Source organism: Amblyomma maculatum, chromosome 11, assembly GCF_055883805.1.
Source record: "Amblyomma maculatum isolate TAMU_Amacu chromosome 11, ASM5588380v1, whole genome shotgun sequence".
Taxonomy (NCBI): domain Eukaryota; kingdom Metazoa; phylum Arthropoda; class Arachnida; order Ixodida; family Ixodidae; genus Amblyomma; species Amblyomma maculatum.
The window spans coordinates 69,382,023-69,442,970 of NC_139354.1; the positions used below are offsets into that span (position 1 = coordinate 69,382,023).

At 44.7% G+C, this 60,948-nt stretch overlaps 1 protein-coding gene, 1 long non-coding RNA gene and 10 other non-coding genes across 12 annotated transcripts; 11 read left to right on the top strand and 1 right to left on the bottom strand.

Annotated features, from left to right (window-relative positions):
- The first annotated feature begins 16,592 nt into the window (after positions 1 to 16,592).
- On the top strand, positions 16,593 to 16,664 carry TRNAG-UCC (transfer RNA glycine (anticodon UCC)). The gene has a single exon. It is a non-coding gene; the product is annotated as a tRNA-Gly (tRNA).
- A 110-nt stretch (positions 16,665 to 16,774) lies between these two features.
- TRNAG-UCC (transfer RNA glycine (anticodon UCC)) lies at positions 16,775 to 16,846 on the top strand. Its single transcript has one exon. It is a non-coding gene; the product is annotated as a tRNA-Gly (tRNA).
- A 641-nt stretch (positions 16,847 to 17,487) lies between these two features.
- TRNAG-UCC (transfer RNA glycine (anticodon UCC)) lies at positions 17,488 to 17,559 on the top strand. Its single transcript has one exon. It is a non-coding gene; the product is annotated as a tRNA-Gly (tRNA).
- Positions 17,560 to 17,670: 111 nt separating this feature from the next.
- On the top strand, positions 17,671 to 17,742 carry TRNAG-UCC (transfer RNA glycine (anticodon UCC)). The gene has a single exon. It is a non-coding gene; the product is annotated as a tRNA-Gly (tRNA).
- Positions 17,743 to 18,930: 1,188 nt separating this feature from the next.
- Positions 18,931 to 20,026, top strand: LOC146174098 (uncharacterized). The gene has a single exon (XM_084584204.1). It carries the CDS (start codon positions 19,079 to 19,081, stop codon positions 20,024 to 20,026), a length of 948 nt encoding a protein of 315 aa, XP_084440330.1. The 5' UTR covers positions 18,931 to 19,078.
- A 287-nt stretch (positions 20,027 to 20,313) lies between these two features.
- On the top strand, positions 20,314 to 20,385 carry TRNAG-UCC (transfer RNA glycine (anticodon UCC)). The gene has a single exon. It is a non-coding gene; the product is annotated as a tRNA-Gly (tRNA).
- A 104-nt stretch (positions 20,386 to 20,489) lies between these two features.
- Positions 20,490 to 20,561, top strand: TRNAG-UCC (transfer RNA glycine (anticodon UCC)). The gene has a single exon. It is a non-coding gene; the product is annotated as a tRNA-Gly (tRNA).
- Positions 20,562 to 20,671: 110 nt separating this feature from the next.
- TRNAG-UCC (transfer RNA glycine (anticodon UCC)) lies at positions 20,672 to 20,743 on the top strand. Its single transcript has one exon. It is a non-coding gene; the product is annotated as a tRNA-Gly (tRNA).
- A 5,451-nt stretch (positions 20,744 to 26,194) lies between these two features.
- Positions 26,195 to 26,266, top strand: TRNAG-UCC (transfer RNA glycine (anticodon UCC)). The gene has a single exon. It is a non-coding gene; the product is annotated as a tRNA-Gly (tRNA).
- Positions 26,267 to 26,376: 110 nt separating this feature from the next.
- Positions 26,377 to 26,448, top strand: TRNAG-UCC (transfer RNA glycine (anticodon UCC)). The gene has a single exon. It is a non-coding gene; the product is annotated as a tRNA-Gly (tRNA).
- A 103-nt stretch (positions 26,449 to 26,551) lies between these two features.
- Positions 26,552 to 26,623, top strand: TRNAG-UCC (transfer RNA glycine (anticodon UCC)). The gene has a single exon. It is a non-coding gene; the product is annotated as a tRNA-Gly (tRNA).
- A 15,349-nt stretch (positions 26,624 to 41,972) lies between these two features.
- Positions 41,973 to 54,701, bottom strand: LOC146174105 (uncharacterized). Its single transcript, XR_014701919.1, has 2 exons — positions 54,589 to 54,701; positions 41,973 to 42,595 (listed from the first exon to the last, which is right to left on the bottom strand). It is a non-coding gene; the product is annotated as an uncharacterized LOC146174105 (long non-coding RNA).
- Between the last annotated feature and the right edge of the window lie 6,247 nt (positions 54,702 to 60,948).

Consider the following 60,948-nt stretch of genomic DNA (forward strand, 5'->3'; position numbering starts at 1 on the left):
GCATCGTGGCGTGGCTCAACGTCCATTGCGTCCACGTAGAAGGCCCTGTCACCTGGCAACTGTCGCGTGACAGTCAATGACGGTGATACGTTTTCTCACAGCGACGAGAACCACACAATTTCGTCAACAATGCCGATGCCGCGGATACCTTGCAAACACGTCCTTTAACGTTCTCGCGTTAAATAAGCGCGAATACTAAAAGTGGAGATTGGCCGCCGAAACTGAACCATATAGAACAAAGAACTTCACGCGGCGCCAAATCAAGAACACCCCGAGGCTTCGATACTTTCCAAACATCTCTTCCTTGTTTCCCTGGGTGCATACCCTCATTACCGTAACGAATATCCTGTGCTACATCGGCGGGATAGCTCTGCTGCTTTGTGTGACGATGGCGTGGCTAGGCTGTGCATTTCGCAATACAGACTCAGCTTGCATTGTGTCCGAGCACAGATTTATCTGGGGCTCACGTCACGTTCGGCCTTTTTTTGCTGGCCATCTGTGGTGCAGCGTGGTGTTGGTCACGTACGTACTACACAGCTCGTCCGTAATGACAAGCCAGCGAAATCACTGCATCGCTGCAAGCCTGCGAAATTGACAGAAACTGGAGCTATAAATTTCTATATTGAAGGACGATCGGCATTCTTACCTGTTTATATTTTAGAACAAACAAAATAAATTGAAGACAAAGAGCTCCGAGTTGGCTTCCCTTTAAATTAAGAAAGGCGTGAGAGATCATTATTTTTAGACCGATCAGTCTGTGGGTTGGGGCATATGGTGTACAGGTACGCGCCCTTCCCAAGTGCCACATACAAACAAATAATTGCAAAGAAATCTTTGGAGCCTAGGGCTCGGCTAATCTATACGCAGAGCAAGAAGGAGCTCGAAAGCTTAAGAAACACGCAAAATATCATGCATTATAAAGAAGGCATTGCTTCTCGTGCCCTGGTCGCGCACATGCTCCCAGGACGGTTACGTCCAGGGAGCATGTGCGCACGGCTCGGGTTACGTCCAGGGAGCATGTGCGCACGGCTCGGGTTACGTCCGCGCGTCGTCGTCGGCGCAGGCAGGGTACCCCTGCTGGTCTTTCCGAAGCGGCCTGCTCGCAGGTGCAAGGAGGCATTGGAAATGGAGCGGCCGTGCGTCCGTTTGCTTGGAGGCGGTGTGGCAGTGCGTCGGTTCGCGTACACAACAATATCCTTGCCCGTAACACCCTAAAGCATATTGTCCAAACATAGCAGCCCTTCGCTTCGCAAGAAGTGATTTGCAATGGCACAAACACCTTTAGACTCAGGGTGTAAGCGTGTTTTGAATGAAACAAATGTCCAAAATGTTGTTTTTGTTTTTACAGTGCATGCTAAACAGAAATGAAAACATAGTAAAGTATATACATTCGCTTAGTGATGTATACTTCTCTCATTTGAGAAAGTCAATGTATTTCCACATTAGCTCCTATACAAAAATACTGTGTTTTCCAAGCACAAAACTTCTTGCGTAATCTCAAATGAGAGTCTGTTGCGGATCTCATGTTAGAACGCATAAAAGTTGTTTCTTAGGCAACATTCTACATATGCTAAACAGAAATGCAAACATAGGGCTCTGAAAGTGTGCAGTTAACAAGGAAAGAATATACATTCGCTTAGTGATGTATACTTCTCTCATTTGAGAAAGTCAATGTATTTCCACATTAGCTCCTATACAAAAATACTGTGTTTTCCAAGCACAAAACTTCTTGCGTAATCTCAAATGAAAGTCTGTTGCGGATCTCATGTTAGAACGCATAAAAGTTGTTTCTTAGGCAACATCCTACATATGCTAAACAGAAATGCAAACATAGGGCTCTGAAAGTGTGCAGTTAACAAGGAATGAATATATATTCACTTAGTGATGTATACTTTTCGTCATTTGAGAAAGTCAATGTATTTCCACATTAGCTCCTACCCAAAAATACTGCTGCGTTTTCCAAGCACAAAACTTCTTGTGTGATCTCAAAGGAAAGTCTGTTGCGGATCTGATGTTAAAACACATCTAATCTTGAATCTCCTTTGAGTGGTTGATGACTCATCAAAAACACATTACGTGCGTAACAGAAATTCAATATCTGTTTTTGTAAGGGTTCCGCTTACAGTTGGCTTCATATTTATTTAGCCCAGAGTTATCGTGGCTTTTTAGTGACACACTCTGCAAATTAAGCTAATCACGGCTTTTAGCCAATGAAAGGATGAGACGGAATGAATCTACTGTTTGAAACATGGGCAGCGCCGGACGAATTGCCTTAATGGTATGTACGAGGGGGAGTGGTCATTAGTGTCTTTATTCGAACTCAAGCCGTGCAGTACAAAGGCCTCCGACAGTCATTACGGATTATAACCTTCCTTTCCGCTAGTTGCGCCGACACAGTCCTTGCACACTAAGTAATGAGGCGGTTTACCTGGCTTCCCGCTGGGTAGCTTTGCTTCGGAATTCCCTCCGCTGCTGTAAGCGACAATCACCCGTAGGAGTTCCACAGTTCAGGACGCTCCAGTCTTAATGTCTCCTTTTTAATTAGGACGCGATCTGATCACTCCGCAACTTACCTTGATTTATTCTGCCTTCTTCTACAGTTGTGGTGATCACGATTGCTTCAACGACTTGCGGCGTTAATCTCCATTTATTTTGAGGCCTGTTCATTAGCATGGAAACTTCAGTAAAAGAGGCAGCTGTGACAGACCACCGCTAAATGCTACTTGAAAGTTGGCGTCCGGCAACTAAATTTAAAGATAATTTCCACTGTCACCTTTCCGACGTTGTTATACAAGGTTATTTGCGCTCTTCCTTCCCGCTTATATATATCTGCCGTGTCTCGCTTCTTTGTTAATTCGGGTTGGTCAAATGGCTACTCCGTGTTGCAGCCGTGGAAAGAACAACGTTAAATTTATCTATGATTAGTTTACGTCGGAAAGAGGTTAGATATTTTATAAATGCTGTCTGTAAGCCAATAATCTAGACCTTTCAAAACTTATTCTCCAGATTGTTAGGAATATGCTGAGTTGAACACGCTGGCAGAATTTGTCGAAGAGTGAGAGCGAAAAGAAACCTAAAGCAAATTATCTCAAAGCCCACGTCACCATAACTACTACTAAGAATACTAAAGTTTTCGTAGGACCCAGCCAAAAGCATAACCAGTACCTGCTGATATAAGTTCCGGACCGTGTATAGATTACGGACACGCATCTGTTATTTGAAGCGGTGGCAGAGCAGCAACTAACAGTCCAAGACATTAGGAGGTATAGCAGACTGGGGGTACGCAATAGACCACCCGCAACAGATTGAAATGAAGTTTTACTCTACCCGTGTTCCTACTGAGTTTACAGATATGTACCCTTTTAAAGAAAGTAGTATTTCCGCTGAATCTCTGGAGGCTGTGAGATACCTCCGTCGATGGCTGTCCTCGCGAAAAAAATTATAATAAAGAGATGAGGTACTTTACGTTTGGGGATGTGGCAGATAAACGTCTAGGGTGTCGCTGATTCGACTGAATGTCCGATGAATCGGCGTGATGACTGTAATGCTAGGTGATAAGGCATGACAAAATTTATGAAATAAACTGCCTAAATATTTTAAGTTGCGCTTGTAAGTTTGGGCGACGAGAGACAAGCGAGGATAGGATCGCGAGATTAGCCAGAGAAGATAAATCTAGCTGCATGGTTTTGGGTTGATGCAATGGTAGATATTAGGTTTTGAAGGTAAGAAAATATTGAGACGTTATCATTAGATACACAAGAAATGCTGAGAATATATTGTTCAGAGGGAAAGAGACGCCCTTACATACCAAGCCCAAAGCATGAGTGCGTCCCCCGCAAGTCTCCTTTTCGATCCCCGGCCCTGCTATTTCTATAATTGATTGTCCCGCTATATTCACAACCTAATAAAATTTCAGGAGGTATTAAGCGATAGTTTTTATAGCTCGCTTCGTCGAAGTGCCATCGACCGAGTCGGCACCATCAGTTTGAAATAATCGTGGGCTGCGGTAAAAACACCGTATGTTTCTAACTTTCAATAATTGTTGATTGTCTGGTTGTGACAGGCGACGATGACGTAAAAATTCTTGTAATTATTTGAAGAAGTAAAGAAATGAAAAAAAGGAGGTTTGAAGGTGTCCAAAAGTGCCCAGAATGAAAAAGCAATCCATGAAGATGGTAATTAAGAAAATATACACTGTGTAATGATAAATAATTTGAATAATTAGAAAAGCGAAAAATGCGTTCAAATGCGCCAAACGTCTCGCAACGGAAAGCCAATGTTTGCTGATTCTAAGTAGTGGCATACAAGAAATTCAAAAATAAAATATATATAAAATTGGATATTATAAAGTGAAGAATATCGTCCTTGTTTGTGAAATGCTATCGCCTGATAACCAAAACAGCGAAGCTCAAGTATGTCCCTAAAGTTTTCCTTACAATTTTAGGGCTACCCCCCCAACCTTCCGATTACGTGCCGATACAGCTCCCAAGAGGACGCAGTGCAGAGCGTATGCCCTAGTAAGTGTTCCACGTCGGACGGTGGGGTGCATGTTCACCACCTTTTATGAGCGTGTTGCACCTATACAGAACCAGATTAGATGGGTTGAACGTATTATGGGGTCACGAAAGAAGAACCTTAAAGGCGACTAATGGGCAAAGCTATTGCCAGGGCCCTTCCGGTTTCTCAGAGATAATAGCCTCCATGACCTACTTTAATATTTATGGACAGCATCATTCTATGCTACATAGAAGAGCATGAATAAAAAAGAAACAAATGCTCCGTTTTTACAGGAGTCTTAAGAGGAATATTTTTGAACGTAATATACAAGAGTTACCTTATGCTGAATATTTGCGAAGTTACAACCTTAATATCCTCAGTTTTATGCAGCCTCGTAGAGTGCAGCAGTTCCAGCTATGGTTCCGCAAAATGCATTTTTCTCGAGATACTTCCATCAGGACAAACGTAAGAAACTCTGCTTGCATGTAAATGTTTCAAAGCTAAATGAAGAAAGTGTTAATATATATGAATTCCCTTTGACTGGATTCCGCCTTTCACTTCTTCATTGGAGACAGTGAAATAAACTTTTTTTTTTCTGCTTCCCGGAACCCACTGTCAGCGAAAGAATTTTAAATACCAGTATATGATGTCCCGACATGGCCCATACGGAACAAGGTAGGAGGTAGGTCTTCGGAATAAATTAGACCGCTAGGGTAATAAGCGCATGTAGATAGTCTTCTGTTCGCGTGTGCAAAATTACTTTCTAATAATTCTGGATCAAACAGGATCTGTCGTAATCAAACAATTGCAGCTTTGTTTGCTGGGCAACTATGATATTTTGTAATATACTTTCATCTGTAAGTTGACCACATTTGGGTAGCTTCACAATGCTATTGGTGTAAATGTTATTATCTTCAAAACTGCTCTTTCAAAAGGACCTGTGTTCACACAGGGCAGGTAAGTTGGGTCATGTTTGGCGAAGCCTGAAGCGCAAAAAAAGACAGGGACGTGAGAGACCCTCAGGACGCAGCGCTGTGCCCTGTCTGTCTTTCAAGTCTCTGTCTTTTTAGCACCTCAGGCTTCGCCAAAAATGAGCAAAAGCTACCAACTAGCTCAAGAAACAGCTTTATAGGTAAATTTTCCAAAGAAAACGAATGAATTCCGTTGTTGAAAACTGTAATGCCACTGTAGTGCCCAGCGATATTTTTCAGAAAATATTCATAGAATAATAGAATCTTCCCGTGGAAGCAAAACGTTTATGCTGAAGTTAGTCCTCCGCCCGCAACAAGCATTGATTAAAGACATAGAAAATATATGGGTTCTCTATTTGAAAATAAATAACATAAACAAGAGGCCTGCAGAAGCGATATCGGCGGTTATATTGCTTCGGCAGTAATAACACGTTCGAGAAATTTACATTCGAATCTAATTCCCTGGAACTGTCTCAAATTTCTGGGTATAAGCCGGATGGAAGCCAAACGATCGATAGTGATGGATTTGTAGAAAATAAAGGTGGCGGTTGTTAAGAAACACTACAAAAAAGGGAAGACAGGTATGTAAATTATATTACAAAAGACGGTCCTGAATGTGCAAGAAATGCTTTGTGTAGGACCCGAATATTTGCAGAGTGTGAATGACAAAAAAAAAAAAACGACCGTGCTACGTATTGAAAAGTCATGCTATGTAAATATAATTATAAGTGTTAATGTCTCGGTAAAAATGTAAGGCGATGTTCTCGCTAGCCAGCGTGAAAAATAATTGTAATTATATTATAGTAGGGTGCCGGTGCCCTCGTCAACTACTGCTCTTGATTCTCCGCCACATGTTTGCGGAATCCTTCCCGTTCCGATCGAGGTTAGAAATTATTTTGTGGGTCTTGGTCCGTTGCATGAAATAGTATAGAGTGAATGGAGGAATATTCTTCAATTCTCTCCTGGGTGACACTGGTGTTTACACTCTCCAAAAGTTTAAACTGAATATAAAGCTGAACCGTTTCCTGAACCACTTCTGGTGCGGTGGAGAAAAACCTGCCCGGAATCTGAAGGCTCCTTTCAACACATCTAGTGCGCACACACAATACCTTGTTTTATTATGCATTCAAACATAGAGCCATTCTATCCCCCGCCATCCATCAAGGTTTATCTCAGGTGGCGTTTTACAAATTCAAGGTCTCACGGGAAAGACAAACTAATATACAAAAGAAGCGAATTTTTTAGCGACGTCCGATGTTCATATATTTGTAGTGCTCTGAACCACGTTCGAATCATACTTATTTTCTTTGTTACATTTTCAAGCAAGCCGCAATAGCACGCCGCAAGCAGGATTGAAAAAAGTTGTTTTCGAACATATATTCTCAAAAAGTCGTTTCGTTTGCCAGTGCGCAATGCTCCAGCCTTCGAAAAAAAATGTTCTTCGGTGGCATTTGTTCTTGAAACGATGCGCGGGCGGCATCCGGTAAATAAACCGCAGGCTTTCGGTCTTCGACTTTCGCTGAACGTTTGGCGCGAAATAAAGATAAAGCATAATAGACGGAGATATCATTGTTGTGCGGTCAATTACGTATGCAATGACTTGTGCGTGTACGTATATTTGTAGTGTACGCTTCCTGAGCGAAATTCCAAAGGCCTCACGTTGTTTTCGTGCCTAGAATATTATACACAAATGCGATTTATGCCCGGCGACAAAATCGAATTTTAAGAAAATCTTATTGAGCTTCTTGGAGGTGGTCTAAAATTTGTGTATAGGTGCCCTCCTGCTTTTATCTAAAAGTCTGAGCTTTATTGGGTTGCTTCAGACTTTTCTTCGTTGCTGTTTTGCGGAAAATGTCTGTACTTCATAGAAAAAACGTTTTGAGATCGATAGATTGGTGCAGTGAATTACTGAATGGAAATGCAGAGAGTTAGATCAGAACGTGATGCATCTGGTCTGCTGCTCTGCACCAGGTGAAATGAAAAGGACAAGAAATAGGGCCATAATGGGGCACATTGCGATGAAACAGTTATGACGCTCTTAGTTGCTACTAACTATTACGTCTCGTAAAAAGCACTAAAAAGTGAAATTAAAGATACACACTGAGAAACCATGCCATTCACAAGCATGTTTGTTAAAATGCGAACATTGCCTCAAGGAAGGGACTCGTTTTGTGCATTATCTTACAGGCAGCTGACAAGGAGTTTCTTTCGCGTCAATGCAAAATTAATTTGGTTGAAGTTTGCCTTTTTTCAGCAGGTTTGCCCGTCCTGTGGAAAGGTTATTTACACACTCACCTCTTGTTCATTCATCGGGAACAGGCCTTGCTTTGTCTCAAGATTAAACACTAGAAACTTTGGCTTGTCGCTACTCTGTTCTTATACAAAGGATATTCGGTCCTTCAATTTTCACTTATATGTACGGGAACTGAGAGTGCCTCACAATAGCTGTGACTAATAAAGTGTAGACAGAGGCCGAATACAGAAATATTTACTCTTTAATGCATAAATAAGCGTAACTACAACACACGATACACCATAAATCTTAAAGCACAATCCAGAAGTCAGTATTTCTGGAAAAATGATCGTGATGGTTGCCACTGTTTAAAATTGAATGCGTAGAACTAAAACGTAGTTCCTTGTTCACATCAATGACTCGTAACTGGAGAGTTTGTACAAACACCTGTCTCTAAAATTAATCTAGCTTTGAACGTGTCTTAGCATATTGTACAAGTGCAAATTAGAAATGAATGAGTTCATAGAAACCTCCATAGAATGCTTGTAGGTTTTAGCTATTTATTGCCAAAATGGCATCACTGTGGGTTTTCTATGGCTATCTTAACAGCACAACTTTTTGTGCATAGGAAGATAATACAAACATCGACTATTTGCTCATAACAATCTCATCTTTACAGTTGCCTCTCAGTTAGATGAACACGTCCCAACTCGAATTTTCACCGCAATGAAAATTGCTCTTTGGGAGCACATGGTCAGCATAAAAACACGTTGCTATGCTTTGAATGGCATTATTCGCATCAATATATTAGTAAAAGTTTCTAGGAATGTTACACAGTTGCATATTAAAGTGGCCGTCAAAGAAAATCGGACCACCAGTACCTTACGCCGTACAGACTTAGCTGCCATTAATATGTTCCGGAAATTGCAAATGGGAAAACTTGTTCACACTTACACTGAACACCATAAACTAATATATTTGCAATAAAATTGTCATAATTATTTCTAAAGTTCCTTTCGTCGTGTAGCATAAGTTTTACTTTACATCTTGGTATCCTGTTGTGGGCCATATTCTGGAATGTATATGTCATACTGTACGTATTTAAGTATCTGCGTACTGATAAATGCTTCATCATTTATTTGCGGATTCTTTTTTCGCAACCATTTTCTTGCACAGCCGCAGCGAAGAGGCGTACCCAATATCTTTTGAGTCAGATGCCTGAACGCAAATATGCCTCAAACAATGAAACAACCAATCACGGGGATGTGTATATAGCACCGGACCACAGCTCTCTCATTGCTATTCCCTGTGTCTGATCTTGAAGCTACCTCCCATGGCAGTGCAATTAAGGTCATCATGTATCCCTAGCAACTTCCAGGGCACAAGTTTATTTCAGTTAGAAAAGCGAAAGAATTTTTTATTGCTGCTGGTGAGATCAATTAACGTAAAACTCGGTCATAATCGCTGTGGCGTGGTAACCTTCCAAATCATTCTGTCTCCACTTTGTCACGCGAGTCCAGTATTACGTCAATACTTTTTGTAAGTCATCCTGAATCACGTGACAGTTTTTTATAACGTGACTTTAATGTGACGTGCTCACGTTTTCGCAAGTCATCCAAAATCACGTGCCATTTCTTTGTCACATGACTCGGGTGTGGCTTTTCCCTGTTTCTCATATCCTAATAAAGGGATGTCTCTCTTTGACCTAACGGAAGTGTGACGGCATCAGGGTGTCGAAGTGGAGATTTTTCAAGTTCGGTTAGGGTTCGGGTTCACATACTTTGGGTTGGGGATTGGTTTCGGCTCCGGACATATATATTGTGTTCAGGTTCGAACCTATTTTACCCTGTCCGAACCGGTTCAAACGGGTTCAGAATCTTCGGGTTTTTTACCCCACTTTTTCAACACTCAGGTTTCTTTTGATTTTCGGCGTATAAGAGCTGAAAATACATAGAGTAGTCCGTCTATTGCTTTGTCGTCAGGTGTGACGGGATCCAATTCATTGCACAGACCTCAGCGAAATATTTGTGAGAGACCGACAATCAGAGCAGGATGGGGAACACAACCAACTAAAGCTGTCACACGCCGAAACAAAGAAAGGAAAATAATGTTTTCTGCAGCGCTTTTTGGTACTCAAAAGTTTATACCAATTTATTCTTCTAGCGAAGCATCTCCTACTACATGTAAAACAATCAAAGACTGTGCTATGCACGCAGCAATACATTTTCTATTGTCCTTGTCATCTTGTTGCAAGGGACGATTTCCCAATATGGTTGTGATGTTTGCGGTGTGCAGTGGCGCTTTGGAAATAAGCAAGAAGAGCATAGATAAAAGAAAAAATAGTGAATGTAAGTTTCCAGCAAAAGTGGGTCGGAACCGTACCGCGAACCGGTTCGAAACGTATCCTGCAATTTGTTCCGGTTCGGGATCAGTTTCAAGAGGGCAGAAAAAATTCGGGTGCAGTTCGGTTCCGATTACGGGCGAAAATTTGGTTTCGATTCCGGTTCCGGTTCGACAGCCCTGACGGCATCACATTTTGCGAGTCATTCTGAATGACGTGACACTTCTTATTGAGGTGACTGAGATTTGAAATATTTAGTTTGCAAAATGGTCCTGAACCCCACTTCTTTGCACTTCCCTACTGTGTAATTTCATCCTTTTAAGTCCTCTTTAATCACGCGACGATTTGTTTTTCATGTGACGCCAACGTAACATCATCGCACACTTTCTTGTAAATTATACTGATTTTGAGTCATGCGTTACTTATTCATGCGTTGAAAGTTACTTAATCAGGTTGAAGTTTATCACCTGAGTATGATGCCACACCTTCTATTTTTGGCGGTCATCTTGAACCACATGATACTTTTTTTGTGATCCATATTATGCATAAATTGGCATGACTTAGTCATAATGTTATACAATTACCATTAAATTCATAAATCGAATGACACTGTATAAATAATTTTTAACTTTTCTTTTTGTGAATATGAGATGGTGGCAACAAGACTAGTGACGACTACGTGGCTCATTCTAATGTCATAGGATTTATGTGTCTTTAGGAGTGTTTAAGGTTCCAAAGCGACTAACACTATGATGACGCCATTTTAGAGGGGTTTAGAAGTTTCAAACTTGGGTTCTTCAAGTGTAACACTGTATTACTTTTCATTAGCACTACTCAAGCTGATATATAATGCATGATGAGATACACCTTCGCGCGACGTCCCGTCCGATTTTGGTACCACGACTTCCGGCGATACATTCTGCGGATATTATCTGCGAGAACTCCCTGCGACAGCTTTTATTTCTTGTGAGACCTATAAGGATCTCGCTTTAAATGAAACAAGAAAAGCAAAAAGAGTGGGACTCCCTGGCGTGTACGCTGCTATACATCATCATTATCATCACCTTGAGCTTGGCTACACTAATTGCAGGGCACAAGGCTTCCGATATCGCTCCAAGTAACCCAGTCCTGGACCAGCTACATCCATCAACTGCCACTTGAATTTCTGCTGCCCCTGCTACACTTGCCTTCCCTTGCCTTTGTCACCCATAGAGAAGCAAGCCTTTGTATGAAAGGTTACTGCTTAATGCGAACAGAATCTGTAACTGCTATCGCTTTCTGCTCTTAACAAGCGTAGGATCATTTTAAAGGTAGCAAAGCGCACAGCAATTACAGCGGCACGGCGGCACTTTATTTAGAAAACGCATGAAGGCGAGCAGTGTCGCGCGTTTTCCCATCAGAGCTTTTTTATGCTTATTGTGGGGGCGTAATTCATGCTTATTGCGGAAAGGTAATTTCTCTGGCACCCCTCGGACGTCGTCGAGTGCTTTTCCGCATGCTAATTGAAACTTTAATTAGGACGGACGCTACTTTTTTAATTGGCCTCTATCTGCCCGGCCGAGTACAGTCAAGGGTTGAAACAGAGAGAGATTATTCTTTGTGAGGTTTTAGCATAACTGCTGATTTTCAATTCGAGTTTCTCTAATGATGCAGGCATATTGCAAACGAGGGGAAAAAGCCCGGTGTAGTCACGAACTGCCTAACGAGACAAAGTCCTATCGAGGCATGACACAACAAAGGACGAAATTGGAAATCAAGAGGTACGATTAATGCGGAAATGGGCGTAGAACGAATGACGTTTCGGGCCTGCTGCCCTACGCTCTAGAAGTGAAGAACAGAAGGATAGGAAGAAAGAAATAAAGGAGCAAAGAAGAAAAATGATCAAAAATTGCTCATAACATTATTTTATATTTTGTAGAGGGCTAGTCTCTGCTTCCTGTTGTCTCTTCTGGCTATCACAATGTAGCAAGTGGAAGTGCGATTGGAAGAACGAAGAACCTGTACAAAATACTGCTTGAAAGATTAGCCGCTTCCAAGACCTTACGCTCGCTGTTCGTCGTTCTGACGCTTATCCGCGGTACCGAAATAGACGCCTGTTCTTAGCGTGGGAATAAAAATGCGAATTATGCAGTGCTTGCGCGAATCCCCGTGGAATGAAAGTATACGTTCTGCAGTTCAATAAAGCTTTATTTCAATATTACAAATTTGAAAGAGGCGCAGGCAACTTGCCTCGTATAGCCACAAGAAACAATCCTAATGAGCCTGGTAGTACCCAGGCTCATTTCTCTTATCACATATGTGGCAGCGTTAGATCAATACCTGCGTTCAAGTCCTGGGTGTTCGTTTAACAACTTGCCTAAAAAGCATTAATTACGGTGCGCTGATGTGATGGTCGGCTGCTTGCTAGTGCCTTATAAGGATTAGCGCTATTTTTTTCTTATGTCAGAAAAACGTTGTGTCACGTTCACTAAAGGAATCAGGTTATATTATATCCTAAATCCTACGTGTCGCGAGTAATTTTATGGATGCGATAAAGGCATTTGCTCGTGTGAAAGCAGCAGGCCTCCTGAAGAGCCCTCCTGGAAGAAATACAATTTAACGTAGAAGATTAAGACTCAAACATAAACTTTTAATGTTAAAATACAAATAGTATCACGCAGAAGAGATTTACACACAGTACTGGTTAGTAATCGACATTGATCATGATGCTCCGTTCGTGAAAAAATGGCTGCTGCATTGTGGCATGTTTAAGAAGATGTTGAACTGTTTCTGATCATTGGTACCGCCCTTATTTTGTGCGTGGGAGAAAGACTGATGTGCGGGAAGAGTCCCGAGACAAGAACCGAGTAATTTTATGATACAGCTGTCTAGCTCAAATTTTGAAATTCGCCTAGGTTTAATCAGAGCTGCCAAGTAAGGCGCACTAGTCCAACGACTTCAGGCCGCCCCCTAGGTGGGTGTGCTGGCTTCTATCCTGTATCTGTTAGAACGAAAGTTTCTGCCCTTTTCGTGCCTGTACATTCTTTTTTCTAGACATTTTTACGTATGAACACGTGCCGTTCATATTATTACTTCGCTGCAGCGCCGGCAGGAACGTCTACTCGATAGGATGTGTTCAGAACGTTTCAGGTGGGTTTTGAGATATTCTAGGAAAGAGTCGGAAGCAAGAAGAAGCTTGCAGAAGAAATTTATTTTTTAAAGAGTACTTGTAATTTTACTTGCGATAATACTGTAATGCAAGAAATTTACATGTGTGGTATTGTGGGCATTCGGGTAAATTTAAAAGATTGGCAAAGGCAAATTTAACAAAAAATATCTAACTATTATTTACATTTAAATGAAAAAAAATATTTAGATTAGAAAACACTCGCAGCCGGTTAGGGGGACATTTTTTCGCGTGCTGGGTATACAATGACGTCAGCAGGCCCTGGTGGATGCGACAGCTCATTGGACGCTCCTAAGAGACGCAGGCGGTATAGGGCGCCGTCACGCCTTTTGTTGCTTCATTTTTTTCCTTACACGCCGGCGTAGTTGAGGGTGGAGAGGAGAAGCGTATGTTTCGGTCACCGATATGATCTGTGTTCATGAAGCAACCTTCAAGAACTCTGTGCTGCAGAGAGAAATTATGGGTTACCTACTGCGCGTTTTCTTGCTTGAGTGAATAGCATTTATTGAGCCCTTTAACTTTGACTTTAAACTGTTATTATTTTCGCTTTACAAAGTTATCACGTTCGCAAGTTCATATTCTACTGCATCAGTTGATATGCTCTTACATGCTGCTGCTCTATTTGGCTGCTCTTACAAGAAGGGTACTCACCTATGGGGCTGAAACGTGGAGGCTAACCAAAAGAGTTCTACTTAACTTGAGGACAACCCAGAGGGCTATGGAACGAAAAATGGTCGGGGTAACATTAAGAGATAGAAAGCGTGCAGAGTGGGCCAGAGAAATAACTCTCGTTACCGACATTCTAGTGGAAATTATGAAGAAGAAATGGACATGGGCAGGACATGTAGTGCGAAGAGAGGATAACCGATGGTCGCTGAGGGTAACAAACTGGATTCCAAGGGAAGGAAAGCTTAGCAGGGGGTGACAGAAAGTTAGGTAGGCGGATGAGATTAAGAAGTTCGCAGGGGTCAAGTGGATGCAGCTAGCACAGGTTAAGTGGAGAAATATGGGAGAGGCCTTCGCCCTGCAGTGGGTATAATCAGGCTGATGATGATGATGATGACAAGAAGGGTATATGCAACAAACCTTTTTGAAACGCCGTGCTTCAATTGTCACATCCCTGCTAGCCTGAAATGGGGGACAGCGCAGCGGGCTTTAAAATAAAATCTATACATGTATCTTGACCTCGCTAGGGCATAGCTGACACTGAACATCACGCCAGGTGTTCTGGACATATTGCATCATAATGTGTTACCGTAACGCTTACAATATGGTCTTAGCGACAGCATGGAACCTTATTGCGGCGCTGTTGAAGATTATTTGGCAATCGAAAGGCAAATCTAAGAAGCCTGAACTAAGCTGCTACGTTCACCGGAAGCACATGTGCCGGCGCCAACGTTATTTTTGCGAAAATTTTCATTTTCCCTAAAAAGTTTGCATGTGGGGTAACGAAATTGAAACGTAAATGATTTGAGCTGAACATAAAATTCAGTTTAGGCCGAGTTAGATTACGTGACTTTAGATTCTGGGTCCGACTCGCTACTCAATGTGCCAAGCAAGCGTATCACTTGGGCTAAAATAATCTGGGCTTTATAACTATGTCGTGTGATCATTTGTATAGTACGTATTCTAGCTCACGACGGCACGATGACGAGCATGTACGTAATTAAAGAGTAACTAATCAATAAAATATTGATTCACGAAGCAAGAAAGTGCAAGCACCTCAAGAGGTGCGGGTCACAGGAGCCATTAAAGACTTTCAGCGATGTGGAGACGTTACTGAATTATATGGCTACACTAGTAATGACTGCTGCGCAAAACTTTCGCTAATAGCACTCTCGTGTTATGCGTTTAAAGCCGGAGATTTTGACTTCACCAGTGTTAAGTGAATACTGCGGTCTTGGAATAATATTTTCTTTTTATTATAAAAAAAGGCGTTTCAGACGGTCTCAGCGACCGAGCGGTAAATAATTACGGCCATTTGTATTCGCTAGTTTAAGGAAGGAAAACGAAGAATCCTGCAGAGGAGATAAAAGACATTAGTTGCTAGAAAACTGTTACAATTTACAAACTGTTGTCCAAAATACAGAAAACCCGCCATATCTCTGTTAATCCTGTATAGACACTCTCAGATGAAGCATTATGTGAGCGGAGAATATTTCTTGGATTAAGGGTAAAGGTTATGATGTCCAGAGATTAAATATTCAAGAAAGTATTGAATATTGAACACTCAACGAATCTTTTTATCCCAAGCCAATCCAACCACCTCTTAGAAGAAAAGCATGAATGATTAGTAACCATGGACATAGTGCTTTCTTGAATATGTAAAAAGCAGTCAGTACCTTGATGATTTATATATTACAGGGACCATTTTTTAAAACCAATGTATGTCAGACAAGCCGTTGTTCTAGATACTATTTCAACTATACTGGGGATATCATTTGTTGCTGATCATTATCACTATCAATAGCCCGTCTACTTCAAATACAGGGCTAAGAAGATATCTTCCATATCCTAAAAATTTAACCAGCCTTGTGCCAGCGGTGGCCACGTAATCAGCGCTAACATTCTGATTTTTTCCGCCTATCTGATACTATGCTTCATCCTGATACGTTGGCGATCTTTAGAATCCAGCCTCTCTCGCCTAACAGTCGATTGTCTTTCATTTGGGTCATACACTATACACTAACTAATTTATTTCTTGATATCTGCTAGAACATAACTGGAAGAAATCCGGATGAAACCCATTCTTTCTTGGTTGTGCACGTTTGAGAGGTTAAGGAAGCTCCTGAGAGGAGTATTGGCAAAGGACATTATTCACGTTCCATTTCCTTTTTTACACCCAACATATTTATCACTGAGAGATAATAAAAAGAATTTACTTGTTTTAGATGTTCTCACGCGCCCAACGTTTTCATGGCACGCACAAAAGCGGCGGTCCACCTGTTCCGTTTACTGCAATGCTTCTCTTTCATTTTGGCTTTATACATTTTTTTTATTATATGCTAAACTATTTCAGCGTTTTATTGCCCATAGGCGCGGATGCGTTCTGTATTCGTGCCTCGGGGCAGCTGGAACTGTCAGGTCGAGGTGAGCGAACACCGCCTTTGACCTATGGCCAATGCATTTGTTTTCTCCTGTTCCCAACACACAGCCGGTCTGAGACGACTTAGGCCGGATAAAATACCGTGGTCGCCGTCGGGCGTCAGTGCTATAGTGGTTGGCATAGCTGCCTTCCAAGTAGTTGACCCGAGTTTCACTCTTGGCCGACGCAGCATTTTTGCTTTTTTGGTGACATAGTAGCACAACTAGTAGTACACATCGCACAGCTGGTCTCAATGGGCATAGCGGAAAAGCCGACATCACATGCGGCGTCTCCGTCCGGCGTCGGTGGTATAGTGGTTAGCATAGCTGCCTTCCAAGCAGTTGACCCGGGTTCGGTTCCCGGCCGACGCAGCATTATTATTTTTTTTGTCATATCACAGCAGAACTTGCAGCCCACATCACACAGCTGGTCTGAATGGGCATAGCAGAAAAGCCAACGTCAAATGCAGCGTCTCCGTCCGGCGTCGGTGGTATAGTGGTTAGCATAGCTGCCTTCCAAGCAGTTGACCCGGGTTTGGTTCCCGGCCGACGCAGCATTTTTATTTTTTGTCATATCACCGCAGAACTTGCAGCCCACATCACACAGGTGGACTGAATGGGCGTAGCAGAAAAGCCAACGTCAAATGCAGCGTCTTCCTCCGGCGTCGGTGGTATAGTGGTTAGCATAGCTGCCTTCCAAGCAGTTGACCCGGGTTTGGTTCCTGGCCGACGCGAATGTTTTTTTGTCATATCACAGCAGAACTTGCAGCCCACATCACACAGCTGGTCTGAATGGGCATAGCAGAAAAGCCAACGTCAAATGCAGCGTCTCCGTCCGGCGTCGGTGGTACAGTGGTTAGCATAGCTGCCTTCCAAGCAGTTGACCCAGGTTTGGTTCCCGGCCGCCGCGAATGTTTTTTTGTCATATCACAGCAGAACTTGCAGCCCACATCACACAGCTGGTCTGAATGGGCATAGCAGAAAAGCCAACGTCAAATGCAGCGTCTCCGTCCGGCGTCGGTGGTATAGTGGTTAGCATAGCTGCCTTCCAAGCAGTTGACCCGGGTTTTGTTCCCGGCCGACGCAGCATTTTTATTTTTTTTGTCACATCCCAACAGAACTTGCAGTGCTCATTACACAGCTGGTCTGAATGGGCAAAGGGAAAAGCCAACGTCAAATGCAGCGTCTCCGTCCGGCGTCGGTGGTATAGTGGTTAGTATAGCTGCCTTCCAAGCAGTTGACCCGGGTTAGGTTCCCGGCCGACGCAGCATTTTTATTTTTTTTTGTCACATCCCAACAGAACTTGCAGTGCTCATTACACAGCTGGTCTGAATGGGCATAGAGGAAAAGCCAACGTCAAATGCAGCGTCTCCGTCCGGCGTCGGTGGTATAGTGGTTAGCATAGCTGCCTTCCAAGCAGTTGACCCGGGTTTGGTTCCCGGCCGACGCGAATGTTTTTTGTTTTTTTGTTGGGCGAGAGCGGAATAATTGGTTGCAGGGGAGACGCCCACTAAGCGGGCTTTAGGAATGGAAAAAGCGCACACACGACGCAACGAAATTCAGGAGATCGAAGGAGCGCGTGGGGTAGTGACCGATAGCGATCGCATCCATCATGCTTTCTTTGATTACTACCAGGCGTTGTTCGCACAACATGAAGTTGACGTGCACAGATTTAAAGGCGAGTTTCTCGGCGCTATGCCTAGGCTCGATGAATCCCGAAAGGAAAGCTTGGAGAGGCGAATTAGTGAAAAAGAAGTTGAACGACTTTTTACAAAGCGTTTAAAACGGAATTAGCCCCACTTTTGACTTCGCTGTTTAATGATGCCTATGATCGTAAGGAGTTGCCCCCGTCTTACGGTGCGGCCCATACCGTCCTCATCCCTAAAACAGATGATCCTATAAAGCTCAGACAGGTTACTGCATATAGGCCGATCTCGCTAACGAACGTCGATTACAAAATATTCATGAAAGTGTTGGCGGCGAGGCTTCAGAGCGTTATTAAAGAAATTGTTGGCCCTCATCAAACTTGTGGCATAAAGAACAGGTCGATTGCTTACAATATTCATAAGGCAAGGTGTGTGCTGGAGTGTAGCGACGTCACTGGGGTACCTGTGGCAATTCTCCAGCTAGATCTTGAAAATGCGTTTGACTGTGTTGCTCATGAGATTTTGTTTTCTATCTTAGATCATATCAATGTAGGTTCTATTATCACTGAGGGTGTGGCCATGGCGTACCGACACGGCACTACAAAGTTAATTGTTAATAAATCGTTGGGGGCCCCCATTAACTTGGAACGTTCGGTGCGTCAAGGTTGCCCCCTCAGTCCACTCTTGTTTTGTATGTATGTTGAAACTTTGTGCTTGCACATAATACAGAATAATGCTGTTCATGGTTTTCGGCTGCAAGAAGCGGAAGTGAAAGTCCTAGCATATGCAGATGATGTAGCAATTTTCTGTGTCACAAAGGATAGCATTAGCAGTGCGGTAGAAGGTGTTAAAAGATTTAGTTTGGTCACGGGAAGCAAGGTGAACTGGGGAAAGTGCGTGGGGTTCTGGCACGGAGAATGGCCGGATACTCCTCATATTTTCGCTAATGTGATCTGGTGTACGACCCCTGTAAAGTACCTTGGAGTCCCGTTGGAATTTTACAGAGATACTGAACAGTATTGGAAGGGGCAGGCACAAGAGACACAAGAAAAAGCAGAAAAGTGGAAAAGTACTCATTTATCCGTGTTTGCAAGAGCCACTGTGTGTAACCTGTTTTTTATTAGTAAACTGTGGTATGTGATGCAAGTGCTCCACTGCTCGCGAATTAACATACAAAAGGTACATCGAATTTTTGCGGTTTTTGTATGGGCCTCTAGCTGGGAAAGGTGCATGCGGACAAACTTGTTCAGACGGGTCAAAGACGGAGGCCTAGGGCTGGGACACTTATTTGTGAGGCAACTGGTAAACAGATTTTTGTTTTTCCGTGATGTTGAAGATCCTTTCCTGCGCACAGTGTGCCAAGTAAGGCTAGGGCGAGCCTTGCCAGAGTATGTAGTTGCAACAAAATGCATGACAGGAGGCATTTTTGGTTATTTCCGAGAGATAGTAACCAGCGTCAGATTCTTAACTACTCGGTTTTCAAAGGAATATTTGAGCAGCGTAAAAAGGAAAACATTGTACAGAGATGTTTGCGATGATATCTTTCCGGTGCCGTTGTACAGGGCCTTGTACTGTGGAGGCCCCGGCGGTAATGTGTTGCAAAAGGTTAAAAAAATGAATGTATCGCCGGAAGTCAAGAGTTTTTTCTTTAAAGTGCACACTGGAACTCTACCCGTCAAATCTTTTTTGGAGGAAAAAGAGATGTTTCTACCATGGGGACCAAACTGCTTAATCTGCAAGCAACCGGAGACCATAGACCATGTTTTTTTGCACTGTTGGGAAGGGGTTTATTTTTGGGACGTGCTACAGGGGACCATGAAGAAACAGCTCCCGTTGCATTCACACGGAATTAGGTACTTGCCAACAAGAAATGAGGGTGGGATCCCGTTCGATTTAGTCATGCTGGTGGGCCTCCACAGTATATGGCGCTCTCGTATAGCCGGGTACTACTGTGACCCCGAAGCGCGTCCAGCACGTATATATTTTCAAGAGAGCATCTGCAAGTTTGTAGAAATACAGAAGATACGGAATCCTGTCCCTGAGTGGCTCTTAAGGCTAGAGCCTTTGACAACACTCAGAGAATTTTAATGTGACAAAGCCTGGTCCTCTCTTGGGGATTTCGCTTCTTGTATAACTGTGTACATATTATTGTATTTGTGTCTTTGTTTTGAGAAAGCCGAGGACCGGCAATAAAAAAAAAAGTCGGTGGTATAGTGGTTAGCATAGCTGCCTTCCAAGTAGTTGACCCGGGTTTGGTTCCTGGCCGACGCGAATGTTTTTTTGTCATATCATAGCAGAACTTGCAGCCCACATCACACAGCTGGTCTGAATGGGCATAGCAGAAAAGCCAACGTCAAATGCAGCGTCTCCGTCCGGCGTCGGTGGTATAGTGGTTAGGATAGCTGCCTTCCAAGCAGTTGACCCGGGTTAGGTTCCCGGCCGACGCGAATGTTTTTTTGTCATATCACAGCAGAACTTGCAGCCCACATCACACAGCTGGTCTGAATGGGCATAGCAGAAAAGCCAACGCCAAATGCAGCGTCTTCGTCCGGCGTCGGTGGTATAGTGGTTAGCATAGCTGCCTTCCAAGCAGTTGACCCGGGTTCGATTCCCGGCCGACGCAGCATTTTTATTTTTTTTGTCACATCCCAACAGAACTTGCAGTGCTCATTACACAGCTGGTCTGAATGGGCATAGCGGAAGAGCCAACGTCAAATGCAGCATCTCCGTCCGGCGTCGGTGGTATAGTGGTTAGCATAGCTGCCTTCCAAGCAGTTGACCCGGGTTTGGTTCCCGGCCGACGCGAATGTTTTTTTGTCATATCACAGCAGAGCTTGCAGCCCACATCACACAGCTGGTCTGAATGGGCATAGCAGAAAAGCCAACGTCAAATGCAGCGTCTCCGTCCGGCGTCGGTGGTATAGTGATTCTGCTTCCGGCCACGCCAGTGAACGGACGCAGGATGCAGGGCTCCTCAGGAGCGGCTTCAGCGGCCATGTCAGGCCGCGGTAACAGGACTGCTGAACAGGACAACACTTACCAGGTCGTTTTGCCTGCACTTCCAACAGGTCGGTTTGTTTTGAATACCGTTTTTTTGCACGCCGATATCAGGGCCCGCCCGTACCGGGTGGAAGATTTCCGGGATGCTTTAGCACAACACTCGCTAATCCCCGATGTTATCGCTATGGGGGCGTATCGGATGAGCCACGTCTGGGCCGTCACTCTCAAGGATACTGAAGCCGTCAACAAGATTGTCAGTGTAGGTGAGCTGTCTGTGAAAAACGGTCGCTGTTTGGTGATTGACCCGGCGAACCAGGACGTGCGACTCAAGCTTCACTGGCTACTACACAACGTGCCAGATGAAGATGTTCGTGCTGCATTTGCGCCTTACGGAAAGGTGTCGGAAGTTTCCCGGGAGCGTTGGCGTGTTAAAGGTATGCTAGAAAAGGGCTCTACAACTAGACTCGTAACGCTGAAGCTGAAAGCTGGCATGAAGCTCGACGACCTGCCGCATCAGTTGAATGTTAGCGGTGAGCTCGCGCTCGTCATTGTGCCAGGCAGACCCCCGTTGTGCCTACGCTGCCGGGGTACGGGTCACATCCGCAAAGAGTGCCGGGTTCCTCGCTGCGGAACCTGTCGACGGTTCGGGCATGAAGACAGCCAGTGTGCACGAACCTACGCTAGCATTGCCGGACCTGGGACCAGCGAAGACTCGTCCGAGTTAATTATGGATGAGGCGGATGCGGAGGAGGCTGCTGACATTAGAGGCCAGTCAACGAAACAGGACGCGCCTTCCATGACGGTTTTAACAAAGAATAAGGTGACGGTCTCAAATGAAAAGAATGAACCTCGGCATGTCTTGAACGAACCATTCCAGGACCATGAAAGCGCATCAAAGGAAGTGTCAGAAGACGTAGCCAAATTTTCCGACGCTGAGGACCATCTCAGTACTGAGCCTTCCTTTACTGATGCCATGGAGGTTGGGCCGGAGACAGCAGCCTTAATTGCCGCGAAACGTCCGCATGAGGAAAGCGTGGAGGAGACTCAGCTGCCAGGCGGTGTTTGTGGTGAGCCGCCGCCGAAAACTTCTGGCATCCGAAGAGCCACGTTAAGACCGAAGCCGAACTTCTCGGCCGACACGCGGCAGGCGGGGAAACCGCCTCCGTAGTTTTTGTTGTGCCCTGAACGATTTGTGGGTCGGCTGCCTACCGACCAGCGTCAGGAACCTTCTGCAACCAAGTGGTGCGTGGGTGAGCAAAAATGAAACAATATGCTTGGACTTCGTTTGAATGCATCCCGACATTCTGCTGGGAGGACATTACATGCATACATACGCCGCTGTTCGTCAGAAGCAGAAGCCATGCAACCATGAAGGTAGGCACCATGCGGGTACGGGCGTCTCTCTCTAATACATGACTTTCAAGCTTAATTCGCCGTTACATGTAGCTACTTTGAATGTCAGAGGACTGGGAGCGAGAAGGCGACAATGCCAACTCAGTCGCCTCCTTTTGGATAATGATATAGATATAGCAGCTGTGCAAGAGTCAAAGATTGAGAGCCAAGAAAGCACTGACCGTATGGTGGCTTCTTTTCAAACAAACTTTTATGTGTGTGTATGCCATTCCGTTGGTGTATCGGGTGGATGCCTTTTATTTATACGCAACACGCTGGGAGTAAGCGTAGAGTCCGTTTTTGCCTGTCCAAGCGGTCGGCTTTTGGTTACCGATTTTACCTACTCTAATTTATGCTGGCGTGTTGTGTGTGTGTATGCTCCCAATTCAGGATGTGAGCGTGAATTGTTTTTTGAGTCTATTGAGGTGTGGCTGAAGACTGACAAAATCTTGCTTGTACTTGGTGACTACAACTGTGTGTGCGCAGCTGTGGACCGAGCGGCGAAGTGTAAACCTCGAAGAGACAGAAGCTCCGAGCTGTTGAATGCACTTGTGCATGAGTATGGCCTTGAGGATGTTGGTAGTGTGTTCTCCACTGGAAACCAGCCAGAGTTCACGCACTTTCAGCGTGACAGCCATGCTAGATTGGACAGGGTGTATGCCTCGGTAGATCTTGTTTCCCTATGTACTGCATATGAGGTCAAACCTGTGTCTTTCAGCGATCATTGTCTCGTGAGTGCAGTGTTTGGTCGCAAAGGAAAGAAATCGCGCTTTAACTGGTACCTATGGAAAATGAATGCCAAACTTCTTGCGATGAAGAGTTCCTTACGGAAGTTAAGACCGAGTTTGAAAATCGTCTTGCTATGCGACCAGTAAGTTTTGCAGAGGAATGGGACAGCTTCAAAGAGTGGGTCAAATTGAAATCCATAGAAAAGAGCAGTAAGGTGCGGCATAAAGAGAAAGAAAAAGAAAAAGAACTGAATGAACAACTCCAGTTTTTTTTGAGCATGGAAAGTTCAGTGCCAGGGCATTTCGCCAGTAAAATACGAGAGATAAAAAGTGAGTTGGAAACAATCGACAGCGAAAGATACACAGCGGCTGTCATACGTGCAAGGGCTGAAAAACTTTGGGCTGGAGAAGTTCCGACAAAACGAGCGCTAGCAGACGAGAAAAGATACGCCTGCCAGAAAGAAATAAGGAGTATAAGGTATGCCGGCCATATCACAGAAGATGCTAAAGATATTCAGCGTGCGGTAGCAGAGCACTTCGAAGAACTGCTTAGCGCTAAGCCTCAGACTGTAGGCGGCTTTCAAACAGATTTTCTGAGACTGATGCCTGCACTGGATGACGAAAGTAAAGCGCGCCTAGAAACACCGATAACGTTGCAGGAGATAGTATCTGCAATAGATGACCTGACAACTGGGAAGGCCCCTGGGCCGGATGGCCTAAGCGCTGCCTTCTTTAAAACGTTTCAGCAGTATGCGGCTCAGTTTTTGCTCTGTGTAATCACTGAAGCTTATGAACGTAATACTGTCCCATTGTCTTTCTCTACATCGCACATTGTTCTAATACCCAAGACAGATGATCCGGAGAAACGTCTGTTGGTGGGGTCATATCGACCGATTAGCCTCACCAATGTTGACTACAAGGTGTACATGAAGGTTTTAGCAAAACGACTGCAAAGCGTAATAAAGAAATTGGTTGGGTCTCATCAAACGTGCGGCATCAAGGGTCGATCCATTGCCACGAATATACATGTCGCAAGAACCGTACTAGAATGTGTTGATGCACTCGGTGGTCAGATAGCCATGATGCAGTTAGATTTGGCGAAAGCCTTTGACCGTGTTTCTCACGAAATTCTGTTTTCCATTTTGGAACATTCTAACCTTGGTGACGTCATAGTGGAGGGTGTTAAAATGGCGTATGCGAACTGCACGACCCGTATTATAGTGAATGGTGAACTGACTGACAGCATCGCAGTACGTTCATCGGTAAGGCAGGGCTGCCCACTCTCACCCCTGCTGTTTGCACTGTATTTAGAGCCACTTTGCTTGGCTATCATTGATAGCGATCGCATTTTAGGGTTCAAGCTGCAATCAGCACACGTGAAAATGCTAGCATATGCCGATGACATAGCAGTGTTTTGTGCAACTAGAAAGAGCATTTGTGAAGCCACGAGTGTCGTCCAAACATTTTGTGATCAAACGGGATGTAAGATCAATTGGGAGAAAAGCTCTGGGTTTTGGCACGGTGATTGGGACGTGACACCTGATTTCTTCTGTAAGCTGCGATGGTCTGCTCTCCCAACACGATATCTAGGCGTGCCTTTAGAATGTTATCAAGATCCCAACGTGCACTGGATGGAAGAAACATCCAGAGCGAAAGAAAAAGCGGATGCCTGGCAAGGAAGGCAACTCTCAATATTTTCGCGCGCTTCTATTTGCAATGTTTTTCTTATTTCGAGGCTGTGGTACCTCATGAATGTGTTGTGTGTATCACGAACCTCAATTCAGAAAATGCACCGCGTTTTTGCTGTTTTTATTTGGGCATCCACATGGGAAAAAACCGCCCGGACGAATTTGTTTATTTCTGTTAAAAGGGGCGGGCTTGGCCTTGCACATCTGTTCTTGCGTCAGGTGGTTTCGCGATTTATATTCCTCCGTGATCAAAAAGATACCTTTTTAAGAACCGTGATGCAAGTGCGATTACAGAGGCTGCTCCCTGAATGGATTGTGTCATGTGAAAACATGCCTGGTACTGTGACTGGCTACCTGCGCGAGGTTGTTTTTTCGTGCAAGTTGCTTGAAGTGCGGTTTTCTTTTGATTACCTTTACAACATTCCTAGAAAAAAACTGTATAAAGATCTCATTGACGTGATGCTGCCGGTGCCTTTTTATCGGGCATTACACTGTGGAGGCCCAGGGCAGGACGTTTTGAAAAGAGTTAAGAAGATGCCCGTGAGGCCATCAGCTAAAACATTCCTTTGCAAACTTCACTCTAATACGCTCCCTGTTAAAACCTGGCTGAATGAAAAAGGTATCTTCGTCCCATGGACAACAAATTGCCTGTTGTGCAAAAAACCGGAAACAATTGAACACGTTTTCTTACAGTGTTGGGATGCTGTCTTTCTATGGGACGTCCTCCAAAGGACAATTAAAAAGGAGCTTCCATTAACTCCTTACGGTATAAGATTTCTACCAGTGCAGAACGATGATGCACCTTATGATTTAATTATGCTTCTTGGCCTCCATAGTTTGTGGAAAACACGAATGCAGGTGCGTCATGCAGATATAGATACACGATCTTCGCGTGAAAACTTTATTGAAAGTGCTGTTTATATACGTGAAAGTTTCATGAGGCAGCAGGATCCGCCACAATGGCATTGTCTCTTTGATGAGTTAGTGAACTTGAAAAGATTTTAGCCACTTACACGTTAGCTCAAGTGTAGTTGACGTTTTTTATCATGTGTATTTTTGTTTTGTGTTTCACGGCAATAAAGAAAAAAAAAAAAAGTCGGTGGTATAGTGGTTAGCACAGCTGCCTTCCAAGCAGTTGACCCGGGTTTGGTTCCCGCCCGACGCGAATGTTTTTTTGTCATATCACAGCAGAACTTGCAGCCCACATCACACAGCTGGTCTGAATGGGCATAGCAGAAAAGCCAACGTCAAATGCAGCGTCTCCGTCCGGCGTCGGTGGTATAGTGGTTAGCATAGCTGCCTTCCAAGCAGTTGACCCGGGTTATGTTCCCGGCCGACGCAGCATTTTTATTTTTGTCATATCACAGCAGAACTTGCAGCCCACATCACACAGCTGGTCTGAATGAGCATAGCAGAAAAGCCAACGTCAAATGCAGCGTCTTCGTCCGGCGTCGGTGGTATAGTGGTTAGCATAGCTGCCTTCCAAGCAGTTGACCCGGGTTCGATTCCCGGCCGACGCAGCATTTTTATTTTTTTTGTCACATCCCAACAGAACTTGCAGGGCTCATTACACAGCTGGTCTGAATGGGCATAGCGGAAAAGCCAACGTCAAATGCAGCGTCTCCGTCCGGCGTCGGTGGTATAGTGGTTAGCATAGCTGCCTTCCAAGCAGTTGACCCGGGTTTGGTTCCCGGCCGACGCGAATGTTTTTTGTCATATCACAGCAAAACTTGCAGCCCACATCACACAGCTGGTCTGAATGGGCATAGCAGAAAAGCCAACGTCAAATGCAGCGTCTCCGTCCGGCGTCGGTGGTATAGTGGTTAGCATAGCTGCCTTCCAAGCAGTTGACCCGGGTTCGATTCCCGGCCGACGCAGCATTTTTATTTTTTTTGTCATATCCCAACAGAACTTCCAGTGCTCATTACACAGCTGGTCTGAATGGGCATAGCGGAAAAGCCAACGTCAAATGCAGCGTCTCCGTCCGGCGTCGGTGGTACGACGTAATCAGGCAGTGACTCACGTAATCTCAATTGGAGAACTGTCCTTAGAAAGGTGTCACTTTGCTCACGCAGAAAAGAAAATCTAGTCACAATTTGCTTGAGAAATAGATGCATCAACCCAAGGCCCCCATTCTAAACTGCGTGAAACAGATTGCCCCGGTTCGTGCGTTCCCATGTGGATGCCCATATAAACGTTGCAAATACACGGTGAAGTTTCTGTACAGAAGAAGTTGTATAAGGATCTGTGAGATGTGCTTTTGGCAATGCCAGTGTACCGCGCTGTGTATAATGTAGGGTCTGAGCGTGACGTTTTGAAAAGGGTAAACGTATGCCTGTCAGAGCTGGTGCGAAATCATTCTTTTTTCAATTGCATTCCGGCACTCTTCCAGTCAAATCATGGCTGCAGAACAAAGGGCTATTTGTACCTTGGTCTATTAACTGCATTATTTGCAGAAAACCCGAGACCATTGAACACATCTTCTTGGGGTGCTATGACTAAGTTTTCCTCTGGGATATCTTGAAGCGAACTTTAAAAAAGGAATTGCTAATAACGCCATTCGGTATCCGATAACTGCCATGCGCCGACCCTGAAGGAGTGCCGATTGACATGCTGATGCTATTATGTATGCATAGCGTATGGAAAACGCGTATGGATGTCAGGCATGAGCGAACCGTTGTATACCCCGCTCGACACTACTTCATCGAGAGCGTGGTATACCTAAGAAAAATTCGGCGTGCACAAGAAAAATCTCCGGAGTGGCTACCTGTACTGGACCAGCTGGCTTCAGTAAAGCCCTTTTAAATCTTAGCGCTTTAGGCAGAACGTGCTTAGTGCTTTTAGCATTCCTTTTGTTTTGCTTTGTTGTTGTGTATTCAGAGCGTATGCAGTGTGCTTAAAACATTGGTAATATTCAGAGTTTATGCAGTGGGCTTAAAAAAGTGGTAATAAAGAAAAAATAAAGCGTCGGTGCTATAGTGGTTAGCATAGCTGCCTTCCAAGCAGTTGACCCGGGTTCGATGCCCGGTTGACGAAGACATTTTTTTAGAGACATGGCAACTGGGCCACTAGAATACAATCCTGAATTGACTCGAAGCAAATCGAAGTTAAAAATCAAGGCTTACGTCGGGAATCGCCGGCATAATTAATGTAGTGCACCCTGACCGTGCAGAGATAGTTTAATCCTGCTGTCTTATTGGCTAAATACTCGCACTACCACAAAATGAGATGTATACTAGCGCGAGGCTTTATCATGTTTGTTACTCTTTGATGAACGCTCTCAGCTTTTGATTTTTAACATTGTCGCGATCGAAGCACCAGACTCTGCTAATACGCGTGTAGATATGCTCAGTTATTTCTAAGGTGCTTTAGGTAGCTCTTTCAGCTCGTTATCATCACCATCATCATCATCATCAGCCTGACTATACCCACTGCAGGGCGAAGGCCTCTCCCACATTTCTCCACTTTAACCCGGTTCTGTGCTAGCTGCATCCACTTGACCCCTGCGAACTTCTTAATCTCATCCGCCCACCTAACTTTCTGCCGCCCCCTGCTACGCTTTCCTTCCCTTGGAATCCAGTTTGTTATCCTCAGCGACCATCGGTTATCCTCTCTTCGCACTACATGTCCTGCCCATATCCATTTCTTCTTAACTTCCACTAAAATGTCGGTAAATTATCGTTATCAAGAGAGAGAGAGAGAGAGAGAGAGAACAACTTTTATTTAAAATGCCTGCAGAATCGGGTAGGCTCCCTCCAAGCAGGGAGGACAAGCTTTTACCGTGACGCGGCCACTACGTCAGTCTCATGCGTTGTGTTCCTTGAGGTCTTGTTACGTCCCTCGCTACTTCCGCGGGTTCGAGAGGGCCGCCGCCCCCTTCTTGGGGGTGCTGCCACCCCTCTCCTCGGTTTCGCTCGGTCGCTGCCTCTCTAGAGCTGCCGAGACCTGCTGGACGGCCTTGAGTTGTGTCTCTTTATCACAGCTCCTCGTTGCAGCCTCTAGCTGCGGCGGGATCGTCGTCTTTTCGCTGGCTTCGCGCGGATTTACGCTACAGTCCCAAAGGATGTGAGCCGCGGTGGCTCTCTCCTTCGCGCACAGTCTACACATGTCGCTAGCGTGCACACTCGGACACATGTGCTTAGCTAGCACCGGGGTGAGCAGGGACCCCGTCTGTAACTGTCTGTATAACACTGCCTCCTTCCGGGTAAGCCCCGGGTGAGGTGGCGGCATAGTCTGTCTGTTCAGTCTGTACCATTTCACTATTTCGTTGAAGGTGGTCATCTTGTCCTTGGCACTGCGCCGCGACCAAGACTCCGAGTCGGCCGTGCTTGCAGCCGCGCGGTTGGTTAGTCCTCGCGCGGCCGAGTTGGCCGTCTCGTTGTGGTTCACGTTTCCGCGTTCCGACACGTCACTGCCCATGTGGGCCGGAAACCACTTGATCACCACAGGACTTTTGCGTCCGATGTCTTCGGCCTTGCGCAGTATGCGCGCGGCCTCACTACACACCCTAAACTTGGCGTAGTTCTTCACTGCCGTTCTAGAGTCACACAACACTGTAGTGCATCCGGGGTCGGAAACGGCCAAGGCGATGGCCACCTCCTCCGCTCGGTGCGCTTCTCGAGTCCGGACGCTCACCGCGGTCTTCGTTGCACCCGTCGGTGCCCCGACAACCACCGCCGCGTATGCGTTGGTGTTCCCTCGATACTCCGCCGCGTCCACGTAGGCGGCGCCTTCTTCTCTGGCGTGGAGGTCTACGAGAGCCCTGGCCCTCGCCAACCTCCGCTCCCTGTTGTGCTCGGGGTTCACGTTCTTCGGGATCGGGAAGACCCTGAGCTTTCTGTTGATGCTATCTGGTATAGGTACGTCTTTCTGCTGCTTGCCTTCCCTCGGTTCGAGGACAAGGTCCCGCAGTATCTGTCTTCCGGTTCTCGTTTCAGAGAGACGCTCGAGTTGCGCAGTTCTCTGTGCTTCGGCTATTTCGTCCAGCGTGTTGTGGACTCCCAGCGCCATGAATTTTTCGGTGCTCGTGCCCCCGAGGAGACCGAGTGCCGCCTTATACGCCTTGCATATGGTGGCGTCTATCTTGTTACGTTCACTCGGCCTCCAGTTGTGGAAGGCGGCCACGTACGTTATGTGGCTAACTGCGAAGGATTGAACGAGCCTAGTCAGGCTCTCCTCCTTCATCCCCGCTTTTCTGTTGGACACCCTCTTGATGAGTCTCATTGCCGCAGCCGCTCTGCCCGCGAGCTTGTTGATCGTTTCACCGTTGGCTCGGTTTCGCTGGATGAGCAGCCCGAGTACTCGAATCTTCTCGACCTCCGCTTTAACTTGTCCTCCGGCCGTCTTGACCGTGATCTTGGGACGCTCGTACTTGACTTCCATATTCTTTCTTTTCCTGCCCGATCCTTTCGGGGGAATCACCAGCAGTTCTGACTTGGCCGGAGAGCAAACGAGTCCAGACCCGTCCAGCTGCTCCTCGATGGCGTTGACCGCTTGTTGCAGCGTTGTCTCAATGTGTCCGTCGCTTCCTCCCGGTACCCATAGCGTAACGTCGTCGGCGTAAATGGTGTGCCGGACTCCCGCTACTCTTTCTAGCCGGGTGGTCACCTCGATCATCACGAGGTTGAAGAGTAGCGGGGAGATTACCGACCCCTGCGGAGTTCCGACGCTGCCCAGCTTCTTCTCTTCGAGCTGCAGGTCTCCCGCACAGATTTCGGTGGTCCGTTCCGTCAGGAAGTCTTTGATGTACTGGTATGTCCTCCTGCCCATGTTTAGCCTGGATACTTGGGCCAAGATAGCCGAGTGCCTCACTTTATCAAAGGTGCTCTGCAAGTCCAGCCCGAGTACGGCTCTGTTGTCCTTGGTGCCCGTCGTATCGTCGATGATCTCGTTCTTCAGTAAGATCATGGCGTCTTGCGTCCCGAGTTTGTTCCGAAACCGGATGATGGAATTTGGGTAAAACTCCGATTCTTCCAGGTAACGCTGCCACCTGTTCATGAGAACGTGCTCGAGGACCTTTCCCACGCACGAAGTGAGCGAGATCGGCCTGAGGTTCTATATGTTGGGCGGCCTGCCAGGCTTGGGGATGAGGATCGTCTTGGCTGCTTTCCATTGCTTGGGTAGCCTTCCTTCTTGCCAGCACTTGTTGTAGAAGTTCGTTAGCGTTTCGATGGCCACTTCGTTGAGGTTCTTGAGCGCTCTGTTGGTCACTCGATCGGGACCCGCGGCATACCTTCCATTGAGATCCTGCAGGGCAACTCTGACTTCCCAGGTCTGGATGTCGCGATCTAGCGTCTCGTTCTCTTTGCCTTGGTAATCCGGGTGTCTTTCCGTGGGGGTGGTCGGCAGGTACTTGGCGTCCAAGCGCCGCTTGACCTCGTCTTCCCCGTGTTCGCAGATTGCCTTGTGTAGGATCCTGGCCAGGTTGTTGTGTTGGTGGCCCTTGGTCTTGGTTTAGTCGAGGTGGTGCCGCAGCATGTTCCACGTCTTGCCCTTGTGCATCTGTCCGTCGGCTTCGTTGCAGGCCTCGTTCCACTGCTGGGTGCATAGCACCCTGCAGTGGACCTCGATCTGCCTGTTCAGCTCGGCGATCTTCTTCCTTAGACTTCGGTTGGTTCGTCGCTTCTGCCACCTCGCCTTTATGGACTGCTTGGCTTCTATCAGGTGGGCCAGCCGACTGTCCATCTTGTCTATCCGTTCGTCCGTCTCTAGCTCTTTGGTGGCTCCTTCAGTCGTCTCAACGACGTTGGCCGCCCATTGCTCGATGTCAGTAATGTCCACTTGCACCGCGGGTAGCGCCTTTCGAAAGGCGTCCCAGTCCGTAATGCGATGCTTCCTTACGCCGGTGTTGCCTTCGCCTTCGAGCGGTACGACGACCTCCACGATGTAGTGATCGCTGCCCAGCTCTTGGCCCGTGTTTCTCCATTTCGCTTCTCTTGATCCTCCGTCAGTTTTGACGAAGGTAAGGTCCGGAGTTGTGTCTCTCGTAACAGATGTGCCGATCCTGGTGGGAAAGGCCGGATCCGTGATCAGGTTCAGTGCGACGTCGGTAGCGTCTTGCATCAGCTCTCTGCCCTTGACCGTCGTTCTGTGGTAGCCCCAGTCTTGGCTCGGAGCGTTAAAGTCTCCGCACACTACGAGCGTATTGCTCCCCGCGACTGAAGTTGCCTTGTGGAGCAGTGCCTTGAATTTCTGTTGTCCGTGGGACGGGTTGCTGTAGACGTTCACCAGGAAAGTGCTCTCCTTCCTCTTCGTGCCCGTGATTACTTCCACCGTGCAGTGTTCGATGGAGCTTCTGCCGATCATTTCGTGTTCCACGAAGGTGATCCCTTTCCGAACGAAGGTGCAGACCCCTCTGCCCTTGCCCTTGGACGTGTCCCTTTTGCTCGGCGGGCTGTCGTGCGATCGGTAGCCAGGCAGTCTCGGCGTCTCTTCGCTGTGCGTTTCTTGAATCATTATGACGTCTGGTTTCCTCGTTAGTTGCTGCAAGTGTTGTTGCAGCACCGCTCTCTTGCCGGTAAAGCCGTTGCAGTTCCAGTGCCAGACCAAGAGGTCTCTCACTGGTGGTGTGGATGCTGCTGTACGTGCTGTCCCGTCCATGATTGCTGCAGTTTGGTGATGATCTGTGCTTCCATACCTTGTATTTGTGCCTGTATCTGCGTCTGCAGCTGTGCTTTCGTTTGCGCCATCATGTTCTGGATCGTGCTCTGTATGTTCGTTGTCATCTGCTGAACCGTTTGCGTGAGCGCAGTAAGGCTTTCGTTGGTTACCTTGCTGATCGCCTCGAGACGGTCGAGTCTGTCGTCCTGTTTTTCGATTCTCTCCATTGTCTTTCGTTCCTTGGCGCCCTCTATGGCTCTCCTCTTGGGAGCCGGTCCCGCCGCTTTCGTGGCTCTCGGGTCCACCTCGACCTCTGGTTCGTCCTCGGTTATCTCTTCTTGTTTCCTCTCTTGTGCGGGCTTCGGCAGCAGCTGCTGCTTTTGCTGCATCACAATTAATGTCGTTAGCTTCGCGTTGATTTCCTTGATGGTTGCGTCCTGTTCGGCGATTCTCTGCTTTAGCTTCTCGTTTTCGTCTCTTAGGACTTTTATTACCACCCCGTTCTCTTCTTGGAACTTCTTCGTGGCGTTTTGCGCCGGTGGTTGTCTCTTCTCTGCCATGTTTGCCTTGACTGTTTCGGCCCAGGCGGCTCTTTCCCTCGATTGCGACGGTCTGTGGCGGCTGGCGCTCCTGCCTCCCTTGCTGTTGTCCCTCTTGCGGCTGCTGTCGCGCTGCCTCGAATTTCCGCGGGGTCTCTCGGCAGACGGCTCTCGCAGCGGCGGAAAGCTTTTCGGATCCAGTTGTTGCTGCCTGGCTTCCATCTTGCGTTCCCATTGCCGTTTTTTGAGCACATACGGCATCTTGTACTTGTTTTTGCATTCCCTCTCACCCGTTGGATGCTGTCCCCCGCAGAGCCTGCACTTAGGCTTGCATTCGCGTTTGTGATCCTCGCTGGGGTTCGCGATTCCGCAGCCGAAGCAATCTCTGGTGTTGGGATTCGGGATACGTCTCTTCTATGGCTGATCTTGCCGCATTGCCTGCACACGTCAAAGTGCTTGCGGTAAAGCCCGCACCTGACTAATATCGAGCCATACTTGACGTAGTTCGGTACTTTCTCTCCTGCGAAGAGTACTATCACCGTGGTTGTATTGCCGACTCTGTGCGCCTCCACCGCTAGGGGGTTGCACGGGTTCACGATGTTTTCGGCTATCTCCTCCGGGGTGTCGTCTACGGCTATGCCTCGGATGACTCCCTTGACCGTGCCGTCCGGCGCCGTTCGGTAGGCGCTGACTTCGTATGTCCTGTCTCCTACGTTAAGGGTTTTGACCTTAGAGTACAGCGTGGCACGCCTCTCGTCCGGGGTGCTGACCACGATGATGTTTTGCTGCGCGTTCGTGCAGATGGTGTCTGCTTTGGCTTCTTCGTTACTCGAGCCGCCGTCATGACGGCCGACATAATTATTGAAACCTCAGTTCTCGCTACGTTGAGACCTCCCCGTGGTCTCATGACTATCTTATTGTCTTCCTTCGGCATGTCCATCGGCATCCTCGCCGCTTTCGTTACCGAGGCTGCAACTCTCTTAGCAAAGCTGGCCCTAGTCTTGGGTCTAGACTGGCGAGTAATGGCGGCGGACTCACCGTTTTCCTTGCCGGCCATGATCTGCTTGACGCGCTTGCCGGAGGCCGACCAGCCTTCGACTTCTTCCGGTGTAATGTCCTCTCCTTGAACTTCAATGCACGTACGCCCGCCGAGACTGCTGATGCTCGGTGCTGACGTCATGTTGTCTCCCATCGACGTCGCCACTTCCATTTCAGACGCCATCTTGGTCGTACTCGTCGCCGGGTTAGGCCTAGCGGCCGGGCCCGTCGCCACCGGTGGCCGTACTCGTGGTAGGCCGACGTTAGGCTTAGAGAAAAGTCCGCACCGCACCAGAGAAAAGTCCTCGTAAATCGGGAGAATCACGTACCGCTTGGTCAAAACTGGTATCGGTCGATGCCCCGCACCTTCGCGCACACTTTGGTACCAAATATATCGCGGTAACTGTAAATTAACACTGCGTTAATTGGCATAATAGCAGGGGCCGATGAGAAGCACGTCCCCTCCCGTCGGCGACCGCAGCGCCCTCCTCCTCGTTATCAATGAATTTAATTTTTAGCTTTAAATATAGTGCGGCCGAGCGCAACGCGGACTGTACACCGAGGATCATCAAGAGCGCTTGTCGGCGCCGGTGCCGCGGTAGAGCCTTTGATTTCTTTCTGCGTTCATGTCATCTCAATAATGAGTTCATTTGTACTCCACTGTAGTACTGGTCGGCAGTCTTCGCATCTGTGACAACCACGCACTCATAAGAAAACTGTAGAAAACGCACTTTAAAAAATACAGATTGCATGTTTTATAGTCAACAGGTTATGGAATATATCCAGTTCATCTTTCGAAATGCAGAGCTTTGTCAGAAATTCTAACATAGCACAGGTACCATGATTATATTCGCCGCTCTTACGGAGCTTTGGTGTGCAATATGCGGACATATCAAGAGCCTCAAGTCTCGCTTCATATACATATCTCGTTTTTATGATACACTGTTACAACTTGGGATGATTCACACTAGACGACGTTTGAATCACTTCCGTTAATTGGATATTTTGAAGTGTTCTAAAATGAGGCATTTCTAACCGGCTCAATCTGCGTGCTTAAGTGAGACACAATTAGACGCCCCCCCCCCCCCCCCCCCTTCCCTCTGGAGATCATAGGATCTTCGGGAAGTTGCGCGACGAAATACGTTTAATTAATCCGCTGAACTTCTGCTGCACGTTGTTAGACATCACTGGTTTACAGGCTGTTATAAAAATGTACCTTTGAAATATAGAGGACACAAAACATGCATCTTCATGCGTATGACGCGATAGGAATGAAAGCCGCCATCATTGATTTTACTTGCGAATTTTCATTTATGTGCACTTACCCCTTAAACACGCCATTTGCTTCTCCTTTTACTTGTACTCCCTTCTTTAGTGCACTTTTAGCCACATAGACGAGTTTAATGTTTGGTAACGCAGACTAGCAGGACAGAACGTTGGTTAAACAGGCGAGGAAAAGAGAGATGGCTTTACCTTCGGACACAAGCAGTATCTTCCAGCCTCTCTCTCTACCCCATCATTGACCGCTCCTTCAGTACGAGTGTGTGTCGGCTATAATTTGGTCAACAACAAAAACAATGTCATGTAGTTATAGCCACTGTATCATGTGAAACATTCAATAAGATGCTTTTAAAGACTAGGTTTAGTCAAGCTTTATGACCTTATCGGCATGGCGTGAAGGGCATCGCGTAGCCCCAGGGTAAACCCTGCCGTGCACGAGAGCAATAAAGGTTATGTCTGTGTTCCAAAAGGGCACTCCTCTGTTTACTGTATGCACACAGCGCTGCGCTTGAGGTACTGCATGCTTTAACAGCTTTAAATAGATGCAACTGAGCGCAGTACATTTGTTAGCTCCTGGCACAGGTACGCGCCATAGAGAAATATGCTTAGCGTTGCCTGCCTTTTTAATTCCTTCGAGTATATGAAGGGCATTGCATTGGTATTTGTGCTAAGTAGTGATCATTGAGAACATACTTCCTATCATGTCTTTACATACGGCGGGTTTTAATTCGACTGCCATAACAAAGTGCTTTATTTCTAGCCACTAACTTGCCCACATATGCAGAGTCAATACGTTTTGGCTGCTGAACAGATAGTACGCTAACCACAATTAAAGCAGGACACTAAAATTGTAGCGGAAAACAAATGTACAAGAAGTTTTACTCCGCCTCCTTTCACATCCACATGAATTTTCGGCATCATAAAAGCGAGCGAAAGCCCTAAATAAAAGCTTTAATTTACCTATATAAAACATGATATATTACAAAATCGGCTATATGTATCTTTATTGAGATGCCAAGCGGAACTTTTGATACCACAAAAAACACAAGATTGGCGTCATCATTTAATAAACTAGTATACCAGCTAAAGCTTACTAACAGGTTGCATGAGGGAAAAAGAATAAAATTCATCTGGCATAAATGTTATATATTCACGGACTATTGTCTTTTAGAAACTCAAGCACGGATGTTGAAACAACATGAATGGTGCAGAAATTATTACTAGAGAAAAATGCAATTGGTATGAAATAAATGTTGTCGGGCAGTATAGAACAAAGCATGTTCTCTTCCAGGTGTTGAAGATGAGCTGCGAAATCGAAGTCAGGGTTAAGGAAGCGAAACATTTCGCAGTCAGGTAATTTGACGGCAAGAAGGCACACGACAAACCCGTCTTTTTCTTCAGCCAGTTCACCGAAAGGGGATAGGTATTTCTTAGCTTATTTTGTGGCGCTGCATTATAGAGGTGAGGTGGTGCTATTATTTCTGACGATGAATGAAAAAAGTATTCTACAAGAGCACAAGACAGAACCTCAATACAGGATGGACGCTTATTTTCTGTATGTAGTATAGACAATCTTGCTTGAAATTGTCGACGTCTCTATAGCATGTAATAATATGAAACGTTAGGTAGAAATAAGACGTAAATGAAAACCATCTTACACGGATTTGTGTATATACTAAGTGTACCTGTATACACCAAGAATCTTGAACATATTGTCGAAATGCAACGGCAATGAGACGTTACATCGCAGTGTTGTGCGTAGATGCTTAAATGAGGATGCTGGTTAAGTCCACGCTGAATCAAGAGTAAAGGTTGGTGCAGGTTACAGTGGCCAGTTTTTTTGCCTTCAAAACTGCTATAGATTTTTTTTTTGCATTCATTAAGGGTTAATCTTTTTTTGGTTTCATGCGTCTAAACTGCAGAACAGTTTGTTGACTTCGACTGTCAATTTGTTTCATGAGAGACCTGCTCAAAATGTGATCACACTTTAGGGATAAAGGCGAGGTTAGGCAGCTGGGACGCCAAATGCTCCCTTGCGTCTCGCCTGAACAACGAGATTTTACATTGAATCCGAAATTGGTAAAGAGTGCCAGTTCTGTGCGGTTCTTTAATTTTTGCTAAGCTGATGGCCGCTACCCCAAAGCTACCTTGTTGATATTTGCGCCAAAAATGTTCGATTTACAAAACAAACAAAAAGTTTAGAATGCGTTAAAAAATGCCCAGGGTATTTACAGTCATCCTTCCAATGTTACCACGATGCGTTCGTTATTATTAACACAGTTTTTCCGATTAATTTTGTTTTCGAAGGCCCATGTTACAACATAAGGTTTCGCTATTATTTTGACGGCGTTTAGCGGCAATTGGACTGACCGGTGTTATTAATGTCAGTGGACTCACAAATGCCATCCCAATTGGGACAAGGCCACAAACCTGATTTCGCTGTTGGTTGTGCAACACAGAACACGTATCATTATGGAAGAAACTTCAAGACCTCACTATGCTTTTCGGCTCCTGGAACGGAAATATGCTTGCAGCCATACTTTAAACTGTATATAACCTCTAAGCACGTCTAAGCTACTGTTGGTACGACAGCTGCTTATATAAAAACCAAAGCAGATATTTTCTCTTACGTCAAAAAGTGTCACTAAATGGAGTGTAGGTGGTTGTACTGCGCTCATACTGAGAACAGGTGCTGGGGGTACATGTGCCTTCGTTGGAGAGCTCCCCAAACGTGTTTTTGTAGCTGTACTTGAACAAACAAATGCGTTATTTGCAGGGCTACAAAATTAGGGCGCGAAATAAGTTATGGAACAGCATAAAAGTGGTACGCATGAAATGATTGTTGCCTGAGCAAATGCTCCGCATGTGAGGCTCACATGACAGTGTCGTCGAATTTGGGCTAATCGACGTAGTGCCACCTAGACATTAAGCAGAGTGCACTTTAACTCCCCAACAAAGCCAGGTTTAGGCGCAGCTCGGCCGTTAAAAGCCTCATGACCGTTGTGTGTGCAATATATTGATCACTATACTCCGTTTCATACATCAAGTGCAACACTACCAAAGCTACAGCTCTTGTTCGCGCTCTCCGCATCCGCGATAAAAAATAGTGCCTGCTCTTGACGTGAGAAAATAATAGTTGTTTTGTCTGCAAGCTTAATACATTTTACATTTGCCATCAACTTCATAAAAAGCACCTTTTTTAGGGAGAACAGGTTGGATTCGCCTAATTTGTATGTTTTTTTTATGTCGTTTTTGTTTGTGCCGCGTTTTGCTGCCCCGCAATCTTGTAAGCTGTGCCACCAGATGGCGCTGGCTGTGCCCTCCGTGCTGCGCATCCCTTTTTGAGAAAATGGTTCTTTGGTGCGTATTTTTTCTATAAGATCCGCTCTGTCAAGATGTCTAAGCATGCGAAGCATGTTATTGCAAACGTGTATGCTCGAAATATAGCCCGTTTCGTCAGGAACCACTCGCCTACAGAACGAGCGCGTAGTGATACGCCTCCTGTTTTTTTTCTTGCGGACTATTTGCGTAGCTTTCGCTGCGTTGCACCTGATGTATGAAACGGAGTACAAACACGCGTATGCTGTTGTTAACCAGGCGAATAAAGGGGGCAGGATAGTAGTATTCTGCAATGAAGGGTCTAAAATTCAAACATGCCTTTTGTAAATCCTGAACCGAGTTTTCTATGTGAATTTATGCGACTCGTAGAGCACCTGAGCGCACACCTATTTTCGTTGTCTTTGCTTATATGTATTGATTATTTTGCAGTGAATTGTTTCTTCGGTATACGCTTTAATGGGCTGTTTCCGTTTGATCCATCGCTTATAGTTTTTGTATGCACGCAACGTTTCTCCGTGTCCTATATGTATGATTGGAATAGTACTAGTTTCCTTCAGTTAAGGGCCAGGCGTAGGGGATTTCGTTTTGATGCAGGTTCTGTATTGCTTTTCTCTTCGTCTTACTGGACTCGGTTACCAAGCGTACATGCTAATAAGAGGAACGGAACCATGATCTTGTGCCGAACCAATCTGGCGATTCTATAATTAGTACTTTACTAGACTTTGTGCCCAAATAAAATCCCATGATGATCACGATGTGTTCACGAACATATTCAAAACGTAAATCGGAAGTCAGCCATGTGGACAAATGCTAATATATTTTCCCCGCGTGTAAACACATTCTACTTCACTGCTAATTCAAATCAAACTTTTCGCGCTATATTCTCTTGTAGAGGCTTTTGCAGAAATACGCTTCGGTCATGTTTGTGTTGTTGCAAAAATATATACAAGAAGAATGTCCATCCTCAACTCACCCTGCTCGTGCGCCGATTCTATGCTCAGCCTAATGTTGATATAGCGGGTTGTGCTTGTTAGTTGAGAAATTTGTCATTAAAATGCACTATTTATTTACTCTCGGAAGCTGAAAAGCAAGCCATGAAAGAGAGCGAGATGAAGCTTCGGCAGAGGGCCATATTTTGGGAGTGTTGTTTTTACAACGCCCATCGATTTTCAGCATTTCTTTTTTGTTTATTTCATTAGTTTATTGCGGCTTGGAAGAAGAGCGCTGAAAGCAGCAATCGTTTCTTGCATTATATATGCATTTTATAAAAAGACCACCGGACATTATGAGTGCATATGGAGCAGCCTACTGTGCGTGGCAAAGTATGCAGAACTTTTTATTTGCAACATCGACTCAGTTCCCTACTTTGCCCAATAGTTTTCTTCTATGACAGCAACAAAATGAATGAGAGGAAGTACCTTTAGAATTTCGCCTTCTTGCTCTGTGAGCTTTGGGTTTTTCTGCTGACTTTAGTAGCTGCATACCCGCATGCTGCCGAGTTAGCCCGCGAAAAGGTGGCAGCTTTCTTGATGTAGTGAAGTTGAAACTCAGGTTACCTTCAGGGGATATAATAGTGCTCCTCTTGCCTTGTTTAAAAGGTAATCTGGTATTGTCAGTAGCACTCTGGACGTCCTGTTAATAGCAATGCAGCTCTAAATATGTTGACACAACATGAAAGCAGTGGAAAAAGGTCTTCCCAACCTTTACTCGTTTCGGTGTGCTCCCTACCATACTTTCTTCAAACGCTGAATCAATTTATTACTCTAAATATAAACAGTCCAGCTTAAACAACACTGACTTCGGACTTCAACCGGCCACTCTCAAGTACGTCCGTCCGACTTTCGACGAACTTCCTCTAACCTACGGCCAGGAAGCAGCAGGACCCTACGCCTGATACCTGCGTGGCTGCTGCTTATCAAAAAGCGCTCTGACTAGAGTGCACAGAGCATGCCGCCTTCTCGCCGAAACATACTCCTCCGCCATTAGATAATTATATCCCACCTCGCCTAAAAGACAATGCTCCTGTCATTTTGCTCAGAATAAGACAATAATATAAATAAAAAGAGAACACCGTATTCAAAACCAGTAAACATCGTCGCCACTTTGGCTAGCTAAAGAGAAAAAAATATAGAAACGCGTGTTGCAAGGTGCTCAGACAGTCTGTCATTCCATCGCTTGGTGTATGGAGCAAAATAAAATACAATAACATATTGTTTGGCACTTTCGGTTAAGAAAAGCAAAACTCGAACCTCAGCGCTCTTTGAACGCTTTGAGGAACAAACTCCCATTGCTAACGACTCCGCGACGTAGCTTCGTGGGCCCAGCCATTTTCGGCGGGAGTTCACTGCGTTTTCTACGACATACTGACGCTGCTTCGAGGCAGGACAAAGTGCAAAAGAATTAAACAACTCAAAATATTATTTTACTAGATGTATTGCGCACGGGAAGACTGCCAGCCACACAGAAAATCGCGACGTTGCGGCGGAGTTGCCCGCGGGTGGCCGCCGTGAAACGCTCGAGCCGTTGCAAGCGATGCTGTCGTGGGTACGGAGTTTCATTTTCAGGGTGCCAGCGCGTATAAAAGTAACAAAATTAGACAAATCTGCATCTGACATCTCTCACTGTTCGCCATACTTGTCAGAACAAGAAAGGCTCATAGAAAAGGAATTGTAAGTAGAAGGTAGCAGTCACAATTACTCTTCAAGTTGTTACAGGTTAGAAATTTATGCGCCTCAATATTTGCTATAATGCTTGGCTGTGCCGGAAAGCTTTCTCAAAACTGCGACGAACATTGCGTGCCTTGGCTCATGCGTTTTAAGCTGTAAGGAATTTTTCTGCGTTGGACAAGTATGAAAAATTTCCCAGGCTTTATACTGTTTCGGTTTTTATTGCTTAGTTTTCGCTGTATGACTAACTTTAGGATTAGGGTGGGCGTGCCCCTGTAATATTTGAGGTTTTTATTTTCGTGCGCACTGAAAATATCTAAAGAAACGTCCAGCTGATTGATATTTCGTCGATCGAATGATAAAATAGCGGCGTGCAGCTTCCAACAGCGTGAATTGGTTACGATAGCTCCAACTAAATCGAAAACCTGTATACTACAGCCAAATTATTGCATAAGCTGAGAGTGCCTAAATATTTACATAAATATAAGCGATAGGGCAAATAAACTAAAATTAAGTTTATTAAACTCAATTAGTTATGAGCAGCAGACTCGAATGGGTTCGACAGTAAGGGCAGTAAATGCTGAAGCTTTCAATTAATATATAATTCAGGGAGGACAAACCGCAACTGTTAGCCCGCTTCCGTGCTCTCGGTCCCAGTACGGCATTTCGCATTCCTTTATATATTCCTAGGCTCAATGGTCAGGCTTTGTGTTCTTGTGAAGGCAAGGCGACTGGCGAGTGCGCAGCCAAATGTAAGACTAGAATAGACATGAATTGATTTTATTTCCATTAACATACAATTTATGGGGAATTTAAGGAAAAAGTTGCGCACGGCGACTTGGGCCTTAAACCCAGTCTGAGGACAGCGGCAGCGGACACAGGCACAGATTCAGGAAAAACAAACGAACAATACAAAAAATAATATAAAACATTAAGAACATGTTCGCTTAGACCTTATGCCAGTAAACAAAAATGCAATATATGAAAATAATACAAGAACCAAAGTAAAGCCACCCAATCTAGAGGGTACACTTGAGCAACAAAAACAGTGAAAGAACCATTAACAAAGTAGACACTGCGAGGAAAAAAAAAACATACTTCAGCACGGTATTTATTCGGGGGCTTAAGCTTCACACCAAGGGATGGTGGCCCTTGAAAAAAAAAATAATGGGATAAGAGGAGGGAATTGTTTGTTTTTTTCCTTACGCTTTCAGCACGTTTGATACTTTGAGTACAATGTCGTCTGTGCCATATTTCATCTTGCTTTTCGTGACATAAGGAGACTGGTTGTTTACAGTACGGTGGTGCAACCCGTCGGAAAGGGGCCTGTTTTTGGAGGCGACAACCCTCGCTCAGGTCATGCTCCAGGTACCTTCTTTTGTATTTCCTGCAAATTGTGGAGCGAACAAATACAAAGCAGGTGAACATTGTTCTGCACATATTGTCATGGAAACTCAACCACTCGGCCCGAGATCTATCTTGCTTTAACCTGCAGGAGACTGGGAAGCAATCATCCACCCAGCCGAACTCAAACAACTGGGATCTTTTTTCCCCTCCCCTTTATTCGGCGAATTTCTTACCATCACTATTTTTAAATGTCTGAAGTGTATTTGTGGACTGTGTCTACTGTGTTCTGTGAAATAAGTGTGAAGCAATAAACTCTACATAGAAGTAAATAGATGAAGAGGAATAGGATGTATGTCCAGAACAGCCGGCTCCAAAGAAATGCCAGCCGGAGAACAAGAACGTTGGAGTATAGTAACCCCCGGCCCTTTCCTGTCTTGTTGCTGAGGCGGGGTCACAATAACGGGCTGAGCGCTGCTCGCCGCCTCATTACATATATGACGCGGAAGAGGGTGCTTCTTTCCCAATTGCTTCTTGTATTTTCCAAGTTCTCTTTTGGTCGCCGTTCTCTCGTCGGTCGATGCTGCCCGCCCTTCCCATTTCTACTTATCTCCACTACACTGTCCTATTTCCCTTCCTCTGCTTTGAGAGGACTCTAACAGGAAATCGGGTAGAGGCATCTCTCTTTTTTTTTTATTGTTGCGTTTATGAAAAGCAGCTTGTTTTCTCACTACTCGAAACTAGCCCATTTACTCAGAAATGGCACACCACTTATCACCGCCGGCGCTATTCGCACTTAGCGAAAGGCGGCGGCTAGCAGAAGTGGCTTTTGTTTCGCTTAGTTAGAGTTCTTTTATCGGGGTTTGGGGCAGAGGCCTCGGTGCGCCTCCCCTACATTATTTTCTGAACTAATAGTTATTCTAACCCATCTAATGTTGTTTTCATGCAATATTTGAGCGGAATTTAGGAACGCTTTTCGCTACGTGGCCATACACGGAGGAAGGAAACAACTTAGGAGAGGCCATTGCCATTCACAATGCATTGGAGAAAGTGTGGCGGAAGTGACGTCAAAATTTAGGGTTAGCCAAGTCGGGCCATTAGCAACGGCGACGCGTTGCTGTGAAAACTCGGGCCACTAGCAACAGCGTTGCTAAGGTCCCTAGGTACGTGAGCGTCGCGGAGAAAGGGTAAAGGAGGAGGAGAGACGTTGCAGCGTCTGGTCGCGGTGCGGCCGCGCCGACTTCAAAAAAAATAACGTCAGGGCCTCTCCTAAGCTTTCCTTCCTCCATGTGGCCATAGCTGCTTTGATGCTGCAGGAGGCCGAGTGTCGCTGTCGAGTCTTGTTTGTTCCCATGGCTGCTGCCCAGCACCGCAAGTGCTAGCTTAGTTTCGGCTCCCTTTCTGCACTTCGCGTTCTCTATACTTAGCTTGATTTCTTCTATATTCTCTTTTTTTATTTCGTTCACCTCACGGTGCCCGTTTGGCGTTTCGCGCATGCCCGCTTCGGCCTTTGCATTTTGTTTCCTTGCGCTTATACCGAACCGCCTTCTTACATAATGCACGACGGAAAATGGGGAAATTTTGGTAACTTCAGCACGTCTTTGTAATATCGTTTTCTCCTTTCTTTGTGATTTCTCGTTGATTTTGGTGCGACGTTATACTTGTTGGTACGTGACAGCTGAGTTATTTCTTATTTTTGTCGGTCTATTTTTGTTGGCCGCAGGAGTTTCTTTTTTTTTTTCTTTCACTGTTGAACTCTTGGCGGCCTTGTTATTAGTCTAGCACACAGCGACGTACTAAACTTTAACAAATACTGATGAAGAAAACGGAAACTTTACTGCAACATTTGATTTTTAACCTGAGCACTTACCGCAGAAATAGGCTCTGAGATCACCAATCACTCATGTGCGAATCAATACGATGTCCGCAGAAAGCGACGTTAAAATGAGTTTGCTTCGCCTCAATTTATTTGCGTAAATGGCCTCTATTGTAGGTGCCTATGCTTTATTATCCTTTATTTATCAGCTCACAAAAAACCTTCTTTGATTCAAAGGGGGCCATCGTTTTTTATTTATACACAGTAATCAATCAAAAGTATCAACTTAACTTTGTAGGCTGCATTATTTACGAGAGAGGCACAGCGTGTTGATTATTTTGTTTTCATTTACAAACTAATGCAAACTGCGTATTCTCTGCAGGTTTTCGTTTTGCTCTGTGCTACCCAATGTAGCTCCCTTTGGCTTTTCTCGGCAGCGAAAAACACTTTCTTTTTTTACTCTTCAGTCCAGTTGTAGTGTTTTAGGTTGATGACAGCAAATGCAAGATTTCGAAATTTCAATTTCACTCCTAGATGTTACCGGCGTTGTGTTCGTAAAGTATGGTTCTACGAATGAAATTTCAATTTTTTTCGAACGCTTCAGGTTCAAGATAACGCGCGCTAAATGAAGAGCGATTTTAGGTATCCAAAGGTTAGAAAATTTTAACAGATCGAACTCCTGGGTTGACAAGGCCAGAATATCATTTTGGAGACTACCTGATTATGTTCTTGGAATCCAGGATTGGATTCGAAGAACATAATCTTGGATTCCAAGAGAAGGAAAGCGTAGCAGGGGGCGGCAGAAGGTTAGGTGGGAGGATGAGGTCAAGAAGTTCGCGGGGGTCAAGTGGATGCAGCTAGCACAGAACCGGGTTAAGTGGAGAAATATGGGAGAGGCCTTCGCCCTGCAGTGGGTATAGTCAGGCTGATAATGATGATGATGATGATGATGATTATGTTCTTCGATTTCCCCGTAAATGGAAAACATAGCTTCAGCATCGATTCTTAATTGTTACACCGGCATTAGACGGACCTTAATCAGCCTTACTGCGCCCTTCCCTGTGAACACGTTCATGGCGAATGTAATTTCAAGTTTTTTTTTTAATTTCCTCTGCGCCTTCACTTTCCGGTTCTGGCATTGCGATTGCCAGTGGTAGATGCCACGTAGCGCTCAATATCACTCCAGCTAGTCCTTGCAACATAAAAAGCGGGTTACAAAATTTTTTTTTCTTTTTTTTTTCATAGAGCCGGCTGACAGCGCAATTACACCTGCTCTTCTTGACGATGCCTGTTTGTACTCAATCATGTCTTAGCCCATTATTACCGTGTGCATGTTGCATCCCTCCCTTCAGGAATTAGGAAAGCCTTTTCTTGGTCTATTCGAACACTTGTGCATTTCCTCCCTCCAGTCCGTTCTCGTCGCGCCTGCTTTCTTCCGCACTGGAGTGGTGGTAACGCTTCGAGGGCTTTGCCCTATCACTGCGCTTTTTTGTAATTGCTTTTGATACCGCTTTTGTACCTCTGCTTGCTTTTTTTTTTCTTATTGTATGCTTTTTCATTGCTATATTAGTTGGTATTTTTCGCCTCGCTTCAAGCTGTCACCTCCTATCGTACCCTGTCCACTACTCGAAAACACAGAAGCTACGTTACTACTTGGCTTCTTCCTTCTGTTTTCTTCCAAGTCCTCTGCCTGCCCTTTCTTGCGCACATACATCTAGTATGGCACAGGTGTTTCTATTTATTGTTTCGTGTCATTGTTCCAGTTCCCCTTATCGAGCAGTCGGTCAATCTCTTTTCTTTTTGTCGCGTTCGTCGGAATTACTATCAATTCTCCGCCCTGTTATACGGCATTTAGGACATTTTCCTTGCTACGTAGTACGGATGTGGAGCCTCGAAAGGAAATGTATCTAATTCAGTGGGCCCAGATATTGAGTTTCCTTTCGTCTCTTTCTTTATGGTGCAAAACTTCCCTTTTGCTGTTTTTGACCTCTTCTTCCTCCTGCTCATTCTATCCTCACCGTTCGCTACGTTACCACACCATATGGCAGTTTCTTTCGTCTTCCTTTTGACCCGCCCCTTCGAACCCCCTCCCCTATTCTCCTTATTTTTCTTGCTATAGAAAAAAAAAACATTTGTTTATTTCGCCCTTTCTGTGAATTTTATGCCATATTGTAATTTTCTCTTCATCGTCCTTTCCATCGCTACTTGTGAGTTACTTCAGAAATCCCGCTTAAAAAGATATTTATTCTTGTCTATGATGATGTATCAAGCATGTTGGCATGTCATGTTTTCTCACCTGAATTCGTTATTACTTAATCACATTTGATAATCCCTTACCATTTTTTAGGTGACAACACCTTTTTATCCTCTCCTCCGCAGACTTGGCGCAATAGAGATAGAGAGAGAGAGAAACTGGATTTTGAAGAATTAAACATTTAGCTGGTGTTGAAATACATAAAGTTACCTGCTAGAGTGATCGGGCGAGAGATGGGAAGAAAACGATGGAAGAAGACAAGTGTTGGTGAAAATTGCAAGTGTTTAAAAATACGGAAGGCGTGGCAATAATTGTCCTTGTTGTCGAATGTACCAGAGTAGCTTGTGGAGAAAATAATCTCAGGTCAAGTAGACTTTCATACAATTGCGTTAACAAAATTTACTGCATGGACAGCTCGCAATGATAAGGAACACAGAGGATTAAAATTTGTATCGTAGTCAAATATCGTTCATAAGGTAAATAAGGTACAAAACTCGGAAGGCTAATCTAGATGCTCTGAAGAATACTGTAATTTTGCACCGTGTTTATGTTAACTGTTTCTATCATCATCATCATCATCATCACCATCACCATCATCATCATCATCATCATCATCATCATCATCATCATCATCATCATCATCAGACGATTACAACCACTGCAGTGCGAAGGCCTCTCCCTTATTCCTCCAACTAAACCGGTCCTAACTTTCTACCGCCCCCTACGACGCTTTCCTTCTCTTGGAATCAAATTTGTAACCCTAAGCGGCCATCTGTTATCTTGTCTTCATGCTACATGCTATGGGTTACATTTACACCAATTTTTTAAAGCAGACGGCGATGTCTTTCGTGTGTTTCGGTGAGTGAATATTATGGCCGTTTCTGAGAAATGAATCTATTTTCACTCTTCGCAGAGAAGACAATGCCTTAAAAAATGATTTCCATCGTAAATTCCTTCCAAACGCCGAGTTGATAAGTGCTAGATTGATTGTTCATTTTAGGCTGCTATAGTATCATTAAACGTATGCTTTTCCTAAATTTCTGTAATTTGCTGCTCAATTTAAGTTTATAAGTTCCAGGCATGTAATTACAAATGTGTGGAGAGAAGTTACCCTCAACCTTAATATTTCGCGATTGGCCAAAAGGTGAACATCAAGCCAATCAAGGGTTCTCTTCGCAGAACCAATACGGACAAAAGAACCTCGAGCAGACGACAGTGAGCACGTGCAGAACACGACGGCGGGCTATTTCGCTTGCGTGTAGTGGACCGCATCTTCGCAGAGGGGCGCTGCAGGCGCCGGTGGAAAGCCCCCTATTTGGCCGTGTCCCGATATTTCTCCGGGCAGGCCGGTTACCCGTCCCATTGAATAGATTTGCGAGCAGCTCTTGAAAGAGGCTATAGTCGCACGTGTTGGGCTGCCGCACATCTATTTGTGCAGTTGCATGCTTGCTCTTTGGTGCTTGAACGCTTTACTCATGCGCGTGCTTCAGAGAATTAAAAACATTTGCCAGCGCAACTAGTGGCTCATGTCCACTCCGTTAGGCAAATTGACGAAAACGCCATTACCGTAACGGCGCTTTTAGTGTTGCAAGTAAGTGGCAAGATCATTTACGAGGTAGAGCTTGAATACCTTTTTGACATAGTCATCGTCACCATACAAAGTTTTGTTTGATGGCTCAGTCTAGTTCACGCAATTCTGCTGACCAAATAGCTTGGATTTTGATAGTTTTTGTGCTAACTATAAATAAAACTATATTTATTTTAACACATATTAAGAGTCCTGGGGGCGATATGGGAGGAGGAAGAGAAAAACGAGACCATCCACCGAATATACCCAGCTACTGATGGCTTATAGATCAAAGAAATATATCAGAAGCTTAGTTAACAAATACGATAGAGATAAGCGGTTATTTATTTATTTAATGCTATCACAGCGCACGCGTACACCTAAGACAACATATTTGCAGAGCCATCACTCATGTGCAAATGCTCATATATATGTGTGCAAGCAAGCATTTTGGCTTTTAGCAATTTCTTTCGAAACTTCATTTGGCCACATGATTACTTATCAGTAAATAACGATAATAGAAAAATTATTAACCAAATATTAAAATTCCCAAAAGTTCGGTAAATAAATGTGTCTTTAATAAATGATGCCATACATTTTCAATAGATAGAAATGTGGTCTAGTTGGAGGCCGTTCACGATAAGTTTTGTGGGCGCGTGTCCTCTTTCTCTGTACTTATAAACTCTGCGATAGAAAGTTTCATCACGAACATTTTTTTTTTGCATTCATGACTGTGCTCTCCAAATCAATAACTTACAAGAAGCAGTGGTAAATACATTTGCACTGCTGGCATTCTGTGATGATGCAAGAACGGTGCTTTTGTGTGCTTTCGTAAAAAGAAACGAGAGAAGCCATTCTGCACCCCAGGATCTTTTTTTTTCTCTGAACGCTGTTGAATGCCAGCCAGACTCGCGGTGACCAGCAACATTGTGAACCTGCGAGTAGGAAGGCGCGTGCCCACAAAGAAGGACAGGGTGCCAAAGGCGCGAGCAGCGCACGTACCAGCCGGTACCTGCGCGATATAAATGCATTCTGAAGGCGACGTTCCACACCAGTAGTTCAGAAATGACCGCCAGAGGAGAGGGGCGGCGCTGGTGTAGTGGGAGAAAACGTCAGGTGCGCTTCCCTATGCAGGAAAAGCAGCGCAGAATTCGTGGATGTCTATTCAGGGCGTCAAGTTTCTCAACGCTGCTTAGATGGAAAGCTCGCGCTGCAGTGTTATACGAGTTTGGAGGACAGCACTCATTCAATGCCAGACTTCTGGGAAAACGAAGTTTCGTTTTAGGCTTAGCTAGTGCAGAGCAGGAGTCTTGAATTCTGCTTTTGGATCAGTAGCGAATTGGCTGGCCTCTCGTTCTGAAAGCGGAACAATATTAATCGAATATTCTATTTTTCATTTAATCACTAAACTTACCGAAAGTGTCAGGCTAGTATTAAAACGCTAACAGCCTTATTTCATAATGTTCTATATATACGGTCATGTTATTACGAAATAATTTATGTTTTGTGCTCAATAAAATACAAGCCAAATGAGAAACCTCCTCAAGCCGTTATTTTCGCGTCTCTTTCGATCGATGGCAACGTTGCCAGCTTTCTCTGTAGACAATATTTGAAAACATTGTCCAGCAGGGCATTCGTGATTACATCTACAACTTGATGGTGTCTGTCTCCAACATCGGGTAAAATGCCGCTTCGCCGCTGCTTTGTTCGAGGCGCTGGCTCACTCTAATTCCTGCAGTCACAGGTGGTTTGCACTTCAAAAATGCTCTGTAGCCCTTCACTACGGCACCTCTTACTCTCTTTCTGCTCTTACTCTCAGTTTCTTTCCTTCCTTTAGGATGAGGCTCGGGTGTCCATGAAAACAATGTGAGATAGTGCGCCTTACCTTTCCTATTAACCAATTATTGTTATTAATATTTGGTTTGGTTTGGATTGTGGGTTTAACGTCCCTCCGACTACGACAGAAGCTGTAGTGAAAGACTCCGGAAATTCCGACCACCTGAAGTTCTTTGACTTGCACTGACATCGCACAGCACACGGGCGCCTTGCTTTTCGCCTCCATCGAAAAGCGGCCGCCAATGCTGGCATTCGATCCAGCCTCCTTAAGCACAGTAGTCAAGCGCCTAACCACTGCGCCACCACGGCGGGGCATTATTATTAATTTTTTCCCAAGCTTTATTAACCAAGAATCTTGATATGAACCGGTGGGACAACTAGATGAAAAAAAAAAAAAACAAAACAAATGGACAGCCAAATAAGACAGAGGAATAAGTGCGTTTTTCTTTAGAAAAAAAAAAATGGTCGAGAAAGGCGTAACTATCCCTGATCACACTCTTTGTATTTCGTCTTTATTCGATCATTTTGGACAAGAAACAAACAGTCACTTGCATAGAAGGCTTTTTTCGTCATTTGACATCATCACACAGTGTTATTTTGAAAGACACGTTGCAACAGCCTTTATAAAAACAACCTGATACAGTTCTTCCGAGCTGTTATTACAGTATTGGTGACGGCTGGAGCAAGCAGGCGCCGGCGTCCTGTAGCCCCATTTTTCTCCGGGTGTCAGCTGGCTATTTTAAACAATAGCATGAGAATGCCTGTGCTTGTCATTATCGCTTTTGCCTGCCGCCTGTATAGGGTATTGCTGGGTGGTACTTGCGAGTACATTCGTTTATAGATGTCCCTGGCTATTTCGCCCGTCATTGTGCGGATATTGGTTCATTGCTTAAAATGTGACGTTCTGGGATGCTCTAATTTAATTAGAATACTAATGAAAGGCTGAGAAACACAAGTACGCGTCTCCCTTACTTTGTGAAAGCTTTTCTCTAATCCAATTTCTCGACTGATCTCCCTTTTTCACGCTGGAGTGCCCTGGAAGTTCCTTTCAGTTTAATCGTTTAAGCGCTGTGTTCATTAAGTTGTTCCTCTGAAGCGCACCGCTGATCACCATCAGACGATAACCATGGCCTCAGAGCGAGAAAGAATAAGTAAAGAAGTGAATTCATGAAGCAAAAGAAAATTATATTACATATATATGAAGCATGGACAAAGGATCTCAGAAGCTGTGGGAAATAGCAGCAAGAGGATATTGTCTGTATTATTCATAAGAGCCGTTAGTCTATTGTCTGTATTATTCTCGATAATGAACATGCATGAGGTGTTCGCCTAGCTGAAATAAGAATTCATGCTTGGCAACAACGGCCATAGAAGCAGGGAAAGAATAATTATTCATCCCCCTCTTCAAACCTGGATCAGCAAATAGGCACTTGCGCTTTGCCTGATAACACGCTTATTGTGTGTTTTTTGAACCTCTATCATCTTTTGCCCCAGATCTCCAATGTTTCTCTCTCATGTGATAGAAACAACAATTGGCGGTCGTTATTATGCATACGTATTTGTACTCGTGTTTCAAACAGAAACTGACAGAAATATCATTTTTTAAAGTCAGCCAGGTTTAAAACATGTGATAGCACGATAGGTTATTTGCATTAATTACAGCCACAAAACGTGAAAGCCATTGGCCACTGGAAAAAAGCGCGGCACTGAGGGATAATGCACTTAATAGAAATATCTCTTTTTTGCAGTAATGAAAATCTATATCACTACAAATTGCATAGAAAATTCCAACAAGTGGGGTTCATTGAAGCAACCTCAACTACTTCGGGGGCATTTCGGAATGACTGTTTCATCAGAAAGCAATAACGATCTGAGAACTATTAGCGAATACTGACATTGTGCGCCGTTGAGATGGAGATTTTAGGATACATTTTGCTGTTGCGAAAACTTCCAGGAGAAAATCGCGATGTGCGTCGACGCCGAATGCACAAAAAATTCAGTTCGTACAACGTGGGCAGTGATAACCGAATTGAACACACAAAGATTAGATAAATTAGGCAGCGGACGAGTTAGACTATCGACTTGAGCCGGCGGCTTGGCAGCCTATGCTACTTTCTACATGTGATCGTCTACGTAACTCGCTCTTCGCGCGCTAGCGACCGGTTTGTCTTCTTGCGACAAAAAAAAAAAAATTGTCTTGTCGATTCCGGCGTCGAGCCTCCTGAGAGCACTGGGAAGACACCGATCCGCCACTAGCCATACCGAATGTAGCTGCTCCGATTTTTTTTCTTTATTGCATTAATTGGTACAAATACATCAGTAAAAGATCGTGGTTGCCATGCCCCTTGGCTGACAACCGTGTCTAATGGACTTTCATTACCACAAGTTCGCCCATCAGACTCAAGACCTCCTCCCCAGCGTCTTGCTGCTTCAAAATTTCTTTTAGTTTATACACTTGTTTAACAAAATAATCACATACAGATCGTGCATCGACATCACAGTGTCTATAAGCCATCCTACTCCTCCAAATACTGTGAAGGCCCAATAGCATGATGAGGTCATACTGAAAATCATCATTAACAGTTTTCAAGTACCGAATTCCACGTGGAGTCAATGTAGCTGCTCCGAAATGCGTGCGTGCTGGGTTTCCAACAGGTTATTTTGTTTGTCCAGCCACTCGAAGTGACAGCGTTGGCTATGCTACCTCTCACGATTACATTTATTTCAGACAGCCCCTGGTACAGGGGATGAAGAGATTAGTATGTGTAATGAAAGTCTTTTTTGCTCTATACCATGGCAAAAAGAAATTGCGTAGATGCTGGCTGGCCAATGCCTGTAATGTTTAAGAACAATTTTCTAATGAATACGTTTGTTGTAATTCTCTGTGCTTCATCTGAACTAGTTGCACAGTTGAGTAAAGACGCTGGAGGCAACAGCCTCACACTCGCTACTACTACATAGTTCTTCTTCAATTGTCTTGCGCTTTGTGGAAGCCTATTTGCAGAGACTGAGAGAGTGACAAAAACTTTGATCACAGATACTATAAAAAACAGGTAAATGCTCCATTGTGCGGTCCGTTGTTTATTCAGTATATTGCATAGGTGGTTAGTTCATCTATAACCTCCAAAGCTGCTCGAAATATTGTGGTTGCAATTGGCAACGCACATAAATGCAAACCCGCCTGTAGGTTTTGTATTTGTCCTTACATTTTCGGCATCATGCCCCTGTACACATATGTGCGTCGTTTAAATTGTCCTTCTTACAGTGTCCATTTCAAAGCTCTCAACTTTGAGCAAGTTGAACTAGTTCTACAGCCCGTGTTCGCAAAACTTCCAATAAAATGTTCACTTTAAGAAAAACAAAACAATAAAGAGAATATAGAACCGCTGATTTTTGGATGTTCCCAGAGTGGTCGAGCATACGGGGTGGAGGATGGCAGTATTGAGGCTTTATGATTCGTTCAGCACGCAAAGGAGTGCTAAAAAATAAATAAAACGGACAGAAAACTTTCAGTTAGTCGCGCATGGCTGCGAACTGCTTTGAGAAAATATTTTCTGCACCCATCTCTCCGTTAGCTCCAACCTGTTGGACACGTTTTTTGCGGTCAATAGCTGCGCTGTACCAGAATGTATCTGCGACTCGCTAACAAGGGACAACTCACGAGAACAAATGTTCGAAAACTTTCTGCATGGATGGGGTCGTATGTTCTTGCTTTAAACGAAATAACCACAGGCCACCTTTCTCCCCACCTTGTTTCTGCAGTGATGATGAATCCCCACCTCGTTTCTGCAGTGATGATGAATAGGATCGTGATCATTGCACGTCTCTTTGGCATGACCCACAGGAAGTGCAGGCCAATTAGTAATTTATTTATTTCCACTGTTCGCAGTGGACGCAAGGCAGAGTGCCTTTATCTCAGCAGCAGGATTTGATCGCAACGCCTTTCTTAGCAAGTTTTACATTCTACGTGCGTGTGCCGCCTATGCGGGCCATGCTTTGACTCTTCCACATTTTTTCTCGGCTTTCGATAAAAACGTCTACACACAGCAGGCGCAAATATTGTTTACTTTCTTGACATTCGGTCGCTTTCTAAGCGGTAAGTAATACGAGTATTCTAACATTTTCCGCCTTCAAAATTTTGAAAAATATTCTTCAATTGAATTAGGCTCGTGTTCTTGTAATAACACTTTGATGTGTTCATGTCGGGTAACATAGTTGCTAGCAATCAACTATTCTTGGGCACCCTTACTGATCTGTCTACTTCAAGTCATGCAATTTTTTTAAAACGTAGTAACAGCCCGGTTCATTTTTATTCCAGGCAACGTGCTGGTACACCATTCATGCAGAGTTTATTCAACCTTTTTCTGTGTGTAGCATGAGTCTATATAAACACTACATGAATAATTTATCATGGCTTCGATGCCATTTGACTACACTTGAGGTCATAGGTATTGATGTCCAATAACATATTGCTCATGGGCCTGCCATTTCAACACAGCTATTTAGTCTCTTTGAAATATTTTCATATTGGGACCGTGAACTGCGCTCCAGGGACATACTTACCGTGAAGCTGGTGATGAGTGGTGACACATCAACAGTTTTGCTCACGTTGTTGCTGTAGTTGTTAACCTCACAACAAGAGACATATGCCTTTACAGGGGAATCTTTCGAGAATCTGCGGCAAGAGAAAGTAAGTAAGCTGTGTATTTCTGAGGCCAAAAAGAAAATATAAGGATGGGATGGAATACAAAATAAGCAACATAGTGTTTCAGAAGCATAAGCTCACACAAAGCAGTTGAAAGAAGGAGTTGTTTATTGCGCTATATAAAGCTTCAATTTCAATACGCGATTTTCGCCTGAGTGGCTGACACGATATCTGCTATACACATTCAGTACTGCCAACGGCGGTGCTCCCACGATATAGCAACTATAGCTGAATGTCATACCGATGGGGTCATAACGATGCTCAACCAGGTGGCTAGTGCGAATTGATTGTGAGGTAGGGGCTGAATTTGCTTCTTGGTTTGATGAGGTTGGCCGTTGGAAGCATGGATAGAAAGCAAATGTAGCCCCATATGGACGGTCATGATTTGCACTTCACGACGGCTAGAATGAAATTTCTTCCGACGGGCATGTATTGTTTCTTCTTAGGGGGCAGACTGCACTATATATCATCATTCATTTCTTCCTTGATCACGCCACCCTGGACGTCTTCAGTGGAACCCAGCAGTCGTCACTGGCGAGGTTTCAGTTGCACTGAGGTGTTTACGCTACTGACCACCCGTTGAAGTACTCTCACCTTGGCCCCACTAACAGCGGCTAGTACAGTGCCTCAGTCTCTTCACTCGCGCTGTGATCCAACTCCTAGATAACGGCCCACTCGTCTTCGTTCTAGAATTTTTATGCCCGATAGGGGACCACCTGCATCATTTTTTCTGCGTAGGGATTTACAATGTTCTGATATTTTGATGGCCGAAGAAAAACGAGAAGCATAATCAAGTTGTTTCCGGAAATGTTGGAATATTTGAAAAAAAATATCAATTATTTACATTGACCTTGCCATGTGCAGCACTGAAGCAGAAAACAGTGTTTTTTCTAGCTGTTTGTTACAAGCACTGGAAGCGCAAGTATATTTTGCGCTGCTCTCACATGGTTACAAAAATACACAAATTATGCTTTTCATGGTTTAACAGGATGCGGCCATATTTTGCTGCCAAACGAAAACTGCTGACGTTCTCGCATCATACAATTAAACACAAAGCCATATGCTGGCCCATATTTTTCACCCTCATCTGCCAGCAGGACGGAGACGGGGCCAGAAAGTGTTCCCCGCCTACGTCGGGTGCACACTTGCTCGTCCCATTTCCTGGCTTCCTTACCGGACCAGCCGTGGTAGAGTTCGTTAGGCCAATTTTGCGTAGATATTTTGGGCTGATGTTGATTCTTAGGACGGCGCGCAAGGGACGAACACAAAGAAGGAACCCGAAAACAACAGAACAGACGCCAACTTTCAACTGAGGTTTATTCGCGCAAATCCTTATTTTTATGAAGCACCCAAGCCGTATCACAATGCCCTATCACATAATGATCCACATGCAGCGCTCAGATAACAGGCGCTACTGGTCACAGTCCAGATAAAATTCATCGCAGCACAGCATGCCAGTAAAAAAAAATAGGATTTCATCACCCAATTTCTTTTTGTTTTTTTAATCGATATTTATTGCCTCAGGACATCAGTATGGTATGAGATGAAGGATGAATAAAGGATTCATTTAATCACCCAATTTCTTCTACGGCCGAATGTCTTGCTTTCGCTACAGCTACTTTCAGTAGTAGAGTACGAGGCGGACATTGTAGGTGAATACGAAGGAAAGAGGCCTTCCTCCTGGCTGCCTTGGCGCCTGCCTGTGAGACGCGTAGTCAGTGCTGTTGCTCAGATTGGAATGTTTGCTCATGCGTCTACATCCGGAATCGCTTGTGGGCACCTCCATCCGTCTATCTTTACTTGTTTCCTTCTTCAGGTCTCCTTTTCTTTTTGGCTAGTACTACGCAATTTAGAGCCACTCTTTCTACAAGTGCTTGCAGAGAGTTTCTTGAACTTGCGCTTCGGGTATTTTTAACAGCGCAGTTTCTAGTGAGAGGACGGGAGTTCGCTAATAATTTCGAGAGAGAGAGAGAGAGAAAGAGAGAGAAGGCAGAGAGCTTAACCAGGAAAGCTTCCGGTTTGCTACCCTGCACTGGGGAAGGGGAATGAGGAGTTTAAAGGAAAAAGATAGAAGAGAATGATAGAAAAGGTAAGGCGGCGAGGAGCACAGTCACAGTTTCTCAATCAAGTTTGTGTCTCTCATAAAACACAAAAGTGCTTTGAAGGCTTTGCCGTTAGGCGCCTTCTGTGGCCATGGGCCGAGGATTTTATCCTCTGTAAAAGGACGGCTGTCAAGATGGTCCAGAGCCAAACGCAGCGCATATCTTTCGCTTGAAAAAGCAGGGCACTCGCAAATGAGATGCTGTGTGGTCTCTTCGCAGCCGCATCTTTCACAGTTAGGGCTATCCGCCATTCTCGTCACATAAGCGTATTTTTTGGTGAATGCAACACCGAGCCACATACGGCACATCAGTGTTGTTTCGCGCCGCCCTTTGTTAGGGGGAACACGAAGGCGCAGCCCAGGGTCTAGTTCCCTGAGGCGTCGATTGGAATATTCTTCTTTGTTCCAGGCTGAAAGCGTACGGAACGAAGTAGACAAGCTGCGTCAACTCTAGATATAGGAATGTTCACTGTAGTTCCGTCGTTGTGTGCAGAACGGGCAACTTGGTCTGCCTGGTGGTTTCCCTCAATACCGCAATGTCCATGTAGCCACTGGAAAATTATATCATGACCTTTTGATGTAGCGTCGTGATATAGCACGCAATAGTTTCGAGAATGAGTGTCTATTTTAAGCTGCTTGTTGTGCTGTGATCACGCCCTTAAATGCCAAAATCTTGTTTACAAATTTTACACGTGTTTATTTTCCTTTTTTATAAAATGGATGCACTTCGTGTGTACGTAATGTCTCGTACAATTTCATTTATGAAAATTGGCCTTCTGATCTTTCTAACAGTGCAGTTCAGAGTCCACTGCGCGCTATCTAGGGGGATTGATTTGCATGTACAGTGCATTGATAAAGTCGTGGAGGCTGCGCATGCGGTAATCAAACACCGACTCGTGTTCCATGCTACGTCCTTATATGGATGGAAGTGTGTGTTTTTTTTATTAAAAACTTTATTGCATAGCGCTTTTACACAATACTTCTAGGATGTTATACGAATTGTCATCGTCGACTCTTAATAGTGCGAATGCATTGTCTACAATTTTAGTCTGAGCATGATGCGTTTTTGTATCTGTGGGCCCAATAAATAAAGAAAGGTGCACGTGCGGGGCCATGAAATGCGCAAATTGCCAAGAAATGTCGTTTTACTGAATGAATAACACAACAAAGTAAGCATAATTTTATTACGCGGAAAAGGACCATGCTTGATGGAGAGAAAAAAAAAACAGCCTTTTTAAAAAAATGTGTTTCTTCTTGAAAAACAAAAACTCACGCTCGTCCCAAGTTCATGAAGTTTTTTTCTTGTTTTCAATTTTAGGATAGAAATATAAAGGGAAAAGGCGGTCCTCGTCGAAAAGGACAAATCGCATGAGCTCCTGTAACCGAGTACGCTATGCATGTTCTACAGTCCTTCTTGCTTTCTCTGTCTCGTCGAATAGCTGCGAAAATGAAACGGTGTATTCGTTTGAGGAACATAGAGACTACACAATGTGAATGTAGCCTCACTTGGTCTACCCTGCCCCTCTCGTTCACTGCGAGATGGTTTCAGTTTTAAAACTTAGTCCGCTCGCACATTGATAAGGCCCTGTATCTCTCTCTCCACACACTATGGACTCCCCAACACCAAACTTAGTATTATGCCCGTGAGGTACATATCTTGCGATAGACAATAATGAACGGATTTTGCTTCCTAACTCGGTCTCTGCTTCCTTACGTTTTTTGCCGACGCCAGCCTTTCTTAATAAGCACCAGAAGCAGCATTCTTCAGTTGTTACTGTCCACATTGCTTAGATTCGGTTTAGGAGCTATTAGCTACATAGCGTGGTGTCTGTAATTTGTACCGTACAAGATTTTGTAACCATTCTTTCTAAGTTTATATATTACACAGAAAGCTAGATTACATAGAGGCAGCCAGAGATCCTCAGTTTTGACACGCGTACGGAAAGGTGATTAGCGGTAGGAGTGGAAAAGAAAGTTGTAAGAGGAATAATTGGAAAGTTTAGGATAACAAAGCATGGCCACAGCAGGGGCACTAGAAAAGGTTAATATGGATTGTATCTTCTTTCTGAAGCGTATTTAAGTTGCCTGTTGATGACGACGAAGATATACCATACTCCCTACCTGTTAAACCTTTCCGAAGACTGGGAGCGGCTACATTTTATTCTACTTTCAGCTTAAGTTGGAACAAAGATGGTGGGGATTGATTTGCATGTACAGTGCATTGATGAAGTCGTGGAGGCTGCACATGCCGTAATCAAACACCGTCTCGTGTTTCATGCTACGCCCTTATATCGACGGAAGTGTATGTTTTTTTTTATTAAAAGCTTTATTGCATAGCGCTTTAAACTTCCTTTCACAATACCCAGCAGGTAACGCTTGAGTAGGTGTAGTTTTTCCGAGAGCTCATTCCCCCTGTAGTGTGCCTCGAAAAAAGCCTTTGGCGATGTCAGAATAGGAAAAAATAGAGTGCAGGAAACAGCGCTGCAGATGCGAAACGGCATCTCAAAGCGCTCTTCATAAATGCTATAAACGAAACAGCAAAAGTACACAACTCTAAATCCTGTGCACCTGTGTCTGAAAAGTCCTGTATTTCTCCCGTGCCAGTTCTTTTTTCTTTTCACGTGAGCAGGTCTAACAAGGAAGGAATTTTAGCCTCGTTGGAAACTTACTTACCTTTCCTCCCTACTAGCTTCCGTTTTTAATTGCCATTACGTTGTGGCCTCCGCAATTCGGGACATTTCTTTTTATCTTTACCCTATATCTGGAATCCTGTCATGCGCTCGCTCTGTACCTGACATACCTTTTGGTGACTCGAGGCTGGCAAGAGAACGCACAGCGAACCGAGCAACAGCGGGTTTTTATAGACCAAAACAGTATATCTGCTAATAGCTTGACGTAAATAGGCAAGATGAAACAAAATGCAGTCGAGCAAGCTGTCACGCCAAGCTGACGATCCTGTCCGTTTTTACAAAAAATATCACATAAAATAGCGTAACCGGGATCTTAGGGAGGCAGTCGTTATTCCCTGCAGAACTGGCACAAAACAACGCTGGCTGCAAGAAATGATGGAAAAGTACTTTGAACACTTAAAGAGGGCTGCAAGTTTAATAACAAAAGCATAAAAATATTTTAAGGAACAGCGCACACAAAATTATCTTCGTCAAACAAAAAACATTTTGTAGTTCTTCGTTCTTCCTGACCCCAAAGACATTCCGCTCTTCTCCCGTTTACTACTTATATAATTCTTTCTGTCAAAATAAGCTTCGGCTGTTACCAGAACCGGAAGGAAATTCCTGGATGTCTTTTCTCGTGTTGTCATTTTTATTGGCTTGCCATTTTCGCTCGTTATAATTTTTCAAACATTTCCATTCATTTATATGACAGTTTGCTCAACAAATGGCACTTGACGCTTGATTCGTTATTCGATGCAGGCTCTTGTAATGAACAAAAAAAAAATGGAATAAAAAACAAGGAAGACTAAAAAAGAGAAATGGCTGCAGATGATTCCTTTGCTAGGATGAGCTGGATCAAGCAAGCCATGAAGCATTTGCTACCAGCTGCATACGACCGAAGCCACCGTAGAAAGAGTGAGGATTATCAAGTCGCTGTTGTGAGGCGCCCACATGCCGATTGCTTAGAACAAAAAAAAAAGAAAACAAGCAAATATTGCATCGAGCGAGAAAGATTGAAACGATTTGCCCGGAAGATGCAGCTAAATGGGAAGATATTCGGTTTCCATGTCCTTATTATTGAGCAGTCATGCTCGTATTTGAAATGCCGCTTCTAAAGTTAGGATTTCCTCCCAGGTCGTTTTCAGATCAGCCTCGTGATTTTGTAATTATTACAACCCTCCGACGTATTTGAGATGAACTGAGAGGCGAGGGTAGCAGCTCGATATGATCGGATCGGTTAGAGCGCAAGTGCTTTTAAAGCAAATCACTCACAGTAGAATGGATAATTATTTGCACGCTATTTTTATTTAGAGCCCCTTAACCTCTTTAGCTTCAACGAATGTATTTTTGAACAAATGCAGCTCACGCGGCAAAATGTCGGATTTCATAAGAAGCTTTCGCGGCTAGGAAAAATACCAGGTGATGTAGCGAGATGTTCAGGGTAT

Bases quoted from the DNA above. Each gene is read 5' to 3' on its own strand.
- LOC146174098 (XM_084584204.1), top strand. From the start codon at position 19,079: ATGCAAGTGCTCCACTGCTCGCGAATTAACATACAAAAGGTACATCGA.